The sequence below is a fragment of the Lygodium microphyllum genome, chromosome 4 (assembly GCF_053477565.2).
Source record: "Lygodium microphyllum isolate KBCC chromosome 4, Lygodium_microphyllum_v1.1.10, whole genome shotgun sequence".
Classification (NCBI taxonomy): domain Eukaryota; kingdom Viridiplantae; phylum Streptophyta; class Polypodiopsida; order Schizaeales; family Lygodiaceae; genus Lygodium; species Lygodium microphyllum.
The window spans coordinates 22,943,302-23,015,390 of record NC_141138.1 but is presented as its reverse complement, the minus strand read 5'-3'; the positions used below and the strand labels follow the sequence as shown (position 1 = coordinate 23,015,390).

At 39.5% G+C, this 72,089-nt stretch overlaps 1 pseudogene; it reads left to right on the top strand.

Annotated features, from left to right (window-relative positions):
• The first annotated feature begins 59,550 nt into the window (after nucleotides 1-59,550).
• Nucleotides 59,551-60,137, top strand: LOC148036880 (uncharacterized; annotated as a pseudogene).
• The last annotated feature ends 11,952 nt before the right edge of the window (nucleotides 60,138-72,089 follow it).

The following is a 72,089-nucleotide window of genomic DNA, read 5'->3' as shown; positions in this document are numbered from 1 at the left end:
ACCAGTATACCTCTCCTCTGGAGTCATCCCATGTATTGCTGCAGTGGGAGTCATGTTCATTATGTAGACTGCTGTAGCAACTACTTCAACCTAGTAAAAATCTGGCAAGTCTTTTTCGTTGAGCATGGCACGAGATACCTCTCCAATATGCATGTTTTTCCTTTCTGCGATTCCATTTTATTGTGGGGTATGAGTGCATGAATATTGCTGCTTTATGCCATGCTCCTGCATGAACCTTGCAAACTCATTTGAGAGGTACTCTCCCCCTCCATCTGACCTTAGGCATTTTATTTGAAGGCCTGTTTCTTTTTCAACCATAGCTTTAAGAGTTTTGAAATGCCCAAACACTTCACTTTTCTTTTTCATAAAATACACCCAAACTTTTCTGCAATAGTCATCAATAAAAGTGACAAAATAATGATAGCGTCCAATAGATGCAGCTTTAGTAGTCCACACATTAGAGTGGATTAATTCCAATGGCTTCTTACTCTCTTGAATATGTCTAGAAAATGTTTTCCTTGCCTGCTTTCCAAATTGACAGGCTTCACATACCTTATGCATTTCTACAACCTTGAATTTAGGCAATCCTGCAACAATATTTTGGGCTTGCATTGATTTAAGTCGCTGTACATTAACATGACCAATGCGTTTATATCAGATATCAATATCTCAACTACACTAGTCCCATGTGCAAACATTGCTGCACTCAATTTAGGCATGTCTGCATCCAATGTAAACATTCTTTCCTTCTGCTATCAAGCGACCTTTATTTTTTAATATCCTCAACAAAGCATCCATGAGAATTAAATCTGACCTACAAGCCTTGCTCAACCATTTGAGCAACAGAAACGAGGTTCTTGGTGATATTCGAGACATGAAATACATCCGACAGGTATTTCTTTTTTCCATCCTGCATAGACAAAGGAATATTTCCAATCTGCACAATAGGATGTGCAGTATCATCATCAGCCTCCACAAATCTTAGTTTTTCCATTTTCCTTGCATCCTGCATCCATTTCGCATGACCTGTCATGTGGTTTGATGCACCTGAGTCAACATACCACACATCGTTGCTTTCTTCTGCACTTGTCACAGAATTGGCCATGTACTGCACCATAAACAAATGCTCATTTTTGTCATCACCCGGTCTACTAGAAGATGCATAATTCCCTTGTTGTAATTTTCCATTCATGATGTCATTCTGCTTTTTATAGCAGTTTTTAGCCATATTACCCATTTTACCACAGTAGTAGCATTCAACATTGCTGTTTGCATTTTGGCCTCTTTGCCATCCACCACAACCTCTTTGGCTCCCCCTACCTCTAGAGTTACCATGTCCTCCTCCATAGGACTGGTTTTCTTGAGTTTGCTACATATTCTGATTTCTACCACGTCCTCTAGATCGGCCTCCTCTACCTCTTCCTCTATCTCTTCCAGCATTTGAGTAGAAGACAGCTTCTTTTGAAGTTCCTCCTGAAGAAGATGCACTACCATTTCTCTGCTCCTCAGAAATTAGAAGAGCAATCAACTCCTCAAAATCAGGAAATCTTTCATGGACGGAAATGGATGTTCGAAACTATGCATAATCCTTTCCTAGACCATTCAAGGTCACATAAACTAAATCATCATCTTCCACCGGCAACCCAATGGAAGCAAGTGCATCTGCAATCTTCTTCACCTTCATGTGGTAGTCATTGATGCTTATACTTTCTTTTTGCACATTGTGCAACTCTTACTTGAGCTGCATTTTCCTAGCTTGCGTATTTGTGCTATACATTTTTGATAGAGTATCCCATGCCTCCTTTGGTGTACTTGCATTCTGAATATGCAAAATCATAGAGTCTGAAATGTTGATAGATAGCCAGTACATAACTTTTCTGGCTCTCTCGTGCCATCCTTTAAATGCCTGCATTTGCTGTTGATTGGAAACATCAGGAAGAACTGGTTCTTCTTCATTTCCTACAACGAATTTCCAATATCCTTTTCCCATAAGGAAATTCGTCATTCTAAACTTCCATGCTTGGAAATTGTTCTTGTCAAGCTTTTCAGTGACAATCTGTGAAAGAGAATCAGATGCCATTACAGGACACTGCAAAAAATTCTATCACTGCAAAAAACACAGCTTCGGCCTCACAAGGGCAAATCTGCAAAACTGACGAAAGTGGTATTTGACCACATAGTCACTTCCTAGTGACGATTTTGCATCAACAGGCAACAAGGATGATTCTTTAACTCCCAATGTCTTTGCGCACAAGCATACAATGCAATTTCTACAATAACTTTTCACCGACCTGTAAAACAGTGGTTGCACAGCAAAAAACAAGGCCTTTTCCTGAGTGCGTGCGGAAAATTTTCGCCTCCAAAACAGGCCCCGAAATGGCCTCGAATCAAAAAAACAGGGCCCTCTTGCTACATATACTTCCGCCTCCTGCAGCATATACTGCCCTCTTGCTACACTGTGAAGGGTCTCTCAATCTGAGACAATGCACTCTTGCACTTTCCGGTTGTGCTACCTGCATAGACTTACTCCCAAACTTGAAAAATGAAAGCAACACTAGTCCTCTTACCAGAACATGCGAACTTGGTTTGCTTTCTTGAGCTCCTTACCACGAACCAGGATCTAATACCATGCCAAGATTGTGGGAGAGAAGGAAGGAGTCTCACTTGTAGCTTTCTTGCTTGCACAATGGGGGAATACACACACAGGTGGAGGCTGAAAACAAGTTTTCCTCTTCTTAGTTGTGTAAGCCAAAAAGAACTCTGGTACAAAGAAATAGAAGAACCCTATATATGGGTCTCGAACCAAACTCAAGTAACTAAGGTGGCATACTAACCGAGCCACGAACTAGAGTAGATAAGGATAGCTGTCATCTAGCTATTATTCATGGGCGGTATACCAACCGCATATGCAGCTAACAAGTCGGTGACATAAATGCACAACGGTCACCCTAGCATATCACGAGTGGAGCTCGATATCTCAAAACCCCTGGGTCCCAACAATGGAACCAAATGTTGAGCTTCCACACCCAATGATGGGAACCTTGGGCGCGCCCTTATTATTTCAAGATGTTGAGCACGTGATGCAATAGGCTAGCTCTCACCTAGCCTCTTGTATGTGGCAAAATAGTCCTTCCCCTGTAGTGAGCCCCCATTCCCATATTGAAAGAGATTATGAAACTTAGGCCACATCTTCTCCAAATGCAAGCTCCACTACACCATCCATTTGTGATGTCCCTTTGGACATTGGGATTTATGGAGTGCTCCAAAAGGATTGCATCATGTTTGGCAGTACATTCAACCTCCATGTATGGGTTTATCAAGTTTGGCATAGATGAATAGATTTTATCACAAGATTTTGATGGCAACTATATATTTGCATAGAAATAATTAAGTTCCCATAATGGTAGATCTTATGTGCTTAAGTAGGTCCCTTGAGTAGCTTAAGGAACAAATAAAGTACCAATGGTAAAAGATTCTCAATCCACGCCTTCTTTTTGTATAAAACCAACATAAAAGAGTTTGACATACAACTTGAAACCTCCCCAAGTGGTGGTCTAGAATTGAATAATAATAATTATTATCAATATATTATAACTCTTCTAGTTTGGGGAGACTCCAATATCTTAGAACTCTTCTAGTTTGGAAGACACTTATCAATAACAATAATTGATGGTCACACATTCTTCATACAAGAGAAAATATTTTGGAGAGTCATCCATCAAGCTAGACTTTCCTAATTGGATCCTATATCACATGTAGACATCATAAAGTGCGCATTGGTTTTAAAATTGTTGTCAATAGCCTGTCTTTTTGGGTGACAAACACATTGGTATCTTCCACATCCACTCAACTGGGATAATCAAAACAAAGGTCTCTTGGTTTCATTATTTGCCATGGGTTTATAGGGTTGGAAGAAGAAAGCATTCCCTTAAGGGAGAAGTTCCTTTGCCTCCATACCCATTAAGTTTCATTCATTGTTAGATGGTCTAATTTCTATGGGTAACATACATTAAGCTTTAGTTATTTACATTCCCTTGGGCAAGAAGTTCCTTTGCCTCCATACCCATTAATTTTCATTCCTTGTTAGATGGTCTTTTTAAAGCTTTAGTTATTTGCATTCCCTTGGGCAAGAAGTTCCTTTGCCTCCATACCCATTGAGATTCATTCAATGTCATATAGTCTTCCTATGGGTAACATACATTAAGTTTTAGTTATTTACCATATCGATAGGAAATATATTTAAATCAAGATAATACCTTGATCTCATAGCTAAAACAAGTCCTATCTCTTCAAATTGTTGTACCTGTATGGAGCACTTTGTTACCTTGATAACATAATGCTCAACAAACTTTGATGGTTGTATTACATGTTTAGTGGACCACTTGAGCATAATTTGTGTCTTATATTTTATCATGATGTCTATCATTGCTTTATCTAGTTGAACCCAATTGATTCTATACACTTAAGTTGCATCAACTTATTGAGAATTTGTTTAGTAGTAGGTGTGAATGATGCTTTGTCCAATTCTTTACATTTGCAAGCATCAACAAATTACTTAACATATGCTACAAGAATTCCATGGTGTCTACCACCTAAACACCATTGCTCTTTCAAGAATTGAGATGCTATCCTTGATATATAATAAAATTTTCTTGAGATGCTATCCTTGACATATAATACAATTTTCTTTCAATGTCTATATGATATGGCTTCATAATATTCATCTGCTCACCCATGTATGCAATCCTCAAGTGCCCTCTTGATCTCAAGCATATGTATGATGGTCTATTTGGGTGTTGGATTACACATAATTCATCTCTCATCCTCCACTTCTTTAAGTTAAGTCACCTAGTGATGTCATTCGCTTTGAATGTATTTGATGTGACAATGGTGGATGCGACACTACAAGATATAAAGGACATAATCTCAAAATTTTCATTATAACAAAAAAATATTAAAATATTAGACCCAACCATTAGTATATTTGTCAAAATGATCATTGTTAAGGAGACATTGAAGCATGCATTAGAAACAGAATACATGTGCTAAATAGTGACAAACATAGTGGGATAGTTCAACATATATTCCAAGGGCTATTCCAATAATGGTATGATCCAAAATCATCCACATATATAATAATAACCACAATACCTACACCACTCTCATAGACATAGAGTGAGTGATCAAATTGTGCTCTCTAAAATCCTATGTTGACTAGGTATTCTACAGCTCTATCATGCCATGCCTTGAGTGCTTACTTTAGCCCATATAAGACCTTACGAAGCCTGCATACATAATCTAGATGATTCTCATCCACATAACTAGGTGGCTGCTCCACATAAAATTCATCTTGCAACTCCCCTTGTAAGAAGGCTTTCTTAACATCAATTTGATACACGATCCAACCTTTTGATGCAGCCACTACTATGATAGCACTTGTAGTATCCATTTTAGCCAACACCATTAGTCTACGCATATCCTTTGGTACCTATGCAACCAATGCAAAATTCGACGCATTTTTAGGGGGCTAGGCTAATCTCCTCCTGGCACTTTCCATTTCTTCCCCGAATTTCTAGCACTCTTGGCAACCTTCTCAATCATTGTTGGACTCCCCGGCATTAGTTCTTGGCTCCTGGTGCTCAATTCGAGTGCTTCCACCTTCAGCCATTGCTGTATACACAGTTCCAGGACTATCAAAACAGGGCAGCACTCGACATTTACTATTTGATGCTTCTTGGCATTGACCATTTGATGCATATTGATGCCCCGTGATGCTTGGATGTTATGGGATGCTATGTCTATGCATTGGGACTGATTCGGAGAAGATTTGGGCACCGATTGAGCTTCATTTAACAGTAAATATATAGTTGTAATACAGTGGGCTGAAGCTCATTTACTTGGTATATGCATTGGTTCTTGGATCCGGGGTGCTTATCGGAGATTTGAATGATCATACCGATGTATTTGGAGATTGTCAAATGCTTCTTTTTGGTTAGGGCATGCTTTTGAGCTTGGACTAGGCTCCGCCTTGTTCGTCATTCACTGGCATTTGGCTTTAGTTGGCATGCTAGTTACAATAACCTGCAATTTTTCTTTATTGCCTTGATTTGGGACATTATGGTTGGTCATCTATAATACACAGCTCTCTTTAACTTTGCCAAGTTTGATGGTACTAACTATGGGTATTGGAAGTCCTAGATATGGCAAGTTTTGGTGCAAAAGTTGCAGATTAAACCCTTGCGTTTCAAGGGTGTTTAAACCTGAGGATATGGATGATGATGTTTGGATGGAAGTTGATGAGCTATGCAAGTCTACCATTATCTTGTCATTCTCAGAAGAGGTCCATCATAATGTTGTTGAAGATGAGAATTAGAGTGCACGGGATTTATGGAAGAAGATTCACGAGCTTTGTGCATAGCAGAGTCCTGCATCACACAGATGTATTGGCTGAAGCAGTTAATGGACCTTTGCATGAAGGAGGGGACATCTCTATCATCTCATTTCAGTCAGTTTCATGCTAACATAAAGAATCTATTGTCACAGGGTATTGAGTTCAAAGACAACTTGCACCCATTGTTTCTACTTGGCACCTTGCCTAAATCATGGGATGTCTTTTGTACTGCCATATGCACGAACAAGCTTGATGGGTTGAAAATCAAAGATGTTGAGAGTGCTTTATTGACTGACGAAATCAACAGGAGAAACAATGATGCTTCCCTCTCTTCACATGCATTGACCATTAGAGGTGGCAAACATGGCAGGCATGATAATGATCATAAGGGTAGGGACTCTTAGAAGTCTAGGTCCAAGTCACATGGTCACAGTAAGTCTCGTGGATGGAAGTCTAATCTTACCTGTCATTATTATGGGAAAGCAAGACATATTACGCTGCAGTTCCATAAGATGCGCGATGATAAGCGCGAGGAAAAGGGAAAAGAGAAAGTGCAGGAAAAGTCTTCTGAGCACAATATTGTACCTACAAAGTCTAGTGTGAAGATAGAAGAGATTAATGTCATGCAAGCCACTGATTTAGATGAAGATTACATACTTGTAGCTTCTTCATGCAATACCTTAGAAGCTTCTGAGATACATTCTATGTATGCGCAGTGCTGGATTTTTGGATTCGGGTGCGTCATTTCATGTGACACCCTATAGAGATTAGATTCATACCTATCATACCATCTCCGATTCTATGCATCGTCTTGGTAATGACAAGTCTCTTGACATTGTGGACATTGGAGATGTTAGGCTGCAGTTTCCTTTTGGCACGTCTTTTGTTTTGCATGATGTACACCATGTACCTGTGTTGACTCGTAGCCTTATGTCAACTGGATAGCTTGATGATGCAGGGTATTTTGTGTCTTTTGGAGACTCTGCATGGAAGATTACTTGTGGCAGGCTTGTGCTTGCAAGAGATGCCAAGTCTGGCAACCTCTACCCCTTACTTGTATTTGGAGCTACCTTGGATCATGTTTTGTCTATGGGTTCTATCCCCCATGTATCCCTCTGGCATGCTCGTTTGGATCATATGTCCCTTAAAGGAATGAAAATGCTCCGTGCTTTGTAGTATCCTCCAACTTTTCACTCTTCACATTTTGATTCTTGTGATCATTGTTTGTATGCCAGGCAAACTAGAAATACGCATAAAAAATCTAGTAAGAAATGCATGGGTGAGCCCTTGGCTCTTGTGCACTCAGATGTATATGGGCCCATGCCCTGTCAGTCACTCGATGGGGCAAAGTACTTTGTTACTTTCATAGATGATTACTCACATAAGGTTTGGGCTTATCCCATAAAGAGAAAATGCAATGGCTTAGACACATTTCAACGTTGGCTTGCATTAGCAGAGAATCAATTTGGAAAAGGCTAAAATGCCTAAGGTCAAATAATGGGGGTGAGTATGTATCATGTGCTTTTGATCAGATTTGTGATGAGCGGGGTATTAAGCCTCAGTTGACCGCCTCTTACACCCCACCCTAGAATGGTATGGCTGAATGCATGAATAGGACCATTAAAAAAAGGGTCCATAGCATGTTTAGCCAAGCTGGTTTATCGTAGCACTTTTGGGCTGAGGCAGTTACTACTGTATCTTATGATCATTTGCATGTCTTTGGATGTGAGGCATTCTATCATGTGCCCAAGGACAAACCCAATAAGCTGGATCCTAAAAGTACCCAAGGACAAATGCAATAAGCTGGATCCTAAAAGTGTCAAATGCATTTTCATTGGCTATGGAGATGCAAGAGAGATGGGTTTGATGCCAAGAGGCATATTCCACGGTGGATTCCATGAGGTTTTGCGGTGGATTCCGTAAAATTTTATTATCGAAGTTCATACACAAGGTGGATTCTTTGTGCGAAAATTCGATGGGGACATGGTGGAATTCCGTGAGGTTGTGCGGTGGATTCCATAAAATTTTATTACCGGGGCTCATACACAAGGTGGATTCTTTGTGCGAAAAGTCGATGGGGACGCCTATCCTTTTCGGGCATCTTGTTAATTTAATGTGTAAGTGGGTGATTCCATAGCGGGTGATTTCGCAAAATACATATTTAAATTAATAAATGTTTATGAGTTTAGAGTGCGCACTCGTAATAAATTAAGGTTAAGATTGAGTTCTAACCAATTTATTTATTTCGTAGAGCTGAAAACTATTAGGTATTCACTTTTGTCCGTTTAATTGTATTATTTTTCTAACAATTGTGAATGCTTTAGTTGATGTGTAGAGCAAGCAGCGGTGGCATTGGGAAGCATTGGAGGATAGCGTGTATTCAAATTATTATCAATTTTTTATGGGCACGCATCTTAAGCATGGCGCCAATATTTTGATGCACTTATTTATTAAAGCGCTTGATAATTATTTATTACTTTTGTATGTGCATGGGCGCACGATTTAAATATTTGTATTTGACATTGTATTTGGATACTGCTTGACTCCTTGGGCGCCCAATAGCTTTAATTCTTTAGTGGCACAAAAGCAAATACAAAAGCTAAAGCGTGCTAATTGTAAATTGGGCTATTTTTTGAGCTTGAAGATCAATAATATATAAAATACATGCTTTGTGGAGCACTCACACAAGGCATGGGGGAAAATTGTACCCAATTAGTCTCTTGCTTCATGTTGTGCAAGCTTTCTTCCTTGTTTTTTGTGCAAAAGTAGAGTTCTTTTGTTCTTGGGGACCTTCTGACGCTCACTACGCGCGCATATGACGTCTGATCTGTGCACTAGGGTTACCGTCTGTGGGATCCACAAGCACAGAAAGTGATCCGCAGGCCATGATATCATCTTTCATCAAGACAAAATGCATATGCAGCCTGAGAAAGTGGTTGAGGTACGCAGAGTTATCTTTCAAGAGGAGCCACCTGCTCCTGGTTCAGCTTGCTCCACAACCAGCGAGATAGTATGCAGCATCACCTTGTCAAGATTGTGGGAGAGAAGGAAGGAGTCTCGCTTGAAGCTTTCTTGCTTGCACAATGGGGGAAGACACACAAGGGTGGAGGCTGAAAACAGTTTTCCTCTTCTTAGTTGTGTAAGCCAAAAGAACTCAAGTACAAAGAAATAGAAGAACCCTATATATGGGTCTCAAACCAAACTCAACTAACTAAGGTGGCATACTAACTGAGCCACGAACTAGAGTAGATAAGGATAGCTATCATGTAGCTATTATTCATGGGAGGTGTACCAACCGCGTCTGCAACTGACAAGTCGGTGACATAAATATACAACGGTCACCCTGGCGTATCACGAGTGGAGCTCGATATCTCAACACTCCCCCTCGAGCTCAATCCCAATTCCTGCACACCAAGCAGGTCTCTGAACTTGCGCAGCTTCTCTGCGCCCAATGCCTTCGTGAATATGTCAGCTACCTGATCCTCTGTGCTGACATAAACTAGATCAATAAGACCTAGTAAAACCCTCTCTCGCACATAGTGATAATGCACCTCAATGTGCTTTGTTCTAGCATGATAGACTGGGTTATTTGCCAAGTGTATACTACTCATGTTGTCACAATAAATGACAACTGGCCCATCTGTAGGCTGATGCATATCATAAAGTAGCTTATGCAACCAAGCTACCTCACATGCAGCCATTGCTGCACCCCTGTACTCAGCCTCTGTGCTCGACAAGGCAACTGTAGGCTGTTTCTTGCTGCTCCAAGTGACTGCAGCACTCCCAAAAGAGAATACATATCCACTGGTAGATCGTCTATCAGAAATACTACCAGCCCAATCAGCATCAGTGTATCCATGCAACTGTATCTGAACCCCAGTCTCATAAAATAGTCCATACTGCAATGTGGACTTCACATACCTAAGTATGCGTCTAGCCGCATCCAAATGTGGTTTCCTTGGAGCCTGCATAAACTGACTTACCAATCCAACAGCATAGCTCAAATCTGGCCTGGTAATAGTCATATAAATCAAACTTCCTACTATGCGTCTGTACATAGTAGGGTCTTCTAGAAGCTCACCTGCATCTGTGCTCAGCTTCACATTTTGCTCCAAAGGAACTGAAATAGGCTTACAGCCTGTCATCCCATATTTGGACAGCATGTCCAATCCATACTGCCTCTGCAAGAGCTGTATCCCACTTGGTGATCTAATCACCTCAATGCCCAAGAAATAACGCAGCTCTCCCAAATCCTTCATCTCAAACTTCTGCTTCAATAGCATTTTCACATGAAGGATATCTTCATCACTGTCACCTGTCATAATCAAATCATCAACATAAATGACAAGCAGCATAATACCTTTCTCTGTTTTTCTCACATAAAGTGAGAAATCTGCCTTGGAAATCTGAAAGCCAATAGTGACAAGATACTGTCCTATCTTGTCAGACCATGCTCTAGGTGCTTGCTTCAAGCCATACAAGGCTTTCTTCAACCTGCAAACAAACTCAGGATGAACAGCATGCACATAACCTGGTGGCTGCTCCATATAGACCTCTTCTTGCAAATCACCATGCAAGAAGGCATTCTTTACATCCATCTGATGTAAAGACCATCCCTTTGATGCAGCCATAGCAATGACTGCTCTTACGGTTGCCATCCTTGCAACCGGACTAAATGTTTCTTCATAGTCAATGCCATATGTTTGTGCATACCCCTTGACTACTAATCTTGCCTTGTATCTGTTCACAGAACCATCAGCATTGTGCTTCACCTTATAAACCCACTTACAGCCAATTACATTCTTACCTTTAGGCAAAGGTACTAACTCCCATGTAGCATTTGCTTCCAAGGCATCCATTTCTTCATCCATGGCTTTCTCCCATTTTTCTTTTCCCATGGCTTGCTCAAAAGATGTGGGTTCTGGTTCCTGTATCACTTTGACCATATATGCATAGTGAATGGCTGTAAATCCATCATATTTCAGCCTATCCACAGGATACCTAGCTCTTGTAGACCTGCGCAAAGTAGGTTCACTCCCGGGTGCTCTCAAAACATCCCTGGTCTTCCTTACTCCAGGTGTAACAATAGAAGGAATACCCAACTCATCATCAATGCTCTGTTCTGAGCCACTGGATTCACCATCCACATAAGAGTGACCTGCATTCACATCAAACATGGGCTGATCAACCTTCTCTTTTCCTTTTCGTGATACCTGCATACCACTATCTGCATTGCTTTGAGAAGATTCTCCTGATCTCAATCTGCCTGTCCATGGCGAAGAATGTGAACCACTGCTAGAGGACGCTCCAGGTCCACTAATATTTTGTGACTGCTGCTGTGAATTCTGTGTAGCATTACCATTTTGTGCATCTTCATCATCAATCACATTTACTGGTTTATACCAGCTACTCATCTCATCAAAAACAACATCTCTGCTCACTGTAAACTTACGAGTAGAAGGGTTATAGCATCTATACCCTTTTTGCTGCAGAGAGTAACCAATAAAGATGCACTTCTCAGCTTTTGGATTCAACTTGGATCTCAGCTCATCTGGCACATGTACATAGGCAATGCAACCAAAAATTTTCAAATGAGAAATATCTGGTTTCCTACCAGTATACCTCTCCTCTGGAGTCATTCCATGTATTGTTGCAGTGGGAGTCATGTTCATTATGTAGACTGCTGTAGCAACTGCTTCAGCCCAATAAAAATCTGGCAAGTCTTTTTCATTGAGCATGGCACGAGATACCTCTCCAATATGCCTGTTTTTCCTTTCTGCAATTCCATTTTGTTGTGGGGTATAACTGCATGAATATTGCTGCTTTATGCCATGCTCCTGCAAGAACTTTGCAAACTCATTTGAGAGGTACTCTCCCCCTCCATCTGACCTTAGGCATTTTATCTGCAAGCCTGTTTCTTTTTCAACCATAGCTTTAAGAGTTTTGAAATGCCCAAAAACTTCACTTTTCTTTTTCATAAAATACACCCAAACTTTTCTGCTATAGTCATCAATAAAACTGACAAAATAATGACAGCCTCCAAGAGATGCAGCTTTAGTTGTCCACACATCAGAGTGAATTAATTCCAATGGCTTCTCACTCTCTTGAACATGTCTAGGAAATGGTTTCCTTGCCTGTTTTCCAAACTGACAGGCTTCACATACCTTATGCATTTCTGCAACCTTGAATTTGGGCAATCCTGCAACAATATTTTGGGCCTGCATTGATTTAAGTCGCTGTACATTAACATGACCAATGCGTTTATGCCAGATATCAATATCTGCAACTACACCGGTCCCATGTGCAAACATTGCTGCACTCAATTCAGACATGTCTGCATCCAATGTAAACATTCTGCCCTTCTTCTTTCCTTTTGCTATCAAGCGACCTTTATTTTTCATATCCTCAACAAAGCATCCATGAGGATTAAATCTGACCTGCAAGCCCTGTTCAACCATTTGACCAACTGAAACCAGATTCTTGGTGATATTCGGGACATGAAATACATCGGACAGGTATTTCTTTTTCCCACCCTGCATAGACAAGGGAATTTTTCCAATCTGCACAATAGGATGTGCAGTATCATCACCAGTCTCCACAAATCCTGGTTTTTCCATTTTCCTTGCATCCTCCATCCATTCTGCATGACCTGTCATGTGGTTTGATGCACCTGAGTCAACATACCATACATCATTGCTTTCTTCTGCACTTGTCATAGAATTGTTCATGTGCTGCACCATGAACAAATGCTCATTTCTGTCATCACCCTGTCTACTAGAAGATGCATAATTCCCTTGTTGCAGTTTTCCATTCATGATGTCATTCTGCTTTTTATAGCAGTCTTTAGCCATATGACCCATTTTACCACAGTAGTAGCATTCAACATTACTGTTTGCATTTTGGCCTCTTTGCCATCCACCACGACCTCTTTGGCTCCCCCTGCCTCTAGAGTTACCACGTCCTCCTCCATAGGACTGGTTTTCTTGAGTTTGCTGCATATTCTGATTTCTGCCACGGCCTCCAAATCGGCCTCCTCTACCTCTGCCTCTACCTCTTCCAGCATTTGAGTAGAAGACAGCTTCTTTTGAAGTTCCTCCTGAAGAAGATGCACCACCATTTCTCTGTTCCTCAGAAATTAGAAGAGCAATCAACTCCTCAAAATCAGAAAATCTTTCACGAACTGAAATGGATGTCCGAAACTGTGCATAATCCTTTCCTAGACCATTCAAGGTCACGGAAACTAAATCATCATCTTCCACTGGCGACCCAATGGAAGCAAGTGCATCTGCAATCTTCTTCACCTTCATGTGGTAGTCGTTGATGCTCATACTTTCTCTTTGCACATTATGCAACTCTTGCTTGAGCTGCATTTTCCTGGCTTGCGTATTTGTGCTATACATTTTTGACAAAGTATCCCATGCCTCCTTTGGCGTACTTGCATCCTGAATATGCACAATCATAGAGTCTGAAATACTGATAGACAGCCAATACATAACTTTCCTGGCTCTCTCATGCCATGTTTTAAATGCCTGCATTTGTTGTTGATTGGGAACATCAGGAAGAACTGGTTCTTCTTCATTTCCTGCAACAAATTCCCAATATCCTTTTCCCATAAGGAAATTCGTCATTCTAAACTTCCATGCCTGGAAGTTGTTCTTGTCAAGCTTTTCAGTGACAATCTGTGAAAGAGAATCAGACGCCATTACAGAATACTGCAAGAAATTCTGTCACTGCAAAAAACACAGCTTCACCCTCACAAGGGCAAATCTGCAAAACTGGCGAAAGTGGTATTTGACCACACAGTCACTTCCTAGTGACGATTTTGCATAAACAGGAACCAAGGATGATTCTGAAACTCCCAATGTCTCTGCGCACAAGCATACGATGCAATTTCTACAGTAACTTTTCACCGACCTGTAGAACAGTGGTCGCACAGCATAAAACTGAGCCTTTTCTTGAGTGCGTGCAGAAAACTTCCGTCTGCAAAACAGGCCCCGAAATGGCCTCAAATCAAAAAAACAAGGTCGCCAAGGGCTAAAGCCCTTTCCCGCAGCATTTACTGCCCTCTTGCTTCACCGGGAAGGGCGTCTCAACCTGAGACAATGCACTCCTGCAATTTCCGGCTGTGCTACCTGCAGAGATCTGCTCCCAAAACAGGAAATGAAAGCAACACTGCTCCTCTTACCAGACCACCGCGAGCTTGGCTTGCTTTCTTGAGCTCCTTACCACGAACAAGGCTCTGATACCATGTCAAGATTGTGGGAGAGAAGGAAGGAGTCTCGCTTGAAGCTTTCTTGCTTGCACAATGGGGGAAGACACACAAGGGTGGAGGCTGAAAACAGTTTTCCTCTTCTTAGTTGTGTAAGCCAAAAGAACTCAAGTACAAAGAAATAGAAGAACCCTATATATGGGTCTCAAACCAAACTCAACTAACTAAGGTGGCATACTAACTGAGCCACGAACTAGAGTAGATAAGGATAGCTATCATGTAGCTATTATTCATGGGCGGTGTACCAACCGCGTCTGCAACTGACAAGTCGGTGACATAAATATACAACGGTCACCCTGGCGTATCACGAGTGGAGCTCGATATCTCAACACACCTAATGCTCATGGCCCAGATGTTAGAATGCTGATGTTAGGCAGGATGTCGGTCAGGCAGTAGGGCCTAGGTTGAGGCGTTCTACTAGAGATAGACGACCTCCTAACCGTTTTGCACCCTCTATGGATTATGTACTGGTTACAAATGTAGGAGAGCCTCTCACTTATGATGAGGCTATGCACAGGGGTGATTGTTACTCTTGGGAGAGGGCTATGCAATCTGAGCTTGACTCATTGCATAAGAATCAAACTTGGAACTTGGTTTTCTTGCCTCAGGGTAAGAAGGCTTTGCCATGTAAGTGGATGTACAAGCTAAAAAGTACCCTTGGACACCCAAAGCCAGCATACAAGGCTCGATTGGTTGCTAAGGGTTTCAAGCAAGAGCATGGTATTGACTTTGATGAATATTTTCTCCTGTGGTTAAGATGACCACCCTATGCTTAGTCTTGGCTTTGGTTGCACTGCTTAACCTGGACTTATGCCAAATGGATATCAAGATGGCTTTTTTACATGGGGACTTGCATGATGAGATTTACATGGAGCAACCTAAGGGCTTTGCAGACCCTGGCTAGGAACACCTAATGTGCAAGCTAAATAAGAGTCTATATAGCTTGAAGCAGGCACCTAGAGAATGGTACCATAAGTTTGATGCATTCATGCAGTCATAGGGCTACAGCCGCAGTGCTATGGATCCGTGCTTGTACATGAAGAATGCCCATGATGGTTCTTTACTCATTTTGGTACTCCATGTGGATGACATGCTTTTAGCAAGACAGCTCATGAGGAGCTAGATGCTCTTAAGGCTCAGCTCAAGAAGAGCTTTGAGATGAAAGATCTGGGGCATGCCTCTCATATACTTGGTATGCACATTACATGTGATAGATCTCAGGGACTACTCTATCTGTCATAGAGGGAGTACATTCATAAAGTTCTTGAGCACTTTTGTATGCAGGATGTTAAGCCTATTGGTTGTCCATTACCTTCTCATTGAAGATTTCACAAGCCGATTGTCCGTAGACAAATGAGCAGAGGGCCAAAATGGCCAAGATTCCCTACGCATCGACCGTGGGTAGTCTTATGTATTCCATGATAGCCACCCGTCCAAATATTGCCTTTGCAGTTGAGATTGTGGCACATTATATGGCTACACCTAGCAAGAAACATTGGGATGCCATGAAGGGTATCATGAGGTACCTGAAGGGCACAACAGATATGTGTATTTGCTATGGTAGCCAGGATATAAGAGTCGTGGGGTACACTGACTCTGATTATGCAGAACATGCAGATAGTGGAAAGTCCACTTCTGGCTATGTGTTCACTTATGCTAGAGGGACTATCTCTTGGATTTCTAGGGCGCAAAAGTGTACGGCCCTATCAAGATTTCAAATGAGGTATCACTTCATTTGTCAAGTCATTGAGAACAAGTCTGTTGACATTTTGATTGAGCAAAACCCTACAGACTTTCTCACGACGAAGAGCCTCACTACAGAGCGCTTTGCCTTCCTCAGGAGATTGATGGGTGTCGGATGAGATGATGTCTTTTTCCTCATCTTGTTGTACATGTGTACATGTTATACTATCTTTTCTTTTCTTTTTCTCTCTCAGTGGGGTAGATTCACCTTTAAGTGGGAGGTTGTTGGGGGTAAAGGTGCCTCCGCCTAGCCGCTCATGTATTACTACACTGACAGTACCTGCCACTGCACACCGCAGGTGGCGAGTGCCCATCACAATCACTTATTCTTTATTCTTTTAGTGACAGTTTGAATAAAAGGAAGGTCCGGCCACACATTGTGTTTGTTGGAGTTTCCACTTTGAGTTTCACTCTGTCTCTTGCTCTTGTTCTCCATCCGTCATAGCTCTCACCGCCAAGCTTCTTCCTCTTGGGTTTCACTTCCCTTTCAATGTTTTAATAGATGGAATCCCAAATCCTCATGCAAGCTCTACTCAAAGCCATCTAAATCAGCATCATTGTGAGAGAAACATGATCATATATCTTTCATAATAGATGAGTCCCCAACTTTTTCTTTACCTTTTCTTAACATCTAGATGTGCTTAGTGGAGTAACCTATGACCTAATCTTCCATTCCAAGTTCTATCAACAGAACCATGAGTAGGAGACTCTTGTGGAGCACTCAATGTTTATTATTGCTAACCTGTTTTCTACATAGCCACAATCTCATGCTCATCAACCCTATTGGAAGATAGAAAAAATGATGTATGCTCTAGGAGAAAGGCTCAAATTTCCATAAGCACAGTGTGGAAAGTGGAACTACCCAAAGGCTATAAAAACATGTACTTGACTCTCATTTGAATGTAATATATATAGCACTTCTCTTTTGTGTCAACTCAAGACTATGTTTATGAGTCCAAGCTAATCAATATTGGAACCTAATTCACTTCAGTTACAATCTCTCATTCCAATCATGTATTGTGTTTATGACTTGCATCCACCATAGCCAATCTAGCTCTAGATTCATGTTTCTTAACTTAACACTAGAGCTGAATGAGCTAGATAGCTAGTGGGCATACTCTCTCAACCATTACCTCTCTTATCCTCCTCTCTACTCAACTCATCAAACCATCTACTCCCCATCTCAATCTCCCATGCAAATGTGGTGATTTCTAGTTCAATCAAGAACCTTGGTTCGAAGCTCATATTAGAGGTGCTAAGCAAGGGGTGTGCTTTTGTTTCAGTCATATAGAGACAAAGAGAAAGAAAGAGAGTTTGAGCAACTTGTGTAGCCTCCACAAATCTATCACGTACTGCCAAGAGGACGTCCCTACACATGGATTGAGTACAGCGAGTTCATATCAAGATATGTAAAAATTTGTATTGCAATGTTCACGTCTTTCAACTCATGAAAAGATTTAAAAGATTTTATTTATCTAAGCTAGGATAAATTCTTATCTATTTGAGTCTTTCATTCAAGCCACTTTCACACTTACTCACTTCTCAATCTAGTTCAGTTTAAACCTCATTTACACCCTCTCCCTCACACTCAAAACCGTGTTCACATTGCCAGTTCAATTCTCTTCCTCCTTGCAAATTGGATATAACTTATCTTCACCCCAAAAGCGATTCATATTCTTGTGGAAAGCCATTGTGTGCGGAATGCTCAATTGATTAAACCTTTGTAAACTCTCAATTTTATTGTAAAAGGATAGACATTTCTCGAGTGTACCATAAACTTGTGGTAAGACCTCCTAATCTAAAAATGATGGATCTTGAGAAAATAGCCAAATATAATGGTAAGACCTCCTAATCTATTTGAAGATGATGCAGGAGATGGATGATAAATAAGATGCAGGAGGCTAGACCTTTGACGAAGTCCAACCAAAGACAAAAGAATGGAAAAGAATGAAAAGCAAGGCTCTAGGCATCATTGTGTGAGGATTGACCAATGATGTTTTGCATTATATCTCTATCATCAGGGATGCCAAAGCTATGTGGGATGAACTTGATAAGATCTTTAGGACATATGCTAAAAATTCCAAGGTAAAACTACTCATGAAATTCTACAATCTAGATATAAAAGATAGTTCTTCTATGACCATGCACATTAATAAGTTTAAGAGCCTAAAAACTCAACTTGCAACTCTAAAGAAAAACATTGATGAACATTAAGCCATAGCAGTATTACTAGCAAGTGTAAATCAACACTATAAGGGAAGGGGGGAATAGCGATGTCGAGTTCTGATGCAAATTAGCGGCATCGCTATTAGCAACGGTACTCAGACAAAAAAACTTAGTCGAAACCCAAGCATGGAATTTTTCGAAAGAGTTTGTGAAAGAGAGAGTGAAAGAGGGAGGAGAGGGAGAGAAAGAGAGAAAGAGAAGGAAGGAGAGCTTCTCTCCACCGCCGCCGCCGCCGCACCACTATTTGCAAAGAAGAGGGCAAAGTGTACGAAGGGTGAAGAGGTGCCATTGCGAAGAGGAGACAAAGAATTCATCTTTGAGCCTTTGCGGTGAGTACGTTGCTCCCTCTTGCTTTGTTCTTGTTCTTTCTCCTTTTCTTTTGTTTGTTTTTGTTGAGAATGAGGTGCATTGAGGGAGAAAGAGAGAAAATGAGAGAGGGAGAATAAGAAAGAAAAAGAATGAATGAATGAGAGAGAGAGAGGGAGAATAAGAAAGAAAAATGAAGAAAGAACGAGAGAGAGAGAGAGAGGGAATAAACATGGAACATAATAAAGAAAGACAGAAAGAGAGAGAGAAGGAGGGAGAGAGGAGAATAAATGAGAAAACACAAGGGGTAGAGAAAAACAAAGAGAGACCATAGTCATGCAAGAGGACATTGCATGGTTAAAAGCTTGGTGAAAGAAAATCCCTACACCTTGACACGTCATAAGGGCCATTGCACTTGAGAAGAAGTAACCAAGTATTCACTGACAGGAAGCTCAACTCAACTCACTTGTTTGGACACCTTTAGGAGTGTTTTCAGAGTGCTAGATAGAGGCAAAAGAGATTATGCCAACACTTCTGATATGCTTACTTCCAAAGTAAGTGCTAAAGGCTCACTTCATACCTCGAGAAGTGAACTTGAGTAGTCAACCTAAAACTATTCTTAAGCTCACCTGGAACCATTTGGTAACAACAACTTGAGTGGATGTAGCACTAATAGTGATAGTCAAGCCCTTGGACCTCATGTAGCTAGGTCATCAAAAGTGACTAGATCAAAGAGATGACAACCCTAAGAAGACTAGGATCTCACCTTAATTAGCCTACAAAATCACTCACAAGTGGTTGGATCATGAAAAAGAGAGTTCACACATTGTATAGTATTGTAAAAATTGTGATTGAATGCTTGTTTGCATATGTCATAATTGAATTGGAAGTTTGAGCACCATGATCATGAAGATACTTGCATTTATATTGAATCACATTGATTGTGAAAAACAAAAGCCTAGTTGTGCAAGGTGCGCCTACATACACTTGCAAGTTAGTAAAATTGCAATTTTCTAACAAAGGAACACAAGGTACATAAATAAATAAATCACAAAATACATAAAGATATTTGAGAAATAAAGAGATCCTCTAGAAACCCCTACAATCATAGCTTAGACTAAGAAAATACACTGTGAAAAATGGATCTCATCATCAAAAATATTCTAAAGCTTATACACCATGCAACAGAGACCACATCACTAAATGAGCCTTACTAGCCAACAATGACAAATTAGGCAACTAGCTTTTTAGCACCTAGCATATGACACATCGAACATATAATAAATTTGGAGAGCGAGAGGTGTCTTCTTCAAAAGCCACCACTTTTGCCTAAACTAATCACTCATTAAGACCGTAGTCACGCAAGAGGGGGTAGAGAAAAACAAAGAGAGGGGGAGAGAGGGACGAAGAGAGGAGAATGAGAGGGGGAGAGAGGGAGAGAGGAGAATGCACAACATGTTTTTCGAAAGCTTGGCATGGACTACAATAGCATCCATGCATGTGTCAACGATTGCGTACTCTTTCGAGTGTTGGGGTAAAGGCGCCTCCGCCATGCCACCCCGTGTATTACTACAGTGACAATACCCGCCATTGCACACTGCAGGTGGCGGGCGCCCGTCGTGTCACTTTATTCTATATATTCATTTTAGTGACTAGTAAATAAAGGAAGGCCCGGTCACACATTGTGACTGTTGGAGTTCCCATTTCTTGTCTCTCTCTCTTTCTTGCTCTTGCTCTCCCGCCATAGCTTGCGTGCAAGCTTCGATCCTTCTCACCTTCCAACTGGTATCAAAGCTTGGCTTCCTCTTTCTTGAGCTCGACTCGGTGCTTCTCTACCTTTGCATCGACTCCCTTCACGCATTGGATCTCCATCCCGGCAACCATATCCGATCTCCCCGAGCTCCCGTCACTCCCCGGCTTCCCGAGCACCTTCAAGGCATTGGTACTGAGGTATTTGATCATTCTTTCAGGGCTTTATTTCAATCTACAGGTTGCAAACAGCAAGGGCAACCATGGCTTCAAACCCTTGAAGCTTCTTCCCCTCATATTGTGCCTTACACTTATCAAGTCTCAAAGAGGCTTGTCATAGGCCTTTGATAGGCCCTTCTTGAGCCCCCCATTACCCCCTTTCAGCCCATGTGGAGCAGCAGCAAGTTTAGCACCAACAGGGCAGATTGCGCCATTTTTTCCAAGGTGTTAGCACTCGTCTACTTCAGCTCCACACTTGGCCATTGCTTCTTGCTCTCTACCTTGATCAAGAGGGCTATTAGACTTCATGTTTGATGTCATTCAAGCTTTGGGCATTGGTCTTGATCATTCGGGGCTGATTTCTTCAGATTTGGGACTGTCATAAACTGTCATAACAGGCTGAAAATAGGGCAGCACCATTGGCATTAGCATTTGTTGCTTACACTCCATTCCGATTGTGCTATTTGATGCCCGTATGCGGTCTACTTGATGCCCGAATGTCTTGGGAATGTATCCACATGATTATGCCATGATTTTGGCCTGAAATATTGGCTGATTTGGGACTATAATTTACTGTTATACAGTGTTGGAAATAGGGTAGCCACACTTGGCATTGGCATTTGATGCTTATACTCTACTCCGGTTACCTTGTTTGATGCCTGTATGCGGCCCTACATGATGCCTACTGCCTTGGGAATGTATGCACATGATTATGCCATGATTTTGGCCTGAAATATTGGCTGAAATTTCTCAGTTTTGACTGTCAAACTTGGCTGTAATAACAGTGGGCTAAAGGTACTTTGGATGCTTTGTCACTTACCTATTGGTACCGGATGTATGCTTTGGGATTTGCCATCATGTATCTGACATTTTGGGACAACTTTGAGCTCATGTTTGAATTTATGGAATGTATTTGAGCTACGGATAAGCTCCATCTTGGTTGGTATTCACTGGCATTTGGACTGACTTGGCGTGCTCTTGGACTGCTTATGCCTCATGTTTATGCTTGACGGTTAGGCTTCATACATTACATGCTTTGATTCGTGATATATGCCGCTTGGTTCATCTATGATTTACCGACATTGGGAGCTTTTCCTTGGATGTATTTGAGCATTTCGACTCAGTTTGATCATTTACTTGGTTGCTTCCATCAGTTGCTTCATGTATGCCATGCTCTTGGGATGCGTATGACGCATTGACTTGGTCACTTGTCACTGGTACTTTGTCTTGAGTTGCTTGAGCCCTTGAGCTCGTTTGTACGCCTTTTGTGTTAGTGGGAGCATCTTGCATGCTTACTTGAGCTTGAGCAGGGATTACATGCTATTGGAGCAGTTACATGTATTGAAGCAGTCTATGTCATTGAGCAGTTACAAATGTATTGAGACTTTGGGATTATACTCCGACAATTGGATGTTGCATTGAGTATATGTCTTGGTTCACAGGATGCTTATGAGCTGAGTCTCTGTTTTGGATCCACTTTCTTTTGAGCAGACACCTATTTGTGTCAGGTTTTGGCAGTTGGTTCTACATTTTGCCTAGATTGTCTAGGGGTATGCCTCTTACTAGCAGATGCTATTTGACATCTCTCGATGCTATGCTCATGTATTTTCACTGTCATTTGGCTTTGCTTTGTCCTCTTTATGCCGGCTTTGGACCTAGCATTGTTAAGTTGACATTAGATCCAGTTTTGGGACAGTTTGCTCTCATTATTGCAATTCTGAAATTTATTATAGCAAGCATTTATTGGTGGACTGAGCAGTATTTTTTATGCTAAAATTTCTTGATTTCGTATATCGCACCTAGTACTAAGTAGGCAGCATCTTTTGGCACACTTTTCTCGCCATTTGGAGCTCATTTCAGTGGATTTTGGGCATTTTTTGCAGTAAAACAGCCAGCAGTTTTACATTGTCTGTGCATTTTCAACCTACATTATGGTGTCCTCTTCGATTGATAATGCCATATTTAACATCACAAAGTTGGATGGTACCAATGACTCTTATTGGAAGAGTCAAATTTGGTAGGTCTTGGTGCAGAAATCTCAGATTAAGCCACTTCGGTTGAGCGGGGAGCAGCCTGAAACTATGGACAATGACAACTGGCTTGAACTTGATGAGCTATGCAAGTCCACGATTGTATTGTCTCTCACTGAACAAGTACATTATAATGTATTTGAGGAAGCACACAGTGCATGGGATCTATGGAATAAGATCAAGAATCTTTATGATAAGAAAAGTCTGACAAGTCAGATATACTGGTTGAAGCAGCTTATGGATCTGCGCATGAAGGATAATGCGACTATGTCTGCTCACTTGAGCCAGCTCCATGCTATACTGAAGAACCTAACTTCGCAGGATATCACCTTTGGAGAGGAAGTAACTCCTCTTTTCTTTCTTGGGACTCTGAATGAGTCATGGGATGTATTCCACACTGCCCTATGTGCCTCTAGTGCTACTCTGAAACTGAATGATGTTGAGAGTGCTCTTCTGCAGGAAGAGGTTAATCGCAAAAACTTGGATGCCTCTCGTGTTTCACATGCTTTAACAGTTAGAGGCAGGAATGACAGGAATGATCGTGGTCATGGCCGTGGTGGCTGTGACTCACAGAAGGGTCGGTCTAAATCTTGTGGAAAGTCACGTGGGCGCAATGCTAATGTCACTTGTCATCATTGTGGAAAAAAGGGCCATATCAGACCACAGTGTCATGAGTTGCGCAAGGATAAGGCGAAAGAGAAAGTGCAGGAGAAGTCCTCTGATCGCAGCATAGTACCTGCGAAGTCCAGCGTCAAGATTGAAGAAATTAATGTCACACAGACCAAGGATTCCGATGATAGTAATGAGTTCATACTTACAGCTAGTTCTTCTGATGCCTCACACTTGACTAAGACACCTAGTATGTATGCACAGTGCTGGTTATTGGATTCAAGTGCGTCCTTCCATGTGACGCCTTACCATGAGTGGTTTCACTCTTATCGTACTGTATCTGGATCCGTCAGACTTGGAGATGACATGTCTCTTGATATTGTGGGCTGTGGAGATATTCAATTTGCAGTTTTCAACTAGCAGTTCCTTTTTGCTCAGGGATGTACATCATGTACCTGTGCTTACGCGCAGTCTTATGTCTGCAGGACAGTTGGATGATGCAAGGTTTCATGTCTTTTTTGGGTATTCTGCCTAGAAGATTACCAGAGGTATACTTGTGCTTGCTAGAGGCGCCAAGGCTAGCAGCCTCTATCCTCTTGTTGTATCTGGGTCTTCTGTAGACCATGTTTTAGCAGTGGGATCTATCCCACATGTATCACTTTGGCATGCCCGTTTGGGGCATATGTCTTTGAAGGGAATGAAAATGTTATCTGGTTTGCAGTATCTTCCGCCTTTGGACTATGCACGTTTTGACTCGGGTGATCATTGTCTTTATGGTAAGCAAAATAGGTCTACGCATAAGAAATCGAGCAGGCCATGCATGAGTGAGCCCTTGGCTTTGGTGCATTCAGATGTTTGTGGGCCCATGTCGTGTATGTCTATGGGTGGCGCGAAGTACTTTGTTACCTTCATTGATGATTTTTCTAGGAAAGTGTGGGCTTATCCCATAAAGTAAAAGTCCGATGTCTTGGCAGTCTTTCAGTGTTGGCTTGCTCTTGTTGAGAACCAGACTGGGTATAGGCTGAAATGCCTTAGGACTGACAATGGGGGAGAATATGTTTCACGTGCTTTTGAGCAGTTTTGTGATGACAGGGGTATTAAGCGTCAGTTGACCGCCCCTTACACCCCGCCCAAAATGGTTTGGCTGAGCGCATGAACAGGACTATTCAGGAGCGTGTCCCCTCTATGCTTAGCCATGTAGGCCTACCACAGAGCTTTTGGGCTGAGGCAATTAGTACGGCAGTGCACATCATAAACCGATTGCCTTCTAGTGGATTGGATTTCCAGGTTGCAGAGGAAGTTTGGGCTGGTAAGCCACCCTCTTATGCGCATCTCCGTGTCTTTGAATGTGGGGCATTCTACCATGTGCCCAAGGACAAGAGAAGTAAGTTGGATCCAAAGAGCATTAAATGCATCTTTCTTGGTTATGGTGATTCAGGAGAGTGGGATCCGCATGCGCGAAAAATAGTACGCAACCATGATGTAGTCTTCCATGAAGACAAGATGCACAGGCAGCCTGAGAAGGTGGTTGAGATCCGCAGAGTGATCTTTCAGGAGGAGCCTAGAGCTCCTGCACAGCCAGTTGGACAGCCTACAGTTGCAGCAGATGCTCATGGTCAGGGTGTTGGACAGGCAGCAGAGCCTGCAGTGAGATGGTCTGCTAGAGACAGACGTCCACCTGATAGATTTCAGCCCTCTATGCATTATGTTTTGGTTACAGATGCAGGAGAGCCTTTCACTTATGATGAGGCTATGCGCAGGGGTGACAGTCACTCCTAGGAGAGGGCTATGCAGTCTAAGATTGACTCCTTGCATAAAAATGAGACTTGGGATTTGGTTGCCTTGCCTAAGGGCAAGAAGTCTTTGCCATGCAAGTGAGTGTACAAGCTAAAAAGTACCCCTGGACACCCCAAGCCGGCATACAAGGCTAGATTGGTAGCAAAGGGTTTTAAGTAGGAGCATGGTGTAGACTTTGATGAGGTCTTTTCTCCTGTGGTTAAGATGGCCACCCTGCGCTTGGTCTTGGCTTTGGTTTCTCAGCTTGACTTAGATCTATATCAGATGGATGTCAAGACAACTTTCTTACATCGGGACTTGCATGATGAGATCTATATGGAGCAGCCTAAGGGCTTTGCAGAACCTGGCAGAAAGCACCTAGTGTGCAAGTTGAAGAAAAGTCTTTATGGCTTGAAGCAGGCACCTAGGGAATGGTATCATAAGTTTGATGCCTTTATGCAATCACGGGGCTACAGCAGGAGTGCTATGGATCCGTCTCTTTACACGAAGAAAGCCCGTGATGGTTCATTGCTTATTTTGGTACTCTATGTGGATGATATGCTAATAGCACGGAAAGCTCATGATGAGCTAGATGCTCTTAAATCTCAGCTGAAGAAGAGATTTGAGATGAAGGATTTGGGACAGGCCTCTCACATACTTGGTATGCGCATTAGACGCAACAGGCATCAGGGACTCCTCTACTTGTCACAAAGGGAGTATATTCATAAAGTCCTTGAGCACTTCCGCATGCAGGACATAAAGCCTATTGGTTATCCATTGCCTTCTTATGTGAAGGTATCACAGGCCAATTGTCAGCAGACAGATGAGCAGAGGGCCGAGATGGCCCAGATCCCTTATGCTTCAGCCGTGGGCAGTTTGATGTATGCCATGATAGCCACTCGTCTAGATATTGCCTTTACAGTTGGTGTTGTGGCACGCTATATGGCTACACCTGGCAGGAAACATTGGGATTCCGTGAAGGGTATCATGAGGTACCTGAAGGGCACAATATATATGTGTATTTGCTATGGCAGCCAGGATACAGGGGTTGTGGGGTACACTGACTTCGATTATGCAGGACATGCAGATAGTAGGAAGTCCACTTCTGGCTATGTATTCACCTATGCTGGAGGTGCTGTCTCTTGGATGTCTAGGGTTCAGAAGTGCACAGCTTTGTCTACCACTGAGGCCGAGTATGTTGCAGCCACTGAGGCTTGCAAGGAGGTCATATGGCTAGGCCATCTAGTTGTTGACCTTGGGATTGATGCTATACCTACACTGCATTCGGATTCTATGAGTGCCATTCAGTTGGCTAAGAATCCGGTCTTCCATGCGAAGACAAAACACATTGAGGTGAGGTATCACTTCATACGTGGTGTCATGGAGGACAAGTCTATTGACCTTGTCAAGATCTCCATTGACGAGAATCGTGCAGATCTGCTCACGAAAAGCCTCACTACTGAGTGCTTTGCCTTCCTCAGGAGATTGATGGGCGTTGGATGAGATGTTGCCTTTCCTCATCCCTTGTACCTATGTATAGTTGTATTGTCTTTTTTTCTTTTCTTTTCTCTCTCATTGGGGCTGATTCGCCTTTAAGTGGGAGGTTGTTGGGGTAAAGGCGCCTCCGCCATGCCGCCTCGTGTATTACTACACTGACAGTACCCGCCACTGCACACTACAGGTGGCGGGCGCCCATCGCGTCACTTTATTCTATACATTCATTTTAGTGACTAGTAAATAAAGGAAGGCTCGGTCACACATTGTGACTGTTGGAGTTCCCATTTCTTGTCTCTCTCTTTCTTGCTCTTGCTCTCCCGCCATAGCTCGCGTGCAAGCTTCGATCCTTCTCACCTTTCATCGAGGAGAGTACAAGACCATGGAAACATGTCCAAAGTGTGGTGCTCACAAGTATCGACAAGACTTGTAAGGGAAAACCATCCCTTAGAAAGTTCTTAGACGCTTTCCACTTATTCCCCGTATACTTCACATGTTTCGTACGTTGAGCATAGCGAGCTTGACAACGTGGCATCCCCAGAATAGATCCACAAATGGAGTCCAACGAATTTCAGAAAATTCACCCACATGGAACCACATTGGCTCTACCTTTCCACGCTTTGCATGAGAGCCAAGGAATCTTCGACTTGGTCTTGCTATGGATGGAGTGAAGCCATTTGGTCTCCACTCAATATTTTATAGTGTGTGGCTTGTAGTCCTTGTTAACTACAACATCTCACCACGACTTTCTACGAAGCAAGGACACATAATCCTTAGCTTACTCATTTTTTGCTACTACAAAGCTAAGAATATGGACGTCTATCTCCATCCATTAGTTGATGAGCTTAAGATTTTTTGAGAGGAGGGGGTCACCGTGGAAGATATAAGCAAGTGTGATGGTCGACAGTCTACCAATATATGAGCCATTCTCTTATGGACCATGCATGACTTTTTGGGATTCAAGGAGTGCTCATGTAAATAGGCTTCCATTCTCATTGGTCATATCTATCATAGCTCGTTCAAGCTTGTGTTCACTAAATAGAGGTGTTGGGATAGGTCTGGTTATTTCAAGCTATCATATATGTCCATTGTGTGGGCCATAGTTAGACTCTTGAAGGTCACGAACAATGAAGAAGATGGTATATCAAGGACACACCACTTTTTTGCCGGAGAGTCATGAGCTAAGCGGGAAGGTTTTCTTGGTGGATGACCTCCAATACGAATGAATGCCCAAAGCTGGTACGAGTTGAAAATGGTCCACACGGAGTCACATCCAAACGGAATGCGACGGTTCTCGGTTTTCTACGAGTTGCTGTATTGGAACCACTTATTACAAATCAACCACTTGTTGGATCCAATGCATATTTTCAAGAATGTGGGCAACTTACTATGGGACCACATCATAGGAAAGAGAAACTCTGCAGGGGCATGAATGGATTTGAAGAAGGTAGGCAAGATGGAGGCGCTTTGGTCACACTTGAGTACAAAATGGTCACTTGCAACTACCTCATGCTCCTTGGGTTTTGTCACTAAAGAAAAGTGCATTGTGAAGCAAATTATCAGGTCTATCTGCACTTCGACAGGTATGATGCGTTCTCACAAATCCGCATTTTCTAAAGACAGCCAACTAACAAGGCTAAAATCCCATGATTGGTATAAGATATGTCAGGTTTGTACTACGAATGGATTGTAAGTGGCCTGCGTATTTTGATATTTGAAGCGTAGTTGTTGTTCATAATGATTTTTCATTTATGGCAGCTTGTACTACCGAGCACGATTTTAGGATGCCTTACTCCAGAAATACGCGGGGCAATTTAAAGGTTTTCAAATTTAGTGCAATGGATTTCACTGAAGGAGATCAAGACATCCTCTATTGAATCCACAAGGTGGGGAGCAGTGGAGACAGTCTATCTCTTTGAGAAGTACCTACCCAGCAGCATGCTCACGATACAAACCTACCCCCTAGTGGATCTTGTAGACGAAGTGGAGATTTTTTGACCTGTCCATATTCGATGGATGATGTTCTTGGAGCGCTTCATGAGAACCTTGAAAGGCTTTTCTACGAGTTGCTATATTGGAACCACTTATTACAAATCAACCACTTGTTGGATCTAATGCATATTTTCAAGAATGTGGGCAACTTACTATGGGACCACATCATAGGAAAGAGAAACACTACAGGGGCATGAATGGATTTGAAAAAGGTAGGCAAGATGGAGGGGCTTTGGTCACACTTGAGTACAAAATGGTCACTTGCAACTACCTCATGCTCCTTGGGTTTTGTCACTAAAGAAGAGTGTATTGTGAAGCAAATTATCAGGTCTATCTGCACTTCGACAGGTATGATGCGTTCTCACAAATCCGCATTTTTTAAAGACAGCCAACTAACAGGGCTAAAATCCCATGATTGGTATAAGATATGTCAGGTTTGTACTACGAATGGATTGTAAGTGGCCTGCGTATTTTGATATTTGAAGCGTAGTTGTTGTTCATAATGATTTTTCATTTATGGCAGCTTGTACTACCGAGCACGATTTTAGGATGCCTTACTCCAGAAATACGCGGGGCAATTTAAAGGTTTTCAAATTTAGTGCAATGGATTTCACTGAAGGAGATCAAGACATCCTCTATTGAATCCACAAGGTGGGGAGCAGTGGAGACAGTCTATCTCTTTGAGAAGTACCTACCCAGCAGCATGCTCACGATACAAACCTACCCCCTAGTGGATCTTGTAGACGAAGTGGAGATTTTTTGACCTGTCCATATGCGATGGATGATGTTCTTGGAGCGCTTCATGAGAACCTTGAAAGGCTTTTCTACGAGTTGCTGTATTGGAACCACTTATTACAAATCAACCACTTGTTGGACCCAATGCATATTTTCAAGAATGTGGGCAACTTACTATGGGACCACATCATAGGAAAGAGAAACACTGCAGGGGCATGAATGAATTTGAAGAAGGTAGGCAAGATGGAGGCGCTTTGGTCACACTTGAGTACAAAATGGTCACTTGCAACTACCTCATGCTCCTTGGGTTTTGTCACTAAAGAAGAGTGCATTGTGAAGCAAATTATCAGGTCTATCTGCACTTCGACAGGTATGATGCGTTCTCACAAATCCGCATTTTCTAAAGACAGCCAACTAACAGGGCTAAAATCCCATGATTGGTATAAGATATGCCAGGTTTGTACTACGAATGGATTGTAAGTGGCCTGCATATTTTGATATTTGAAGCGTAGTTGTTGTTCATAATGATTTTTCATTTATGGCAGCTTGTACTACCGAGCACGATTTTAGGATGCCTTACTCCAGAAATACGCGGGGCGATTTAAAGGTTTTCAAATTTAGTGCAATGGATTTCACAGAAGGAGATCAAGACATCCTCTATTGAATCCACAAGGTGGGGAGCAATGGAGACAGTCTATCTCTTTGAGAAGTACCTACCCAGCAACATGCTCACGATACAAACCTACCCCCTAGTGGATCTTGTAGACGAAGTGGAGATTTTTTGACCTGTCCATATGCGATGGATGACGTTCTTGGAGCGCTTCATGAGAACCTTGAAAGGCTTTTGCGACAAGGATCTCGGTTAGAAGGTAGCATAGCTGAAGGTTGGTTGGTGTCTGAGGTGTTAGTGCATATTTTACAGTGGCTACCAAAAGTGGATTCAGACACAACAGTATGCTATGGTCGCTGAAGTACGATGATAGACTGATCGGAGATGTGGTGGTTGGAAATGGGATAGAAAAAAGGATGGATGTTGCAATGGAAGAGAAAGTGAATCATTTTTGTATGTTGTACAATGCCTCCATGGAGACGTGGCTTGCTAGGCACGAGCAATGTAGTACATGCCATCGACCAATTCAATATCTCGAGGGCATGGAGGAGATGTTATAGTTTATGTTTATGCGATGGTTGCATGGAGCTTTGATCGCAGCCTCTCGTGAAGGGGTGGAGATCTCTATTGAGAGGAGTGGGAATTCTTGAGGGGATGTAGTCCAAAGATGACTAAATGTTTTATAAGCTTTTATATCTAGATTTAATATGACAACTAATTAACCGTTTCAATGTATAGTATAAAATATACAATGCGGCGTGGTCACGTGGAGACGACATTTCTACGCAGAGCGTATTGACAAAATGTGCTCCACAACGGATTGTGGTGTCATGGCAAAGTTCGAGCAAGAGAGCCGATGGCGAGCCACGGATCCAAACACCATTATAGAAGAGATAGAGTATTTTAGGAACTTGCAAAGTATTATCACGGTGGATTACCGTAGCTTCTCCCTAATCCTATTCGATGTGCAGTGGTTCAAAGTGGTACTGGAAGGAGCCCATTGTGAACAAGTCCATGAACTCATATTTTTCAAAGTGGTTCAAAGTGGCCCATTGTGAACAAGTCCATGAACTCATATTTTTCAAACTTTTATTACGACATGATATATGTCACAGATGTTAAATCTCTCTTCTATGTGATTTTGAATAAGTAATTTTCTAACCAAACCCCTGATAGCCTCAATGGTGATATGTTGTACCTTCAAATCCCCAAAGTGCGAGAGTATATGATGAAATCAATGTTCCCAATGTAGATGAGGACAATATGCAAATAAGGGATCAATAGTGCAAGGGGTGGAGGCCGCCCAAACCTTGGAGCATGTAGAGGAGGCAAAATCGGATAACAATGATGGAAAGATAGGAGGCCAAGAATTCTTTGAGAACAAGGTGGACTCATCCTTTTGTGGTGACATTTCTATTGACCTTCTAGTGTATTTGGAGTTATGTTAGGAGATTGACATGGGACCATAGGCTACGTCATACTTGGAGCATCCACCTACTCAATTTGTTGGTGAATCGCTTATAAAGGTACTCTAGAATATGTATTTTAAATAAGATCTTTTTTTAAGAGTTATATTATCGTGCTTTACTTGAATCTTTATATTGATTATGCTAACATCAATTTTTGTCTATGCAGGTGACCTTTGTGGATATTTGGACAGTACGATGAATCGAGGGATGAGCGACAAGGAGCTACAGGAGATCTTCACATGTATATCTCCAAATTAGATGGCTCAATTAAGAGATATGGCAGACCAAGAGCTGTCTCGGACACCATCATGTTGTTCCGTTCTATCTACTTCAGTACGCTCTAATGCTTCGGTTTCTAGTGGACGAGGTCGACACTCTAGACTTGGGCTAGACAGAGAGAGTGGTTCTGGGGGATGTTGCAGATATGTAGATGTGGTGAGCCCATGGTCGGCTCGAGATATAGATGCTACCCCTCGCTATCGTGCAGGTTCGAGAGAGGGTGGCTCAGGTGGTTGTTGTGGAGGTACCGATGCAGTGTCTCCGTCTTGTCATTCTGTTGGATTTTCATCACCTGTGGGATTTGTCACACCTGTGGGGATGTCTACTTCAATCACTCCAGCTTTTACTCTCAGCCATCCATAGGGTGGTACCCCTGTGGGTGCTACTCCGAGAGATACCACCCCCTGTGGGTACACCAGATGTACATGGGTCTCTTGGATATGCCCAGGAGCACGATCGTAGGTGGAAGGGGACACATCTTAGACATATCCAAAAGGGATATGGATACCTTGTAGATGATAGGATAGGAGCTGTCATCATGAATGATGAGGGGAGGAGGGTGATGGCTCATATGAGAGAGTTGTGCCAACAAGTTTTTCGACACAACTTCTTGGATCATTGTAAGAACATACCGGAGGGGAGCAAGGATTACATAGTAGCATCCTTGCATAAGGCATTTCCAGTACCCACCATAGCAAATAGGTTCTCCACATGCTGGATGATGCAGTGCATGCATGGGTACATATCACACAAACGATTGGACGCACACAAGGCACTTAAGAGTAGGGCCTCAAATCCGGAGTGGCTAGACACAGATGATTGGCACTGACTCAAGGAGGAGGCTACAAACTCTCCAGGATGTTGGAGATAGTAGCACGAGGTAGCAAGGGCATGACTGGAGGTAGGAGTGGTCCATCATGGCGGCCACAGAACTTATCTGAAGGACTTTGTAAGTTTTTCTTTTGTTCTTTTCACTTATTTTTTTACTATATCACTTGTACTTACAATCATATTTCTAAAAGTTGTATTTTATTTTCTTTGCAACACTCCATCCCACCGGCCTAGAGACTCGATATACAAAGAGACATGGTCTCACTGCATTGATCGATAGATATTGTATGTACACGATGGCCCAGTAAGTCACTCATCTTTCTTATTTGTAGTTACAAATTTTAATTAAAATGCATTATTATATGGTGGACTAATGTATAGTTGTTTCCTTTTTTGCAGAGTCCATTCGATGCTCCTTTGTGGCGGCAAGACAAGCTTTCAGATGGCGCGGATCTATAGCTCGCGCTTGGATCCATGGAGGGCACATCCTCTTCTTTTTTTGGTCTTGTGATTTATGTAGGCATTTTCTATGCACTATGTTATTATCATCCTTTGTATCTTGCCATGATTCCATGAGCGCTTTCATTAAGTGATCTTGTATTTATTTTATGTATCAATCTAGTTGTGGATTCAAGTACACTTTGCCTTCATTTTGACGACCATTGTACACCTTACTGTAACCCTTTTGTATTAGCTTGGTGCGCTAACACAAAAAAAAAATCCTCTATAATTGTCGCTAATAGCATCGCAAATTTACTGCACACATCGTTATTAGCATCACAATTTGCGTCGCAAAATGTCGCTATCAACATCGCTATTTGCATCTTGCGATTGAAATAGTGACGTCGATAGTGACGGTTCTATGGCATCGCTAATATCAACGTGTTTAGTGACAACGGGGGCGATTTTTTTTGTAAACATTTTCATCACTTTGAGCATCGGTATGAGGCCTATAAAAGTGATATGATAACCTTGTATCTACCTTAAGTGATATTCCAAATCTCTCACTTAAGGACATTAAGCACTCTCTATTGGATGAAGAAAAAAAATATAAACACAAGGATGAAAAGGGAGTTGTCTCAACACCTAGAGACAATCTCTTGTACACACTAAAGGAGCTAATGGAGCAAAAGGCAAAGGCTAAGGATTTAACAATGAAAACAAATATCAAATGACATGTCATTATTATGGTAAGACCGGTCACATAGCCAATGAATGTTTCCACTGTAAAAGAGCACAAGTGCAAATGGCAACCATCAAAATCAATTCATGAATGAAGAAGATGTTTCTGCTACTACAAACAACAACTCAGACAAATTGTTCTAAAGAATTGTTCATTGTATCTCCCATAGTGGATGTTGCTTCATAAAAACCCTTGCCAAAGATGTAAACTTTCAAGCTTTAACTTGACTGCATTGCCTATGAGCTAGTCTCCTAGACCATGTATTCATGTGAAGGGGGGGGGGGGGGGGGGGGGGGGGGAAGCTAGTCTCCTAGACCATGTACTCATGTAGGGGGGCAAAAGCTAGTAAGTGTAGGAACTCATCATTTGATGGGGGCAAATGATGTATGCTCTAGGAGAAAGACTCAGAATTGCATAAGCATAATAAGGAAAGTGGAACTACCCAAAGGCTATTAAAACATGTACTTGGTTCTCATTTCAATGCAATATATAGCACTTCTCTTTTGTGTTAACCCAAGACTGTGTTTATGAGTCCGAGCTAATCACTCTTGGAACCTAATTCACTTAAGTATAGGGTTTCTCATTCCAATCATATATCCTATTTATGACTTGCATCCACCATAGCCAATCTAACTTTAGATTCATGTTTCTTAATAAATCCCAACTACATTCTACACATTACCATACCAACTACTCATTTCATGAAAAAGAACATCCTTGCTAACTCTCAACTCACGTGTAACAAGGTTATAAAATCTATATTCCTTCTACTCAAGTGAATATCCAACAAATATATGTTTTTCTGCTTTGGGATCCAATTTACTATGTAACTCATTAGGAATATGCACATAAGCAATACATCCAAATACTTTCAGATGAGATATATTTGGCTTTCTACCCTATAAACTTTTTTTTGGTGTCATACCTTGTATAGCAATAGTGAGTGTCCTATTCATAATATATACAATAGTAGCAATTGCTTCAACCCACCAATAGTAATGAGGCAAGTTTCTTTCTGACATCAATGCATGAGCCACCTCTATAGTATACCTATTTTTCTATTAGCAAGTCCATTTTGTTGCAGAGTATATCTACATGTGTATCTATACATTATTTTTTTTCAAAAAATCAAAAAACTCTTTGGAAATATATTCTCCCCCTCCATTTGACCTCAGGCATTTAATATACAACCATGTCTCATTCTTAACCAAAGCCTTAAAGCTTTTAAAGTGAGTGAACACCTCACTTTTCTCATGCATAAAGTAAACCCATAATTTGTGAGTATGATCATCAATGAAGGAAACATAATACCTGCAACCACTCAAAGTTGCAGTCTTTGCAGGACCCCACACAGAATGTATCAATTCAAGTGATTTTTTCATACATGCTTTTCATATGGAAATGCATGCCTTGGTCGCTTTCCAAATTGACATCCTTTTTGCATACATGCTTTTGATATGGAAATGCATGCCTTGGTTCCTTTCTAAATTGACGTGCTTCACATACTTTATGCATCCCCTCACCTTTAAATTTAGGCAAACCATCCACAACATGTTTTGGCTGCATGTATTTCAGTCGTTGCACATTCACATGACTAATTCTCTTATGTCAAATTTCAATATAAGCCACAACACTAAATCTTGTGCAAACATGCCAATATCCATTTCAAGTAGACTTACATCAAGAGTAAACAATCTTTCAACATGTTTTCCTTTTGCAATCAACCTGCAATTATTTTTGAGATCTACATAATAATCATCATATGTGAATTGAGCCCGCAATCCATGTTCTACCATTAGACCAATAGAAACCAAGTTTTTTGTAATATTTGATACGTATAGCATGTCATCCAAGCACTTAGTTTTACCATTTTGCATGCTCAAATGAATATTTCCAATATGAGTAATGCAGTGAGTGATGTATCATCCCCTGTCTCCACATGGCTTGGAGACTCTGGACTGCACATCTCTCTAAACCACTCTCCATGAGAAGTGATGTGATTAGAGGCACCTGAGTCTACATATGATACATCATTCCTTAATGAATCATCAACAATCATAGTATCCATAAAGTGCTACATAACAAACAGTTGTTTACTTCTGTCATCATCGTTTCTACTACTAGATGAATAATTGTCTTGCAACTTTTTTTCATTTCTAATTTCAGCCTTCTTTTTTAAGCAATTTTTAGAAATGTGGCATTTTTTAATACAATGCCAACACTCTCTTCTATCACCAAAATTCTGTTGACTATTAGAATCTTCAACTTGCCCTTTTTAACTCCCCCTTCCTCTCAAGACTTTCCTCCTCTATTTTGTTGTGCATCATAATCTCAACCACAATCACCACCTTAGCCTTTGCCATGACCTCTACCTCTGCTAGTAGAGTAAAACACCTATTCAAACGTGTTCTTACTTTGAGAAGAAAAGGAATCCAAGCCAAGGTTCTTCTCCTCAAGTATCAACATAAAAATCAAGTTTGTAAAATTAGGGATATCATCCCTTATATTTATAGATGACTTGAAGCTCTTGCATTCATCTCCAAGTCCATCTTAGCATGCATGAACAACATCATCATCATCAACTACTACATTGATAGATCCAAGAGCTTCCATGATACTCTTGACCTTCAAGGCATATTCATGAATGGAAAAATTCCCTATTTTCACTCAATTCAGCTATGGCTTGAGCTGTAACTTTCTGGCATTAATGTTTACTTGGAACAGCCTTGCTAGAGTCTTCCATGCAATAGCAAGAGTATCAAATTCCTACAAACAAAGCCCATCATGCTATCTATGACACTAGTAGATAGTTAATACATGACTTTACTTTGTGTCTGATCCCAATCTTTCTTACCCTTTACCTATTTTGTAGTAGCATTTCACACAAGAACTTTGGGTGCTACTTCCATATCTCCTTCAATGTAATTCCAAACACCTTTGCCCTTCAAGAAATTTATTATCTTGAACTTTCATGTAGGATAACTGCTCTTATTAAACTTCTCCCTAACAATCTGTTGAAGTCATCAAACATTTTGACAAAACAAACAGCTTGCAAAAAACTGCAATCTATAAGTAAGTTGATACTAGGTGCACCACAACAAAACATGCAACCTTTTTTAGTAATTGCACAATAGTAACCACAATTTGCAGTCTATATACAAATACTTTCTATATCTGCAACCTAGCAAATATATGAAACCTTGCAAATTCACGATCTATAACATGTGTACCTGTAAACATTTGACACAACCAAAATTGTAATATATCTTGTAATATATCCAAAAATTGTTTTGGACCACTTGCAAGCCTAGAATGGAGGTCAAAATGACCTCAAATGCTATATGACACATTATAAAGAAGATTATAAGGTCTCTTACTTGTTGCAAAAATAATTGATATCCAAAATTCTATGCAAAATGATGAAATAGCCAATGTAGTATTGTTATGTTGACAATTAAAGACAAGTGGGATAGTTTATAAATGTTTGTAGCATCTTGGGAAAAGGCCATTACCTAGACCAATAATAAAAACGAAAGCCAAAAATTTGTCGATGTCAACAAGCCCTTACGAGTTATTTCACACTATTTCTCGACCTACAACACTCGTCAAATCTCCTCCCCATTTAAGAAAATCAAGCAAAGGATGTTGATGACTCTCTCTAATAGATCAAAACTCACTCTGATACTAATTGTTGGATTTAGGTTGCAAAAATTCAAGTACATAACTTGGAGAAGACAAAGCTTGAGGGAGCACAACTCAAAATGTATTAAAAGATATCAATAGAGAATATTTTTCAAGACTAAGTATGCCCTAAAAGTGAATAAGCATATATAGAAGGCCAAGGAAAAAAAACTCCTACCTTGGTAGTTCTAAGTGTATTCACATACCTTGGTAGTTCTAAGTGTATTCACATACATCATTTAAACCAAAGTATAGTAATAATGGGCAAAAAGCATATTGTTATTGGAGAAATTTATTGTGTGTTATGTGACAAAAAGCAAGGGGAATAATTGAAAAAAAACTCGTGTGTGTGGTTGTGACCTATTGCATGTTAGTACTCACTACTTTGGACTAATCTAAGTAAGAATTGGATGCAGGCCACTGTTGCTCATAGATTTCTCTCACTGAACTACCTCTAAATTGACCTACAAGTACATTGTTTATTACTTAAATCCATGTATGGTGATCTTTAATGCATACATGCTAAATATAGTCAAGTTTATACTAAGCTATAACCTTAATTATTGGTTAAATACTAATGTAAATGTTGTATATGGTTTGGGCTCAAGCTTTTGTGACATAGTCATTATCTACAATTGGGTTTCATACATATATTGGATTTCTATTGCTTCAAACCATCTCTTTCTAGGAAATTCATCGCTCTATACTTTGAACTCTCCTTCTAAGTCTTTGAAAATTTTGGCCATACACACCAAATACTTCGATATCTTTGGTGGACCCAACATGAAAGGCCAAAGGAAGAGTTCTACAGTATCAGGGATAATACAAGTGCAATTGATGATTTGAGACAATTTCTTTTTTACTATGTGTTCATAGCAACAACAACAACAACATTCTTGTGCTAAACATAAGTCATGAAAAAAGTATTATAGCACTACAAGATACAGGCCTTATACCGACATTCAAAGTGACAAAAATATTCATAAAGAAATTTGTCCCCCTTCGTCGCACAAAACGTCGGTATAAGCAACGCCATAGAACAGTCACTATCAGCATCGCTATTTTCATCGCTATCAGCATCGCATATAGTGCCGCAAATAGCGACCATGATAGACACACTTTGCGATGCATATTGCGACACAAATAGCGATGCGTGTAGTTAAATTTGTGATGCTAATAGTGACGGTAACAGGGGGAAAAAAATTTTGTAGCAGGCCAGCAAGCTACCCTACCATAAATAGAACTATGTGCTTTATTTGGGCCATACAAAAGAGTTTCAATAATATATACAATTCTTGTCAAAATGAACCGCCACGAGAGCGACGAGTAGCACCTATATCTCGAGTTGACCGCAGGCTCACTACATCCATGTCTCCACAGCATTCCCCAGAACCACTCCCTTTGTCCGGCCCAAGTCTGGAGCATCAACCTCATCTATTGGAAACTGAAGCATTAGAGCACACCGAAGTAGATCTAACAGAACAACCTGATGGTGTTCGAGACAGCTCCTAGTCTGCCATATCTCTGAATTGAGCCATCTGATCTGGAGATATACGCGTGAAGATCTCATGTAGCTCCTCATCACTCATCCCTTGACTCATCATGCTGCTCTAAATAACCAAAAAGGTCACCTGCACAAACAAAAATTGATGTTAGCATAATCAATATAAATCAAGCAAAGCACGATAATATAAATCTTTAAAAAATGATCCTACTTAAAATGCATATCTTATGTACCCTTATAAGCGATTCGTCAATGAATTGAGTAGGTGGATGCTCCAAGTATGAAGTACCCTATGGTCCCATGTCAATCTCCTGACACAACTCCGCATACACTAGAAGGTCGATAGACATGTCGCCACAAAAGGATGAGTCCACCTCGTTCTCAAAGAATTCTTAGACTCCTGTATTTCCATCATTATTGTCTGATTTTGGCTCCTCTACATGCTCCAAGCTTTCGGTGGCCTCCACCCCTTGCAATATCGACCCTCCTATTTGCATACTGTCCTCATCTATGCTCGCAATATCGCTTTGATCATATACTCTCACACTTCGGGGAGCTAAAGATATAACATACCACCATCGAGGTTGTCGGGGGTTTGGATAGAAAATTACCTATTCAAAATCACGTACAAGAGAGATTTGACTTTTGTGACATGTACCATGTCATAATAAAATTTAAAAAAACATGAGTTCATACACCTATTCACAATGGATCGACAACACAAACGTGTCGCGCAAATCCATCCATCTTTTTTCAGAATCTTTTTCAAGAAATCTAGATGGACCTCAGACACCAACAAACCTTCAGCCATGCTACCTTCTGGCTTCACGGTTTTCATGAAGCGCTCCAAGAAGAACATCCATCGCATATGGATAGATCTAGCAATCTCCACTTCATCTACAAGATGCATAAGAAGGTGGATTTATATCGTGAGCATGCTAGTGGGCAAGTATTTCTCAAAGAGATAGACCGTCTCCACTGCTCCTTGCCTTGCGGATTCAATAGAGGACGTCTTAATCTCCTTCTGTGAGATCCATTGCACTAAATTTGACAACCTGTAAATCACCCCGTGTATTTTTGGAGTAAGGTGTCCTGCAATTGCAATCCATAGTACAAACTGCCACAAACTAGGAAGCATTATGAATAACGACTACACTCCAAATAGCAAAATACGTAGGCCACTTACAATCCATTCGTAGTACAAACCTGACATATCTTATGAGAATCATGGGATTTTAGCCCTAATAATTGGTCATCTTTAGAAAATACGGACTTGAGAGAATGCATCATACTCATTGGAGTGCGGACTTGATAATTTGCTTCACAATGTGCTCTTCTTTAGTGGACAAAACCCAAGGAACATTGTCAAAGAGTTTTCTTTTCATGATATAAATCATGGAGTTCTTATGTTTGCATAAGAACTTCATTAGGATTTACATGAGAAACTTTCATACATAATTCAGTCATCATTTCCCAACATTTTACTTAGATATCATTTAATCTCATAAGTTCCTTTGTCACTTGATATGCAATTTTCAGTTTGTATCATGTAAATTGACAAAAAGTAAGTCTATGGGGACCCTCAACTTGATCAACAGGAGGTAATTGACATTCTACAGGTTATATCACATTGGTTCATGAGGAGTATTTGCTTGGAAATCAATAAGAGTGCCCAAAAGTCCTCTTGGTTTGTATGGGACCTGAAATAATGGACTTGTGTGACTTGTAAGTGACCTATATGGTCAACTTTTCTGTGGAAGCTGAAGAGAAGAGCAGCCCGCATTTTTCAGTGCAATTTTCGGGCATGCATACCTGTGGCAAATGAAGGGAGAGCTGAAGACCATGATGCATGCTCCAAAGTATGCGAACTCGGAGCAAACTAAAGAAAGAGAGGAGATACAAACAAAGAAGGTGATGGTCTTTCTTACCCATCCATTTGGTATTACGAAAATGAGTGGTATGACAGTCCATAAAAGGGGAAAACAGAGATAAAGTATTCAGCCTGCTCTTATGTACGTCTTCTTCCATTCTCTTACCATTTCCATGGTCTATTGAAGCCCCTCTTGTGCCCAAGTACTTGAGTGACTTTGGGGCAAGTAAAGGGGAGATTTTGGAGGTGTATGGGGCTGTTTTGGACTAGTAAAACCTGTCATAAACAAGGCAGCCCATCGTTCTTGTCTTCTTGAAGGGAAATCAAGTGATCTATGTGGTTGTAAGTGATGGTATTGACCTCTAAACATCAAGGCTTCTTTTGAGAGTGATTAGAGAGGCTTATTCTTGTGATTATGTGCATTTATGGATCTTGTTTATAGGCTGGAATTTACTGTTATAAAACAAGGCTGAAGTGAATTAAAAGATTTGTCAGTGCATTTCAAGAGTTTTTCGTCTATGTCTTGGAAGTAGTGGAGTCAACCACACAAATACTTGTATCTTGGAGTTGTTGTTCATTGGCATTCATGGAATTGAATCCGTTTGGGCTTGCATTTGAAATATGTATTTGGATTAAATTTGAGATAAGATCTCTATATATATTGGTCTATTAACCTCATACGCATTTGATGTAATCAAGTCAAAGTTTTTATTCCATTAATGTATGCTAAGAATATGAAAAAGTTTGAGGTCTTCATCTCCAACTGAATCGTCTCTAAAACCCAAGACTTATCAAACCCCATTCTTTTCTCCCTCTCCTAACCTTGAATCTCTCACTCCTCTTCTGCTCTAAAACCCCGGTGGTAGACCTTCGACCCCCAACATGACGACAACGTGAGGTAGCTACAAGCGACCATCACCACTCGAGTGCGACCAAAGCACCTCCATCTTGCCTACCTCCTTCAAATCCATTCGTGCCCCTATAGTGTCTCTCTTTCTTGTGATGTGGTCCCATAGTAAGCTACCCATGATCTTGAAAATATGCATGGGATCCAACAAGTATTTGATCTGTAAAGTGGGTCCAATACGGCAACTCGTAGAAAACTAAGAACTGTAGCATTCCGTTTGGATGTGACTCCGTGTGGACCATTTTCAACTCGTACCAGCTTTGGACGTTCATACGTGCTGGAGGTCATCTAAGAAAACCTTCCCTGATTTCATGACCCTCTCGTAAGAAAGCAGTGTTTCCTTGATATACCTTCTTCATAGTTTCTGGCCTTCAAGAGTCTAACTGTGGCCCACACAATGGACATGCATGATAACCTAAGGTAACGAGACCTGTCCCAACACCTCTATTTAGTGAATACAAACTTGAACGAGCTATGATAGATATTACCAATGAGAATGGAATCCTACTTACCTGATCACTCCCTGAATCCCAGAAAGCCATGCATGGTCCACATGAGAATGGCTCGAATATTGACCGACAGTCGACCATCACGCTTGCACATATCTTCCACGATGACCCCCTGCTCCCATAAAATCTTAAGCTCATCGACTAATGGACAAAGATACATGTCCATATTTTTGACTTTGTAGCGGCCAAGAATGAGCAAGCTAAGGATGAGATGTCCTTTCTTCATAGAAATCCATGGAGGGATGTTGTAGTTGTCAAGGACTATAGACCACACACTGTGAGAAGTTAAGCATAGACTGAATGGGTTCACGCCATCCATAACAAGACCGAGCCAAAGATTCCTTGGCTCACGGGCAAAGCGTGGAAAGGTTGAGTCAATGTGGCTCCATGCACGTGAATCCGCTTATATTCTTTGAATTCCATTTGTGGATCTATTCTGCGCATGCCACGTTGTCAAGCTCGCCATGTCAGGCGTATGAAATATGTGGTTTATGCAGGGGATAAGCAAAAAGTATCTAGGAACTTCTGGAGGGATGGTTTGCCCTTGCAAGTCCTATGGATATCTCTGAGCACCACACTTTTGACATGTCTCCATAGTCTTGTATTCTCCTCGAAATAGTATATAATTGTTGATACATGCATGGATGCTGTTGTAGTTCATGCCAAGTTTTCGTAAAACATGTCGTGCACTATCACGAGACTCAGGCATGGTATTTACAAGTGGTAATATATGATACTTCAGTAACCTGAAAAAAAAATCATAAAACACCTTGAAAAATCACAAATGTTTTTTATATCGTATGTCGAAGTGTTTTCTATCTCATGGTATTGCACCTCACCAGACCTCGCCACTACTACTACTATTACAAACAAGAAAAGAAGAAGTTAAAAAATAAGATCTTACCCTCTCTTTGTTTTTTATCCATTCATTCTTTTCTCTCCCTCCATCTCTCTCTCTTTCTTTTTCTCTTCCTCTCCCTCTCTCATTTCCTTTAATAAAACATCTCTCTCTCTCTCTCTCTCTCTCTCTCTCTCTCTCTCTCTCTCTCTCTCTCTCTCTCTCTCTCTCTCTCTCTCTCCTACTGCTACTCTTGCTACTGCTACTATAAACAAGAAAAAAATAATTAACAACAACAACTACTACTGCTGCTGCTACTACTACTGCTACTGCTACAAACAAGAAAAGAAAAAAACTACTACTACTACAAACAAGAAAAGAAGAAATTAAACAACAATCACTACACACTACCATCACCACTACCACTACAACAGCAACAAACAAGAAAAGAATAAATTTAAAAATACTACTACTACTACTAAAAACAAGAAAAAATAAATTTAAAAACTACTACTATTACTACTATTTTTTAAAAAAACAAGAAAATAATAAATTAAAGAACTTCTACTACTACCACTACTACTACTACAAACAAGAAAATAAGAAATTAAAGAACTATTACTACTACTACCACTACTACTACTACTACCATTACAAACAAGAAAATAAGAAATTAAAGAACTACTACTACTACTGCTGCTACCATTAAAGAAGAGAGGAAATGTGATATGTTGCTAAACTTTTGGGTCAAACTGATTTCATGAGAGGGGAAAAAAACCGGAATAGAAAATTCTCCAAAAAAGGGGGGAAATATGAGGTGAGAGAAACTCAAATTTCATGTACTATTTATTCTCTCTTTTTTTAAATCCCCCACTACCCTATTTTTAATAAAAAAACCTAAGATTTGGAGATAGACGATTCACCCTCCATGGATGTCAACATCTAGCCTTCCTATTGGATAATCCAAAAGGCCCACATCTTAAACTATATTATTTTTAAGGGCCCATTTGTGAGTTCATTTTTTTCCTAATGATGTTCGCTATCCTGAATAGAGGTATATTGTGGACTATTTTGATGTACCTTGATCTACTATTGTAGTATATTGTAATATTAAAGCTTTGGACTAAAAGAAGAGTATATTGGAATCGAAACTAGGAGTTTACATGTCTATATGGGCTACATAGATTCCAAACAATTCATATGAATATGCTGGCATTTTTTTGAGCCCAAATACATTGTTTGATGCTTAAACTTATGTATGTGATCTCTAATGTATGTAGTTCTTTAAGAATCATATGCATGAGGAGATTTAAACCTATGACCTTTCAGGAGCACACACTCACCTGTATTATCTAAGTTGTTGCTTGTTGACAATCATGCCTTTTTTTTTTTTGGCTTTTTTAAGCACTAGCATTGACAAGTTGGTCATTCTACTAGCATACAAAGTTTTTAACATTTTGCTAGCAAGTTTGAAGCTATGTTGTCCTTAGCTTCAACTAGATTCTCCTTTAAAAAATTAGCAATGGAAGTATATTCGAGCATGCTACTACTTATATCAACCTTGTTTATATGTATATGTGTAATCTTAAACTACATTTAATTACCATCGTCTATGTTTAGTGTTAACTTATAATGCTAAAAAAAATTGTTTATAAAAATTGATATATACTCATAAATTCATAATAGACTTTTTTTAATATTTAAACAAATTAAAAATATTATTTATAAATATTTATATAACTTAATCTTATAATAATCATTTGTATGACTTCATGATATAATTGTTAACTCAAATTTAATCTAAATCATAATTGTTTCATAGCCTTATATTATAAGGATATATAACCATTTATAGTAATAATCGTTAATCCATTTTTATAATGGCTTATAATTTAGTTATTTGTATAAGTATATATCAATTGTTTTAATAACTATAACATTTACTTTATTAATAGTCCGCATATAATTAATTATGTTTGGTCGATATATTAGATCAATATAGTCATTTATACATGAGTCATTAAACTAACATGCAATCGTTCTAAATTGTATGCAATTACATATCATTATTAAAAAATTGAATCTCTACATATATTTGATCATAGTTTATATGCACCGACATACATAATCATTAAAATTGTATTTACTAGTTTATATATGCCTTATCACAAAATCCTGTGCGCGTACTTATATACTTTACCATTCAAAACCATGTATAACATTTTATATTTTAAGAAGCATTACTACAACTATAATCATCATGTATATGCAAGTAGATATTATATGTGTGTACATGTAATACTTAATTATCAAGAATTAATTGTATATATTCATAATCATTGCATAATTGTATGTTCATATAGGAGTAGTATACAATCACTATATTATATAGTATAGATTATTTGATTTTTTTGAATGCAAGTACTTAATTACTATGTATATAACAATTGTCTATATACTTATCTTTGTATTCTATACATTATTCATGAGCTCAATTGTCATTATCTTGTAGGTAATAATTAAAAAATATCCCACTTCCTCACCTCTTCCCTCGAAACCAAGTGGAGCCACAAGAAGGCCAACCAATGATGACACATTGACAAAATGTTTAGCAATAATATTCCAAGGCACACACATTTTGGAAATGATTGAGATTTTAGCACTAAGTTCAATTGGGGTTGCTATAATAATCATGTAGCTTTTTTCAAGGCAAGTTGATGTCTACCATGGCTTAGTATACTAATAATGAAGACAGAATAAGTAGTAAGAGGTTGTTCAGAGTTGTATGCACATGTAATGAATTCTTATGCTATGTTTTCCTTTTAGCTTTCATGTTGATGTCAAAATTTCAACTATTTTAAATGAACATATTTGGCTTGGAGTAAATAGAAATATAACAAGTACTTGAGATTGAAAATTGAGGTAAAGTATAAGCTTTCAGCAAAGGAACAAGATGCACATGGCTTATGCAAAGGGCTTTGTGATCTTTTACTTCTTCATTTATCCTTACAATACATTACAATGCTCATATTTCAAAAGCTTAAAAGGGGGAAGGGCACTTTCTCCCATAATTATGAAATATTTGAGAGCACTTGTGTCAACTCTCCACCATGTTATGCAAGTAGTGTGGTTTTATGTTGCATGTAAATGGAGAGCCTTAGCGTGTTCTTCGGTCATATACACCTTCCTTATAAGAACATTTGTGTTATTGTTGTTCTCGTCAAGTTGCTTTATAATTGGGGCGGGTGCACATGTGTGTCTGCGTAGTTTTCGTAGACTGGGGGGCGCCCCTATGGTATTTAGATTCCATGGCGAGCGCCGTATAATGCAACCACACCTTAAAAAGGTGCTCGGGCTTCAATAACAATTGGGCCGTCCATTACAAACTTCAAAAATTGCTGCTCCATACGAGGCGTTCACAAACTGTGGGTGTAGTCCGTGGACACATAGAGATAGAAGATAGGTAGATCTTGTGTCTACTATCTGATGATCCAACGGTGGTGAGACCAAATCATGAGACGAGGGAGACTTCTCCAAACCTCCTCCGACATCCCCAGTCGCAAAAGCTACCAAGCCTCCCTCCCTCTCTCTCGCGCTAGAAACGTACGTTCATACATAAACACGCACAGAGTCACGACTCACAGGTAGCCTGGTAGGCCTGCATTCTGCCTCTTTTTCATGCATCCTTATCACTCTACCCCTCTGGAGTCTGGAAAACGACGACCTTTTTTCAATGGATTTCTCTCTCTTTCCGAAGTGCCTCTCTCTCTCTTCCGGGTTCCCTTCTCGGAAGGGCCAAACCCTCCATCTCCTCGATTCTCTCTCTCTCTCTCTCTCTCTCTCGTGTTTGATAGGGATGGGGCTGGAAGGTTGGAACGTGATCGATAGTGCGGCACTTGGCGCGTTCCTTATTGTATATGCCACGTCTCTCTCTCTCTCTCTCTCTCTCTCTCTCTGCGTGGACTGGATGCCGGGCACGGCAGGCTAGCCCAGGTTGCGGAGGAAAGGTGGGGAGAGTTGCTACGCGGAGGTTGCCGCAAGAGATGGTGTTGAACCAAGCGGGCAGCTAGCGAGACTGCGGGGAATGGCAAGCAATTAGGAGTGATGGCAGGGCCAGGAGGACTTTAGGTCAGAGGAGGTGGGATGTTGGGTGGCGAAGCGACGTGGAGGAGGAAAATAGTTGCCACGTGGATATGGACAGGGATGGGGCTGCGTGACGTAGGGCGGCGATGAACAGAAGGCATGAGATGGAGGACTTATGGGGTCCGATGGGTCGGGCGCAGCTACTAGTTGCAGCGGCCGAAAGTGGAAGACAATATGGTTGCGCTTCGCTTTAATGGCTCCGCTAATGAGGGCGTGAGATCCCTGAAAGACCTATTACAATTTACAAGATGTGCACAAAGAGAGAGAGTTGGGGGGATGTGCACAAAGAGAGACACAGAGAGAGAGAGAGAGAGAGAGAGAGAGAGGTAGGTAGGTCGTGAGCAGCTCGATGGTAAAGGATGAATCTCATGATCCGAGACTCCACGTCCCTCTCTAGCATGCCTTCTAGCTTCTTGAGATTCTGTAGCTCTTGGGGAGCTTGGCACTGTGCTACTATGTTTCCATGAAGCACTAGGTGCTCTGCGCCTAGACTCAGTCCAGCGCTTCGCACCGGAGCGGGGGCGGGGGCTGGACGCATGGCACCCACCCCCGCGTTCTCTTTTTTTCTTGTGGGGGAGGTGGGGGGCTGCCATGTGGCACCCGCCCCCTACCTCTCATTAACTAATATAAAGATGCTTATGATGCTCCTTAATCGGATTGATCATCCACGATAATGGGTCAAGCACTATAGAATGGGTGCAAAATAAAAACTAGATGACTCATACGTGCCTGGCCAAAAGATGGGCTAAGATGAGATCGTGCACCTTTTAGGGATGCTTTTAATTTTAGTAGGGTGTTAACTAGTTACCGAAAGGACATGTTCACAATAGTGGGCCCCATGCTGATAAGTATTCTCAACCCCCCATTGCTGAAGGATTGTTTAGAAGCACCATGCTAGATCAGAGACTCATGCTTAACTTGAATAAACAATGCATGATGCATTGCAATCTCATCAACTAAAGGGTGAAAATAATGCTTTGTATGGTTTTTGCCTAATGGCTCCATGTCTTGCCTTCAACTCTCAGCATTGCCTTGTATTGAAGCTAACATGATTAATGCATGGCATATGGTCTTAATGCTAGTTACATGTGGTTCTAGGGAATATGGATGTATTTGCATATAGGTAATGGGTGGCCTTAAAGTCACATTCTCTTTGGTAAATCCAAGAAAAACAAGCTAGACTAGCATGCAAGTGCAATACAAGCAGCTTACATCAATCCAATCGTTGGCTCGAGCTTACTCACCAAGTACAAATTAGATATTACAATATTAGTAGCCCTTGCACTATTGATAGCCCATGATAGTTGTGGTAGCCCAACACAAGTTTAGATTATTACAATATTGATAATCAAATACAAATGTAATCGTCTGTCCAATTGGTCAACTTAGAGTGCCATGATACATAAGTGCTCTATATACGGTTTGAAACTTATGGATTATTGTTGTTCTTGTGGCTTCGTAAATAAGGATGCTTTGGGTATTGCTATTGAGGACATAGCATTTGAGTGGGAGGAGATTGATGGGATTAAAACACGATAGTCTCATTTGGCAAGCCCATTCATACATGTCTTGGACCACTACTTTGTCTTCAACAATAAGAGTTGCACTCTAATCAAATTAGATTTAATTGCATTACAAGATATGAAATGTATTGTTACACTAAATTTTGATACATCGAGAAAATTCTTTGCATCAATGATATATTCTACAATATGATTGTTGATAATATGCTTTGAAATATCCGTTAATTTGTACCAATGCTATCAGGGTATTTAGCATCTATAGTCAAAAGTTTTAGAGACTCAACTAAGAAGAGTGCAAAATAGTAGAAGAAGCTAGTCTGAAACAACTGAAATCCAATGCATATAAGAGACCCAACTATAGATTATAACTGTGGCATAAAATCTTGAACCCAAACCATATACCTCATTTACATTAACATACAAGCCAAGAACTAAGGTTATTACCAATAGAAACTTGATTATAATCAGCCCATATGCATTAGAGATCACATACATGAGTTTAAGCATCAAACAATGTATTTGGGCTCAAAAAAATGCCAACATATTCATATGAATTGTTTGGAATCTATGTAGCCCATATAGACATGTAAACTCCTATTTTTGATTCCCAATATACTCTTCTTTTAGTCCAAAGCTTTAGTCTTGCAATATACTACAATAGTAGATCAAGGTACATCAAAATAGTCCACAATATACCTCTATTCAAGATAGCGAACATCATTAGGAAACAAATGAACTCCCAAATGGGCCCTTAAAAATAATATAGTTTAAGATGTAGGCCTTTTGGATTGTCCAATAGGAAGGCTAGATGTTGACATCCATGGAGGGTGAATCTTCTCTCTCTAAATCTTGGGTTTTTTATTAAAAAGGGGGTAGTGGGGGATTTAAAAAAAGAGAGAATGAATAGTACACAAAATTTGAGTTTCTCTCACCTTGTATTTTCCCCCTTTTTTGGAGAATTTTCAATTTCGATCTTTTCCCCTCTCACGAAATTAGTTTGACCCAAAAGTTGAGCAACATACCACTTTTCCTCTCTTCTCTATACTCATGAATTTTCATCTCCATTGAAGCTCCCTGGTGAAAGTATTAGGGTTTTGAGCATTTTGCTTACCTTTGCACTTTCTTCTCCATGCAGCTCCAAATTTTGAGCAAAACACAGGTGCCCATCTCTCTTTACATTTTCTTTTGTTTGCTATTTTTTTCAATGGGATTTGATGTTGTTTCTTACTGTTATTGTTGTTTTATTACAGAGGTTATTTTGGGTAGGAGGAAGAGGTGCTCATCTATCTCTCTCTCTCTCTCTCTCTCTCTCTCTCTCTCTCTCTATGTGTTGTTTCTCTTTTATGTTTTGTTTTCTTGCAGAGTTTATTTGTAGCAAGAGACGAAGGTGTTAATCTCTCTCTCTCTGTTTGGTTTTTTTAATTATATATTTTCAATACAACATAATGTTAGTTCTAACCCTTCTTGTTGTTTTATTGTAGAGATAATTTTGGGTAGCATTGCATAAGTTCTCATCTCTCTCTTCCTCTCTCTTTCTCTCTCTATGTTTCCTCTTCTCTACTATTTTTTCAGTATACCTTCATGTAAATACTAACTCTTGCTATTGTCTTTTGCAGAGATCAATTTGGGAAAGATTGGATAGGTGCTTATTTTTTTCTCTCTAGCGTACTCACACACACTCTCTTTCTTCCTCTCTGCATTATCCCTTTTCTAATATCTTTACAATAGGGTTTGATGCTAGTTCCAACTTAAGGATCAATTGTTGTTGCAGCACTGAACACAAGGTAGACCAGAGATTTTGTAGCTCAGTTTATGGGTAAATCTACCATATTTTGTGGTGCCAAAATTTATTCATTCAATTAGTAACTTTTATATTTGATGGGATTGATGTTTTCTTTTGTCCATCATTTGCAATGGGTTTTGATCAACAATGATTCAATCTTATCTTTAGTAGATCACCTTATAGGTAAATTGGCCCTATTTTGTATTGCTCCTATTCATGCAGTTATTTAGATATTTTTTGTTAAAAGAGATTCATGCAAGTTTTTTTTATAAAGGAATTCATGCATGTATTTTTTTATACATGTAAGTATTGTACAAGGTTTAGGTAAAGCACATAATTCTCGATCGATTATTTTGATGTGATAAGTGATTCCTTTGTGCTGGATGATATGGATCTGCTGGAAGTCGATGGTTCAAAAATCCTCTGCTTTATTAGTCCTGGTGTCCATTTGGATCTCCATGCCAATTGGTAATGATTCATGAAACGCTTGTATCATATCATCCATATAACTCACAATGTGTTGAGTCATAGAATATCTTAGGTGTCAATCCAATATGCCTATTAAGATTTGCATGCCATGTGGCTGCTATCCTTGTAATAACTACTCTATAATACCCATGTTTAATACAATGTATTGAGTCAAATCAAACTCCTATTCATTATAATAAAATTTATTTTGTCAAAATTCTTTGAGTATTCTTGTGTTATTCTTTTCATTATATTTCATGTAAATGGTATGATTAAAGTGATGCCTTGAAATTGAATCTATACTTTGTGTCAATGTACATATTCACATGTGTTTCAATATCGATGTTTGTGTCTGTTTACAAAAGTGTAAACATCTCTTAATGCCATCTTGATTTGTATGGCATATTGGTGATCACTAGACATACTTAAAATGCTTATTATTTAGGGGTTAATACATGCTTCTTTATATCTAATGCGTAGGTTATATTGCTTGAGAGAAGAACAAGCATTCTCTTGATAGAAGTACATAACAGAAAAGATGAAGGGAATTGGATCATTGATGCGTATCATTACTCCGTCTTGGATACATATGCGTCCAAGTATGAAGGGAGCTTTCAAGGTGAAAGCATCTGCAATTGTCGATGTATCAAAGCACTAGAAGGGTAAAATTTTAGCTCTTAGACAAAGGAACATTGATTCTCATCTTGTAACAAAGGCGTTTGTACAACATGTATTCATACAAAAACAAATATATATTGCATCCACTGTGTCTTTCAATGAAACATTGCAAATAGTAAGTATTTGCAACTCATTGAGAATGAGAAATTTCATGATATCTATGTAACTTCTTGTCTTGTATTTATAAAAGTATACCCTTCAGATTGCTGTGAGTAGCACAATGTTGAGAGTTTCACAGGTTCTTTTAAGTGTTACCACCTCGAAATTGGTAGATTGCTCTTTGAGGGGCGCACAACTAAGCAGCTCGAAGAGGACCTTGTTTTCTTTTATGACTCCAAGTACATATTACCCAAGGGGGTTCGAGAATATAGAACCCTTGAGTCTATGCACATATTGAATCTCAATAGTATAGAATGGCCACTATGTAGTAGCGACATTTTGCACATGTGTAGCACAAAAATTTCAGCAGACATATTGAGCTCTATGAAGCCAAGCACTGACTCAAAGAATGTACATCTAAGTTGGTTCATACCAATTGCAATTTTTACACATGTTTTCAAGGAATGTAAGGGTTTAAGACGTACCAGAAGCACGTACGTCATAAAAAGTGCATCGGAGGATTATGTAACAAGGATTTTAGGCAAAACCTGGACATCAAAAAAGACTCACATTCCTTACATAGTGGAGTGTTGAGTCACAACAAGGGACATGGCTTTCAGTTAAATTTTTTCTCTTAGTCGACTATTATCTTATTTTGGGATGGATCAACTAACCTTTCTTTCCAATTACATGTACTTTGTCACATGACAGACTTAATGCCTAGTATTCAAGTATCATAGATGGAGGATGTTCAAGGGTAAATGGTTGTGCCTTGATCAAGACACGCGTGAAAGTGCAATTGTGGATGTTACTATCATTTGTGAGGGCCACGAGCCCCAAGTATTGCAAATGGAGGATGATTGTTTCTTGAGAGTATATGCGCCAGGAAATTACAATGTTAATGCAAAATCCACCTGTTAATTTCTATTTTAAACTAGATGGTAGAAAAATTCAAATCCGAGATGAGGATATTGTTACCAATGGAAAGTGTGTGGCTCCACATATTTTAGAAATTGTAGAGTCTCCCTAAAAATCCCAACACCACAAGTTGTAATATCCAACACTTGTAAATTTTCAATTTTTTTTTGCCAATAGAATATTGTCACTTGCAAACTTGCAAATTTAAAACTTATGGTATTTATGTAAAATCATACATTTGTTATACACTTTTCATATCAACACATTTACATATGCATGTAAACTTTACAAAGATGTAAGTAAAGCCATAACTAAATATCGTATGCAAATAGCCCTTAATGGTTTAAAACTCAAGGTTTTTAAGGTAGAACAAGTTTAGTTCTTGTTTCATTGTTTCATTTCACACTTTCTCTCTTCATCTCTTTATATCCACCACATCCCTCCTACCTACTGCGATGGATACTTGCGCACACTTTGATGAGAGTGGATCCACAAGACTATCTTTGCTAGCCAAGGTGACGCGATATGTTAGGTTTTCTCTAAGAACTTCAACCTTGAAAGCGTGCTCTCATCGTTGGATCTCCCCTTTCGGTTTTGGAAGACTTTGTAAGCACCATTAACACCATATTGGGGAATATGGGAATTTCCCATAAGTTCAGGACACGTAGTCAAATCTTTGGATTTGTTATAATTTGAACACTATAACTCCAAATCGAGTGCTCTATACCTCAATAGATTTCATTTTTCAAGCACTTTTCAATGATAGGTCATATCATATGGTTTTAAGAAACTTGTGGGCATGTTATCAAGGTGCCACCTTTTTAGTATTCAAAAAATGAAAATTGGGAGATTCCCAAACTCACTAATATTGTGTTCATTGCTACCTACACATACTCCATTAAGGGATCCGACATGACTTGGGTGCCTCTAGAATAGCTCATGGTATTTCAAGCAAGGAAGAATCACCAAAAAGTGGTGAATAGGTGTCTGGTCCACATGGATCCTTCACACAGAGTATGCACCGTTCCCATGGGCAGTGCACTAGGTACAACACCTTTGAATCTCGTGGAGTGTGATTGTGCATTGGTAATTTACCTCCTTGCATTGAATACACCCCTAGAGGAGGAGAGCGATGAAGATACAACTCCACAGGTTGTTGCTATTACATACACGGGAGAAGAACCAATTGAAGAGCTCATAAATGTTGAAGAGGAACATCGGGTGGTGGCAGAGCAAGGGTTGGCTCTCATGGTGCCATTTTCTTCAAAACAGTCACAAGTTGACAAACCCAACCTTGCCTCCTTGACGCCCATTGAAGTAGATGGTGTACAATACTTACTTCTATAAGATACGCTACAATACTTGGAAATGAAGGAAGAAGAGTTGTTTTCTATCCTAGTCAGGGATTCGATGGAAGACCTGATCGATTATGATTACATGGATGTACATGTGACGATGGTACAGATTGGAAGATATGATGGCACAAGCTTAGATACAGTGAGTGCCATCATAGCAACACAGGAGCACATTACCTCAGTTGAAGAAGATTTTCTTGTGTTGAATGCTAAATTTGAAGCACTACAATATGATTTGTTCGAACCAAGGCCCCAGTTTCCTACCAAGGAGTTTGTAGATCCCTCTGCCCAAAGAGGTGCCTCGCTAACACATGAGGAAATGAAGATACAAGATGATCTGGAGAAGGTGAGATTTCTAACTACCATATATTTTTATGCGAGAAACTTGGCAGTAGGCCCCAGACCCCAAACTTCGGACAGCAGGGTAGCTGCAGGCATCATTTTTTGCCAAGATTTCACTGGTGGACTCCAGGGGACCCGATGCACCCTACCGTCAAGTTTTGTCGATGTCTAATAACTCTAGGCTAGTTGTTAAATATAGTGTTTTATTTTACTTTGTCATTTAGGACATACTATATATAGATGAGTTTGCATCAAGGCAAGGCATACGAATCGACTAAAGGATTCAGCTCTAAAGGAGTACATTGGCAACCTTGTTGCAGACTTGGTGGTCTTCCATAAGAAGTGCTCACCACGAGGTCAAGAAACTATCATGAAAATTTGAGCTTTGACCAAGTTTGGACATTTTTGAGCAATACTTGTGACATCTAACTTGGAGAAGGTGGTGCTAATCAAGCGGTCAAAGCTTCTTTACTTGTTTGACCAAATGCGTGGTGGAGCAATGTGTGTGCTTACTATATTAGGTGACCTTGCTAAAGTGTCAGATCCGCTTCTCCTGGAGAAAGAGCTGAAGGGGGAGTGTGTCATTTTTGAAGCAAAGAAGGAACTTCTATTTTCGTTGGAAGCTGGCCCCTCCTCTCCACCGATAAAAAAGCCAAGAAACGAATGAGAGTTCTTGTTGGCTATCGACTTATTGTATCTGCCATCACTATTAGCCACATCGCATGTAATTTTCTTGATGAATATAAGATATTTTACTTTATCCCTATAAATAAATATTTATTGAATAAATATGTGGTCCGTGTAAGTGTGACGATAATGTGTGGTACGTGAATAACACATTCACATACGTTAACATAATCCAATTTAATACTGCACTTGCGATTGGGCTTAAGCAATAATATAACTAGTATCCATACGTATTACTACTTTCTATGCATATGTACGTTAAACAAAAATTAAGAGTCGTACGTTTCAAGAAACAAAATAAAATAACTTCACTCAATTATTTAAATTCAATACACATCGCATGAGGTATTATGTATATATATATATAAATATTCCAATGTGGCAGAGTATATAAAAATTTTTAGCCTTCCAAGATGATATGGTGCTATAATACTCATTACAAAACCTTACATCATTAATCTCATAACCTATGGAGGAGTCCCCTTGACGTGTGAATGCCGAATGATAAAGTTCATGTCTTTATCTGTGATTGTGATGCACTTTGCATGGATAGCCGCTAGCTATGTATCATCGAACAAGGCAATGAGAAACCCCTCTACAGACGTTTGCAATGCCTCCATAGCTATAGTCGTCCACCTTTCTACTAGTGGGCCATCTTGCACTTGCGCCCACTTCCCATCCCTTTCAGCTCCAAGTCTTGAATGATTTTTCGAACAACCTTATGAAAAGATCTTTTCGGGATGAGAAGCTCGTATCCACGTTGGATTCTCCTTATCTCCTGAAGGGCAACAATGTTGTCCGGTTTCCATCTCCTCTTCTTTTGTGGTGGTCGTTGTGCTCTATGGGGAGCACATACTACTGTTGCACTAGAGGAGACTCCACCTTGTGCTCCAGGTGGCGGGCCTTGGCGTGAGGTCTTCCCATTGCCGAAATGGTGGCATGCTTGCTTGGTGCGTGCCATACAAGCTTAAGAAGGACAAGATGGAGAAGAGGCAGAGGTTGGGGGTGTGAGAATGGAGGAAGCAAAGAAAACAAGATGTGAAAATGAGAAGAAGAATGAACTTTTAACCCATTTAAATCCCAAAACTAGGTTAATGCAGCTTCATATGCACTGTCCATCATGTGATCGTAAATCCATAATCTTTTATCAAAATGCGATGAAACTTCACACATGCACTCGTTAGGTGGCCAAGAGCCCAAATTTTTTTTCATATTAGGCATAGAAACCCATGCTAAGAAATTCCTGCGATTCATAATACCTGTATCCTCCAGGAAATATTCATCTTTTAATACCTTCTTAAATTCTGCCCAACCTGCATGTGTTTCTTGAATTTCTGAATTTCGGACTTCAAGAGCGCGCACCACGATCCGCAAGAAGTAGCGGCTCCAAACATCTTGAGAAACCCCAAAAAACTTTCTTTTCTTCATACAAATGCAGGTAAGTTGACACTTGCTAGCCATTAAACTGCTTCATCTCTTGTTGGACAGCTTTCAAGGCATCCATAGCATCACTATCACGTTTTGCATGAGCTTGTTGCTGCATATAAATGGTAAATGACTGAAACAGGTTCTTCATGACAAAAATTCTTGCAAACCCCTGGTCCAAAGTTAGCGTCTAGAGTCACTTTTTTACAACAAAAAAAAGGGCTCTTGCCCACCTGACGAGTGTGCATGTGAAGTTTCATCGCATTCCAATACATTTTAGTATTTTAAAAATTATCCCACACCAAAATTATTGATGGATTGATAATCAAAAAATCAACATTGTGACTACTGGCCCTTAGAAACTTCGCACAACATAAACTATACAAAGGCATTAGAAGTAAAGTCTATAACAAGAAATGGCAATTTTTTTGCATGTTTTTCCTATTGAAATTGACAGTGCTAGCAAAGATTGTAAGTAAGAGTTGAAAATATAGCGAAGATGCATAGTCAAAGTTGAGAGTGAAAGACAATAGTAAAATTTAATTTATATTTTAAGGGCGCGTACAACAGTTTTGCACTAGGACATAGTCATATGTCCAATGCACGAGGAGAACACTATACCAAAAAAGATAACATTACAAACTATGTTCATTCCATTGGAACAAATGCATCCTTCAGTGCTTGAATATTTCTTACAAGTTGGAAGTCCTTGGGAGTTACAGTGATGCGCTTCGCATGTCATTAGGGCCAAAAATGTTTCAAAATGGTACTTGTAAGAAAATGATTAAGTTGCTAATTAAAAGAGGTTTGGAAAAGAAAAACCTTCCAAATTTGGCTACCTAAATGTGATTAATGAGAGAATGTATGATTCATTTAAGAGGTCGGGTATTAAATATCATCAATCTTTAATGGACGTTAAGTGTCACCTTTTCAGTCTTATTCTCTTGGAAATTGCAAAATCTTGTATTTTTGAATTTTCGCACCAAAAGACACTGCTCGTTTATTCCTCGACGTTCATTTTCTACACCTATCTTTCCTATGGTTCTATTTCCTTCTCTATGATATTGTTGCCCTGTTTAGGGTTCCCTACCAAAATGTTTACCAGTACCTCTTCTAGCAATACAAGCACAACCCCACCACACAAGTATAAACTTACTATTCAATTAGATCATGTCTATTCATCTTGGAGAAGTATACACCATCGAGCATTGTTGGACAAGGATGAAGCTAATAGGTTGCGATTACAAGGAAAGAAGCATGTAGACTTAAGGATGGATGGAAATATTTATCATCCGGAGCCTTCTACAGGTAAACATCCTCCTTTTTACAATATTCACGACTTCATAAGGTATGTTGGAGATGGTTGTGATGGGATGCTTGGCTATTGCATGAGGTTATATTCTGCATCTTTTACATTTAGAAAACAAATGCATGAAATGAAGGAAGCATTAACATTGGCACCAAAAACTATTTTTGAGCTAACGGACAAGATTGATAATCTAGAAAAATCTAATCAGTCATTACAAGAAAAATTATTGCGCTTGAAAGAAACTCCAATAGGATTTAGACAGAGAAAAAGACCACTTAAAAATATAATGGACTTGTGTATTCGGGTGAAGAAAAGGAGAGTAAATCTTGCAAAGAGATGTGTCTCTAATATTTCAAGTATTAATATTCGAGAGAATGATGAGAGGATTAAGCTTATTAAAGAAACCATGACAAAGAAGGACATTATAAGGATTCTTAAATCACTTGAAAATGTAGACTTGAGAAGCCAAACTCTGAAAGAGTAGTGAAAGATTTAAAGGGAACAACTAAACCAAATGAAATAGTGGAGACATGTGACAGTATGGGTATCAGCCATCATAAAGGTTATCATGCTCTCTATAAATTGTGGTTTACAAATCTTAAATGTCACAGAAAAAGTGCATTTGGTTTGCCTCAGCCTCTTGTAGTTTCAATCGCTATGACAGCTATGAATCGTAGGATTCCATATGTTTTTGGAGAGGATATCCATATAGAAGGATCTATTCCCTATGAAAAACATAAAACAAATGCATTTTTTTAATACAACACATTTAATAATATTTGGATTGATCTTAAAAGAGTCCAGATTGCAATGGTCCATATGTATTAATTTACTGTCCAAGAATGTGGTCGTATTTTGAAGCTCGCACTAAAATTAGATGAAGCACAAATTCAAAAAGGACAAAAGATAGAAAGAGTCAGTATCTGTATCATGAACAAGGCATTGGATTACAATACTGGTAGGGGGCAAGAACAACAGTTTAAGATACAATCCGAGATGGATCTTTGGTGGATTGGTGTGGCCCAAGTACTAACTGAAAGTCATGAAATCTTGAAATGGTTATTCTCTCATACAAGTATTCCTAATATTATAAAGTCTCAAAGTGAAGGTGAAATGTTGATAGTCAATGGTGTTGGTAGTTTTAATTTTGAATGGCATATGAGTCTTGACTTAAAAAGTATCAAATGTATACTTGGATTAAGTAATGGGGCTAATGCAAAATATCCTTGTATTTATTGCATGGAGAGTTTGGGATCCAAAGAATGGAGTACTTTGGGCCAGCAAGAAGAGCCCCGACTCGGAACTCTATAGATTTGAGCAATATCAAAAACGTCGATGGCTTGTGGGATCCTATTCTCGCAATCTCTCTAAGGAATGTTCATATTTGTACATTACATGCAGAGGTTAGAATAATTGATAAGTTTCTTAGATTGTATCTTGACTATGCATATTCAATAAAACCAATATCTTTGTCAGATGACTGCATTGATAAATGTGAGGCTTTACTGTCAAATATGGGTTCTCATGGAGGTCAAGTTCACCTAAGAGAAAGGATCCAATAGCCTTAGGGAAAACAAGAGAGGTCTTAGCAAATGTCTCTATGGGGGGTGCAAAAGCTAGATGATTTCTAAGAAATCATATTGGTAAACAAATGAACGCATTGTGGGAGTGCTGGAGAGAGTTATTTGTAATCACAACAAATGTGGCTAGCATAGCACGAATTGCATTTCTACGAATGGAGGTTTGGAGACACCTTGACATATTTTTAAAAATGCTCAGGGAACAAAATATAACATTTAACTATTCGAAAGAGTACAAACATTCAATTGTGAATCTTGTTCAAGCAATTAAGGAAGCTTGGGGATAAAAGGATATTACTTTCTACTTTGTAAGATAGACATAAATTTGAACCTTTTTGCTTTGAAAACGAGCTTTAAATATTTCAACTAATTATTGCTTGTTGGATTATCAGAGCATATTCTTCTTATTCATGGGCCTTATTTTGTGGAAGAGCAAGGGCCCCTAGCAACTTACAATAGCCAAGGTATGGAGAAATATTGCTACCAAGCACGTATGTGTTTCTTTCAAAGCACCAAACATGGAGGAGGAGCGACAAAAACCAATGCCCTTCAAGAGTTATTCAATTAGTTTTTTCGAAGACAACTTCAAAGGTCAAGAATACAATAAATGTGATGGAATCTAAAATACCGATACTATTTTCAAAATATTATATGCATGGCTAGCTTTTAAGAGCCTTTACATCCTCATCCTCCTCATGCATTTTTCCTCTATAACGTAAAAACTTTCTTCTCTTGTATCCAGCTATGGATTTGATATCTGTTTTGTTTGCTACTAAAACACAAGATGAGTATCCCAAGAAGTATCTAGCCTTGGAGATAGAGAAGCTGGAACCATAACCAAATATTTGGATGGCTATTGTCTTTTCCAAAAACATAACTTTGTGCGCATTGTACTGCAAACTTGAGTATCCAAGAATCCTTGTAAGTGCTTTAACACAGACAATTGGCCATGAGGCCTCCTCTAAGAAAGTGCTATGCAAAACCAACAGAATATTGGGATCAATCTTCTATATATAATGCCCAAGTGCAACATCCTTTAGGGAACTGCTACCAACTCTCAATCCTTTGGCTCTTCTGCAATCTCCAACTGTAAAAGCAACAATCAGAATGAAAAAAATGAAAATATGTATGTGGTTCCACAAAAACAAAAGAATGCATTACCATTTGATTTTCATCACTCTCAAGTTTGCTTGGATTCCATAAGCTAATTGATGTCTCCTTGACATCCTTGAGCTCCTTTACATATTCTAACTCCTCCCTTCTAAAATTGGAGATTTCAAGCTTCTCTTGAAATTGGTCAAACTCTTTGTTAGCAGCCTGTAACTCTTTCTCAGCATCTTTAACCTTGCTTAAACATAGGGAAAAGCATTTGATGCATCTATAAACTTATCATCAGACATTTAAGTATCTAATTTGAGCAAGTCCTCCTTGGACTTGTTTTTAACATCCACTATGCCTTTTGCATCTACCGATGCCTCTGCAGTAACTGCCAAGCAATAATCTTCTCTCAAATTGAAAAGAATTTTGAGATCATACAATAATATGTACTTCTTGTCTTTAATTGGGAAAGTAGGAAAAGGTGGAACAATAAGGCTTGAAGGAATGTCAGATGGCTCATCAACCTCTATAGTGGTCTCTTCAATTACGGTCTTTGCTTTGAATTCAGCAACATCCAGGTCCTTTGCAACTAATGCTTCCATCTGGGTGTCTAGTTGCTCCTCAATATCAACTTCATCTACAATCTCTTTAAGAAGGCAACAGCTAGATAATTTTGAGGTTTCTTTATGATTTTCATCATATCTTAGAGGGTATTTCACAAGGGAAAATACAATGAATGTAGTAGACTTAAGCATAATCTTGCATTTTTTGGGGTGTAAACAACATAACTCGGGTGCAAAAAATATATCAAGAGAATGATAACCACATTTCTTGGTAAACAAGGACTTCTCAGTGGCCTGACCTTCCAACTAGGGTGTGAACATACTCCTTAGAATCCAACTGAACAAAAAGATATGCCAACTCTGCAAAATCTTCCTTGATAAAGTCATTTGAGAAATTGAGAACTTGATCAAGGTCCCACCCTAGATTGAAAATTTCCCTAGCTGTTGGATAGAAACCAATGTCAATATTGTTTTCTATGAGAAAATCCAAAAGCTTCTCAGAGGCTGTGACATTTATAATTTGAGACAGCCCTGGGATCCTCACAGGAGACTTTGAAGCATTTCCCTTCTTTGGATCCTTGCTTGAACCTTCAGTTGTCACAGACATATGAGATGCTATTGAAACATCTGAGGCAACTGACTCCTTTGTCATTGTGAACTCAAGGACTCTTTTTCTCTTCATATATGTGGAGGCAGACATGTGTGACATCTCTGTACCAGACATCTTCTTGAGATTCAATAGCTTTAGACTGCTTGCCTATACAATGCGAATATCAAGGTATAAGCCTTTTGAAGTGGTGCACTCGCTCCATGTTGGAGGATCTAGAAATATAACGCGAATAAGAGCCTTTTGGAATCTCCAAACACCAATATCGTGCCATTTTCGCGAGAGTAGGAAAACGAGTGCTAGACAAGTCAACAATATGACGCGATAGGAAGAAAGTCAAAATCTTTCTATTTATCTTCTCACAATGTGTTGGATGAGTTAGGCGAGCTAGGAATATGACATGATATTATTGTGCCTACGGTGAGGATGATCTTGACAGGCGGATGACGGAGTATGGGACTGAGGGGGTGATAGAGTATGGATGAAGGGGGGTGATGGAGGGATGTGGGAGGGTGATGGAGGGGGTGATACAAGAGGTGACAGAGGGGGTGATGTAGGGAGTGACGGAGGGGGTGTCTTTGATGAACAAGGAAATGGAGGGGGTGATGTCGGGGTTGACTGAGGGGGTGACGAAGACGATTCGATGCGCAAGGAAATGGAGAAGAAAAGTGCGTAAATTTTTTTGGGTGGCCTTAAATAGGCACGAGGGTGGGAATAAAGAATATTCTAGAAACCCTAATCAAACGGCCAATGAGAACATGACACGTGGATATCAGCACCCATGAGTATATAAGAACTTCTTAATTGGTGCGAATGCGATTTCACACCTTACGTCACGACTACCATTCGTCCAATAGCTCTGACGTATCCAATCGACAAAGGTGTCGTACGTCCAACATTAGTGATGTCGAAAGCTACTGAAGTGTCTAAAACAATGCGATAGAATACTTTAGCAACGTAAGCAAGAACCTTCATCGCATTTTATGGTGCTCATATCTCTAAAACAATACGCTATCATTCATCAACACTTTTGCAACATCTTGAATCGTGTTGTATTGGACTTCACTGCACTCCGATCAGGAAACTCATGCATTCGTGTTGCGTTGGAATCTGCGAATACAAAGCGATTAGGGCAAAGCAGAAACTCAAATTTGCTCTATCCCATTTTATTGGTCCAGCCTTTAGTGCAAAGCGAGGAGGAGGGGTTCAAGGCTTCCATCTAGTCTCTATTATGGCGCGATGGGAGTTAGTTGTCTTCGTATTTAGCTTCCTTATCACACCGTGTGGGTTTCGATGGCTAAGACAAAACAAACTACAAGGAAGGTCTTGGTGAAGAAATCTTCTGAAGAAGGTCCTGAGCTAATTGTTGAGGAGACAGTTGAAGAAATTGTTGTCCCTGTTACACCAGCAGGTTAAGTTTGTTCATGTCAATCCTCAAAGAACAAGTTATCTGATGAGTTTGAGCCCTCAGCTTCTCCTCACTCTCAGGTTTCCAAGGAAGCCCTTGTGAGGAAAAAGAGAAAGTCAAGATGGTTTTACATGTAGAGGTGTTTTACAGAGATCAGGAATGCTCAAAAGTCAACTAGTCACCTCATTCTTAAGGCTGCATTTTTTAGACTGGTCAATGCGATATCTGATAGATTGTCCTCTGTTGCTTCTATGGATGACCTCAACAAGAGATGGCAGTTGTTTTCCCTACTATGCTTGCAAGAGGCAGCATAGGATTTTTTAATAGATTTTATGAATGATGCTTATATTGCAACTGCCCATGCACATCAAATGACATTAATGAATAAAGACTTTAATATGGTTAGCACACTTAGATATAGGTTTGACAAAGTTTTGAAGCCTCTTCCATCAACTAATCAAAAGGCATTTGAAATCCTCAATGTTCCACCCAGGAGAAAGCAAAAAGAGCCACCAGCACCCAAGATTGAAGAGGTTACCCATTTGTATCCTATAAAGGTTGCAAGTGAGCAGGAGGTTGTCTTGGAGGAGAAAAGGAAAGAGGTAATAGAAAATGAGGATTTGATCTGGCAGAGAAAGATTTTGTCTCTTGGCCAAGTGAACTACGAGGGGATGGGCAAAGTGTATGGCCAAATGGTCGTGAATGTTTATGTTAATCCTAAAAAAGAAAACTACCTTAGCATTTCTCCAGAGGATAAGATCCTATTTGAGAAAAAGGATACTCAACTAACAGATTCAATAGTTTATTGTTGTTTGAGGTAAGGACTTTTGCTTCTCTTTATGTATAATAAAGTTTTCCAAGGATCCTTATATTGCAGTCATTCTCTTATTCATTCTTTACTTTGTATACAAGGCATATGTTGCTTCTCTTAGCATTGATATTGCTAAGGATATATTTGTTATTGATCCACTTCTCTCTGTGGATTTGTTTTCAAAATCTGATTCAAATATTGCAAGGTTTTTTAAGGACTTCGATAGTGTCACAAACCATCATATTTTTTTTCCATATATTGAAATGTACTCTCTTCAACATTTCATCTCTTGATAATTTGTCTTTAAGGTTATTTCTCACTTGTGTTTTGGTTTGTAGAGGACACTAGAGCCTAATCTATATCGACATTCCTGCAAGAGAGGTCATTTTTATGAATTCTATTTCAAGTATCCATGGTCAATAAAAGATGTATTATAAACACTCTTTATTTTATCTTTTATTGGATAAAGTTTATAGTATTCGCTAATAAGTTAATATGTGTAGTGCTGCTAGACTTGTTACTACTCACTTGGACACCAACTTTCAAAGCATTGTTGATCCTCAGAGACCTTTCAAGTTTTTGCTTCAAGAGGTCACATTGCAAAATGGCATACATAGTTGTGGCTGGAGAGTGGTTTCAAATGCTTTGAGGATAATAAATTCAAAGTTACTGAATGTAGAGGGGGTGAATGTAAGTTTCCTATGCTTTATCCTTTTTATAGTGAAAGTCTTTTGCTACTTCAAATAACTTGTGTGCTTTGTTACAGTGCAGAGACTACCCTGGGTCATACATGTGGTGGATACGAGAGAGGTGTATTGAACTAGTTTTAGATAGGGAAATTACACCGGTGGACCCAAATTCCCCTCTCCCAGGTAAAAATTCCAAAGGATAGGCAACAATAAAGGGCAAAGGCAAGAAAATGGCAACCACTAAGAAAAAGAAGTCTCCAAGGTCCAAACAAAAGGGGCCCAAATTGAAGGGCATGCCTAAGCTTTCTCCATTGAAATTTATTCCATCCCCTCTAAAGCCTAAGGAGAAAAGAGTGCCTGAGGTAATTAAGTTCTTCAAGCGATCAAGGAAAACACCTATTAAGAGGAAAATAGTGATGACCGATGAAAGTATGGAAGATGAAGCAACTTTTCAAGAGAGAAGTCTTAAGGATGGAGAAGCTATAGATCAAGGAGAAGCTAAAGAACAGCTCGAGGATGGAAAAGACAAAGGTCAAAGAGAAGCTAGAGAATAGCCTTATAACTACCAGTTTGTCTATTTGTAGTAAAGTAACATTCCCCTTGTGTATATATCTGTAGTGCAATATTCTAACCCAAAATGTAATTATATGTCATTTTGATCTTACCCATGAAATATGATTTTTTGTAATTCATAGAATCATAGAGAATTACAAAGCTTGTACTAAGTCTTTCCTATTAAATTGCACTGCACTTTTGTAACTCATGATATAGTGAAATCATTTTGGTCCACAAATGACGATTTGTTATTCACAGAATCACTATAAAGCTTATACCAAGATTTTTTTTAATAGTACTTATCAATGTGTATAATTCCATGTTTCTGATAGCAATATTTGTAAGCAAAAGAAAAATTCAAAATTATTTATACATGCATATTTATGGTCCGAAACTCACAACACTAGGAGGCAAACAACTCATACATGATACAAAGCTCTCAGCTCTTTTTCCAACTATAGCACCATTTACCTTGAACTTATATCCAAGAGTAAAATTCTCTAGACTCCAAGGTGTCTCTTACATCCTTAAGACTCCACTTTGAAGTAATGTTCGCCTCCTTTACTTCTTGTGCGGCAACTTGTACTGTAAGTTTCAATGTCTTACAATCAATATCTAAATCTAAAGCAAGCACCCAATCTAAGTTTGTATCTTCTGTAATCAAAACCTATGATAAGATATTTTTGAGATATATTATAGGATAAACCCAATGATTGAGGACACACATTGCACCTTATAATCTCACCTTCGTGGTCAAATTTCTTGACTTTCCAACATAGACCTAAAATTTTGTCCAAATCTTCCTCTGAAAATTTTTTGTTTAGCCATGAAACCTTCGTCCATTGTAAACATGATGTTTTAAAGCAAGCTACAAAAACATGCAAGGGTAAAAACCACGACAAGCGTACTCTTCTCAAGATCCTTCCAGGATTCATAGCCTTTTGAAAATTTTGAGCAATCTTGATTTTAAAACTCTCCATTGTTGCTTCATTAGGCATCTCCCAATCCAAACATGAGAGGCTTGATAACTGCAGATCTTCAAGGTATCCATACATACCTGCTCTTGAAGGAACCACATATTGTGCATAATACACAAAAATTCCAATTTCATGAAAAAAACTCGTGGTCTGATCAACATAAATAATGTCTGCAAATTCTTTATAAATGGCATGGAATGTTTCGTTGAGGCTCTGTGCAGGTTGCCACTCGAAACTTGTTGATGGAAAGATATCTACAACCAGCAATCCATTATTTAGTATATGCTTCAAACAAAACCATACACTCACGTAAACCTAACAACTCAAACTTACAATGTGCTTGCTAGGAAAAACATTCCCGTGGAGCCAAGTGCACATCTCTAGCCATGTAAACATGTTGCACCAAAGCGAACCAGTCTTGAGATGTGGTTTTGAAGGTAAAGATACATCCCTTCCAATGATATTTGATAATCCCTTGTTTTGTTTTTTTCACTCTGTGAGAGCCCCTGCAAGATGGTAGCATTGTAACCTAATCATTTATAGTAAATGTTTTGGGCTCCCATTCTCCATTTGCGCTCTTGCTATACATGATGCAAGAGTTTATGGAATAATAAGGACGCCTTATGGATGCCATGTAGAAGGCAACGAGTATGTAGACAATGTGCAAAGAAAGAAACCTAAATAGAGAGGTCAATGAGACAAATTAAAAATACTACGAGTGCCAATAACTTTGAAAATTATCCCAATTTTCAAAATGGTCTTAATTAACTTAACTTTGTCATGTCTTCGTCAGAGATTTTGACAGCTTTTATTAGTTAATAGGGGCCATTGGAACTACCAAAACTTGTCAGGGTTTGAAAATTTCGGCTAAATAGGAGGGGAGAACCACAAAATGAACTCTACTATCTCAAAAGTAGAGGAGACAAGAATACAATATTTTTGTCCACGTGGCAAAATCTCTTTGGCCCTTTCCTTAATCCACAGATTAACAAAAGTGCTGTTATTAAAGTTTTTCAGCCTTAATGTATTGCGCAACGCTATGCATTAGTAATCAAGTCAACTAAAAAGGCCTCTATATCACACTATAGAGCATGAAGACATTCTTTTGTGAAGAAATCAAGTCTATCTTGACCTTATGCCAAAAGCCACCTCCTACTTTCTGTGGGGTAGAGGTCTTGTACAATCTCACGAACAAGTCTCGATAAACTCGCCTTCGGAATGATGAGATCAAAAGAGCATTGATACCTCCTGATTTATCTCAAGGCCACTGTACCTGGCTTCCACTTGCATTTCTTATGGGGTTGCTAAGGAGGACCCTTGTGAGGGTGGCTTAAGGAAGCTAGGTTAGGTTGAGAAGGGGGTGCATCTGAGCTAATAGATACTCCAAGGGGCTGAACACGATATGGGGCTTTGAGCGGAAGCTTATTTGCAACTACCTTAGACCTAGCCATCTTTCCTGCACAAGAGATATAAGAACTCAATGAATAAGATAGAACGTGAAACCCTCTTTTATATAATCCTAATTGAATTGCATTCACACTAGTGAACACATTGTTCATCTTACTATCTTAGCTCTCTTCGAGCCCACTTGTTTCCTTGTCGAAGCCTTGCTTCTAGCCACTTGGCATGGTTTTCTTTGGCACTTGAGGCTTCATCATGCACTCTTTTAGTGACACGACATGATTCCATCATGTCTGCAGCTGATTCATCAACACTTTCATTTTCTCTCTTTTGCAAGAGTTTAGCTTCATCCGCTACTATAATCCTATACCACCAAGATAGCAATTGGATCATTGGATTGCTACCATTCACCCCTCCACCATGATTGGTTTTTCTTTGGTATGCAACACGCACTATCCAATGTGAATTTTCCATCCCTTGTGTGGACCAAATTCCGATGCTTCCCTTTTCTGCAAAGTATGGCCCATATGCCTCAAGGATATGCTACAAAGACACATATCACACATCAGTAAAACTATGCTCAATAGTTTATACAATTCATATAATTTTAATATATTAACTTAGTATGCACCATGTAATGTGTGATAGATCTTTTGCCCCACACTTCCACCATGTTTTTATAGAAGCTATGCAGAGCATCGGTAAATTCTTGCTTATCGTCATTGTGAAACACCATCTTGCGAAGTAAGGGAGCCAATTTGTTAAGACTTATCCAAACCTTAGCTTTGGCCAACCTTGTTTTTCCTCCATTACTTCAATCAGGAACTGCAAAATGTAACTTTTTCCACCCATCATAGTCCTACGGCCTACAAGCCATGACATTCCCTTCCTCATTGATGGGTGCTGAGAGAAACTTCCTAGTGTTTGCTTCTCCAAAGCAAGGCTTTTTTGGCAAGTTACCAAATTTTCTTGATCCTTTTTGGCGAGTTACCCAATCCCTACACGGGGAGGTAGTGACAATAAATAACAATACTGGGCTTTTACAAGTCTGGTAATTGGAATGAGTACAATCTAAATCCCTTAACGAGGATCCATTGGAGGGCAAGTCTGGTGCCAGCAACCACAGTAATTTTAGCTCCAATAGCATATATTTAAGTTTTTGCAGTTAAAAAGCTTGTATTTGGATCTCGGGGTGGGGCGTGCGGTCCGCCTCCTTTGGTGTGCACTGATCGCCCCACCCTTTCTATCAGAGATGCACTCCTGGACTTAATTGGCTGGGACGTGGATTCGGCAATGTTACTTTGATCAGGAACTGAAAAATGTAACTTTTTCCACCCATCATAGTCCTATGGCCTACAAGCCATGACATTCCCTTCCTCATTGATGGGTGCTAAGAGAAACTTTCTAGTGTTTGCTTCTCCAAAGCAAGGCTTTTTTGGCAAGTTACCAAATTTTCCTGATCTTTTTTGGCAAGTTACCAAATTCTAACAAAAGCATGCAATGAACAAATGTGAATATGATCCAATGGAATGTTGAAGATGGGCTTCCAAGTGGGATCTTCTCTATTGCGCGTCAGTGCAGCACTTGTCACCCTTTTCCAGTTATTCTTTTCGTCCTTTCCTTCCACCCTCTTTGTCAAGAAATATAGGCATGGATTCTTTGTATTTGCACCATTGGAGATTTCACACATGCATTTTAAATTTTTCAAGTCTCCTGCAAGATGCCATTCAACCAAGTATTGACCATACCCTTCAACCGAGAGTATCTCACCATGTTCCTGATGATCGATGATGCTTGGAATGCTTGTGTGCGTAAAGAACAAATGCAGCACCTCAAATGTTTCCATAGGAACTTCAAATGCAATGAGCCACCACACACGGCACTCAGATTGAACAATAAAATTCCATGGGTTGTTCTTGTCGAATTGTAAAGCTCTATTCATCAGAGTTACACTAATTCTTTCAAGCTTTACTCCTTTGACGACCTCACTTTCATTTAATTTTATAACAAACTGCAATTTACCATTACATTCCTCAACAGACATATTGTAGTACATTACCATTGCCGACTACACCTTCTACAAATCTAAATAGTAATTGTTTAGTTCGGTGAACTTCACCTCATATGCATTTTTGGTACCAACCTTTAGTGTTTCCATGCATTGAACATGCATGGGATCTCCTATCAGCTCCAAAACCTTTGTATTAAGTTCCCGCCGAGCCTCTATTAACTTTGAAGGTTGAGAAAGAGGCAAGATTCTATTTCTCTTCGGCACACGGCCAAACCCAGCCTTCACACCTTTGAATATCTTTGAGTAAGTCGTTGTGCTAATACCGGCCCTGTCACAAATGGATTGTGCATCCACAGCTACGAACTCGTTTAACACATCTTTTAATGTGTACTCAATCCCCTTTTCCTTCACAGCCTTAAACTTAGGATTTCTCAAAGCATTTTCCAATGTACTTGCCTTTAGCAATCTACTAATACTTGATCCAACCTCACCCTCACCTAAGTTCTCATTCTAAGATACCTTACATGCTTTGATATGTCACTTCCACAAGCCGCTATTCACAATTAACTCATTGATTGGGTTCTTCTTTCATTTGCGCTCCTGTGTTAGCTTGTTGTTGATCTTTCTTAGATTGTCCAATTGTGCCTTTGCCTCCTCATATGAGATACCAATGTCATGGATAGTCTCCTACATTGAAATAATTTGATTATTTTGTTGAATTATAGTGTCATTTAGCTGTACCACTTGTCTTATGAGCTGTTGTATATGAAGTTGATGTGCAGCGATCACATCATGACAATTTTTTATGGTTGCTTAGCAAGTTGTAAATACTTTGAACTCGTGATCATTGAGCTGCCTAATGTAACCGAGCAACCCATTTTCACCCTCACACACATACTTCAGAAAATTTGTGATTCATGAGAAAGTTGGAGGTCTATCGTTTAAGGAATCAATTGGGTAGATTCCCCCATCAACCCTCAAGTCCACATGTTTTAATTCCATTTTTCTATAACTCTGCAAAACCTGAGGGTTGACATTGGTACGCTGGGTTCTTTTGAATTATGGGTTGTATTCAATCTTTACCTCAATATGCAGCTCCTTCTTTCCTATATTCATTTTACTATTAATAAAAACGAGAAGCCTACTTGATTGTCACAAGAGGTAGAGTGGAGATGCACAAAGAGGCACACAAAGATGACAAGGGAAAGGAGGGTGTAAGTAATTCACTCTGTTAATGAAGGTTACATAAACACAAAGAAGAGGTCATAATAGAGCCATGAGAGAGTATAGATATGGGAAAAAATAGCTTAGAGGGTAGAGATATCCAAGACTTCTCATATTTTAGACGTTTCTATTTTACCTCCAAAAATATTTCCAAAAAACATGAAATTTGACCAGTTGGTTTGTTTTTTAATCAAAAGCTAGAACATAAAAACTCCCCAAAATATCTTAAAATGAACTTTCAAAATTTCATTTTCTTTGCTCTCGATTTAAAAATCAATTACCTCGTATCTACTAATCATTTTGTATTGATCCACAACCTGGGATCATAGGTATAGACAACCATTAGGGGAGTTTTGAGGTCTCAAAAATGTCTTTTAGGAGATAGAGAGAGAGTGCTCTAGACCAATAGGAGCAGAGCCTCCGTAATGGAAGTTATATTTTTAAAAATACCAAAAATTATTTTACAAATATATATATATATATATATATATATATATGTAATATATATATATATATATTATATTATATTATCAATATCTATTTTTAGCCTCTTATATTCGTGATTATGATATTCTTTACATTAATGATATACAATCCTTATCACTTTTATTTAATAATATGTATGGATTAATGATAATGACATGTTTAATCTAAATTCAAATTATTAAAGAGCTTGGAACTTATTTTTTTCTCTCATTTCTTTTATCCCTTTCGTGTTTTTCCCTCCTTTCTTGTGGTAGCTTAGTCCTCTCTCTCTCTCTCTCTCTCTCTCTCTCTCTCTCTCTCTCTCTCTCTCTCTCTCTCTCTCTCTCTCTCTCTCTCTGGATATAGAAATTCAATCTTCAACAAGGTGTCCAAGCTCCCAAATTACATCCATATCAGTATTTAACTCATTCCAAAAAGATGGAAGATGGAGAGCTCGTTCATCCCTGCTTGGAAGGGTAGAATCAGAGATTTCAAGCTTGGAGTAAATAAGAATAACATAAAAGAGGTTCTAGTGCAACATGTCTTTATGCATAGAGAGCTATATTTGGAACTTGGAACTTTGAATCTTCCAATGCATAAACCAAATTGTAAGGATTTGATTATTAAAGTCTTTCTCTTTCTTGAACTTGGTTTAAGGTTTTCCATTATAACATTTGTTCATTTGTCTTATAGATGTCTATCCCTCTAATCTTGAGGAATGGCAACAATCGGTCAATTGGTCGAGTCTAT